Below are 72,089 nucleotides of genomic sequence, written 5' to 3'. Positions count from 1 at the left end.
CTAAATGTACTCTTATCCAGTGGCACCGCCAGGGGGGCTCGGGTAGCTTGAGGCCCCAAAATAAACCAAGCACCCCTCAGCCCCCAGTATTGTTACCTACATATGTTCATAAAATATGGAAAACACAATCGTCGTTGTTGCTTAACAATTAACATCAAAAAGACTTAGATCTGTAGAACTCAACGTCTTCATTAAGACGGAAGTATGTGTCATGTGCACCATAGCAACGTACTGAATGCACTTAAACTCATGCGTTGTATTGCCGCTCCCTGTGTAATGCCATTCTATCTTGAGCTTTGACGAAGATTAGACAACCACGTTTATTTCAAGTTTCAACAGAACAGGCGCATTGTTTTGAAGTAATATTAACTATAAATACAACATGATGAAAGATAGTTAGCCTGATAGTGACCTCAGAGTATATTAACTTCACATGGGATAATTCGCTTCTGCTATGTAAACTATATCTTTATGTTATATTTCTTTTGATTTGTAGCTTTACTCTTAATGGTATATTAAATGTTCAATCTAAGCTACTCTTGATTTTCTTTATTATTATGTATTACCTTGAGTGGAAATTAGGTGAGCTTCCTCTTTTACATATACGCATATTTTCATAAACAGATTGTTTTTAATTTCTAATAATGAATCACAGTATGAGTTTCCAATGAAAACTGCATTGAAAATGCAATTCAAAATAGCACACGTTTCTGAAATATACCTTGGTATTTACATCATTATAATTTACCATCTATACTTTATATTGATGGCATTTTTGGAAGCCCCTCCACAGTTTACCTCATCCCCTCTTAGCACCCCAACGAAAATATCCTGGTGCTACCACTGCTCTTATCAACATTTTATTGTCATTGGTGTTTTGTTTTAGTTTTCATTACGTTTAGAAGAATAATTTCTCGGCTGTAGACTTTTCGTTTCGTCATCTTTAAGTAATGGTGTTTCTTGTGAACGTAACACCTTCTAAAAATATATGGTAATATATAAACATTGGATGCTTTGGTATTTTGTTACCACAGTTTATTTTATAATTAACAAGACCAAGGTTAAAAAATTACAGTGTATATAGATTTTTTCAAATGTATTTTACTTATTTGTGTCATTCAACTTTGAGTAAAAAATTATTTTATTTTCACATATTGATTCACATATCCTGGACTATTATCACTGTCAATACATCTAAATCTAGTAATACTGTCTTTTTACAACTTACCGTTTTACTAAAAGGTGCGTCCTTTGTTAGAGATCTACGAATCATCAAACAATTCTTATTGGTACGTAATATAAATGCATAATCTTATTCTTGAAAAATATAATATTTATATCACTCATTCATCAGACTCGGTGTCAAATTATCATTCCACTATCACCACTCTCCGGTTTCAAACGTGGCTTATGGACTAACTGTACATATAGCTTATTTACTTTTCATTTCCATATATAATTTTTCCTTTGTGGTATACTAGAGAACGTTATAACTGTACAATCTCCTGCTGGTTATTTCGTGGTAAAACTGGTTTTAGAAAAGTACTGGACCAACCAAATAATATTAGTTGGTTAAGAAACCCCTGTCATATCTTCTTCAAAAGGTTGATTCCCAGGTGGTCTGGTATAGAAAGGAGATAGACTGGTCTAGATGTACTGTGTTGGCTAGGATATCACACATTACCATAGTAAGGGTGAACCAACCATCATATCTACAATTAAGGAGGTCATCCTCTTTTAACACCCAGTTTAGTGAAACGTACTGTCAACATGGGCGAAGACTGTATCTGGTTATGAGCGTTCTCCCACGTGTGTATTTCTCTAAGTTGAGATGTTACACTCCATAGAGATGAATTTGGACACTTTCCGAAGGGTGCTCATCACTGTTTCCTCAACCAAGTCAATGTGAGTTTGGGTAAGATATCGTAATAATTTCTTACACTGATACCTCGACTCACACTTCTGGTGCTTCTTTACTTGGAAGCAGCTGCGACAGTAGAAGTAGTCACGTTCCTGTTGAAACCTTGGGTAGGTGGAACTAATGGCGGCAGGAACTGAACAGTAAAGCCATATTATGAGAAGTGGTATCTATCGGAAATATATTTACGGTGTATGAGAAATATTAAGTTTTCATAAATTCACAATCAACGTACAATAACTTTTTCTTTAAGAAATATAGACACTTCAGATGTAAAACAAATCTGAAAATCAACATTACCAAAACTGTATTCAAATTTTAAGTGTGTATTCTAACGTATATATAAATAACTATAAATAAACGTATTTACTGGTCCTTCTGTTTGAAAGATCAAAATTAGAATTATTTGACTTTCTTTATACAAAATATTTACCATCATAACTTATCAGTATGTTTAACCTGTAAAGGCAGATCACAGATATAAATGACACATTTAAATGATATAACAGTAATATCTGATTCCATGTTGTCCAAAACATCAATTATGGTAAGGATATTGAGGGTAAGGATATGGTAAGGATTCAAAGAGACTATATCCACATGTTCAGATTATTTATTGATACAAATAATTGAAATCATGTATATGTTTTTGCAATAAGATTTTATCAAAACTGTAGTTATGCTGTATAAATAAAATTATAAAAAAACAACAACTAAAGTCTGAATTCCTTAGACAGTGAACAGACAGTTTGTCTGATATATTTTTATTACATTGGTTCTTGACCAACATGATGAATGTCTTTACATTTTTTAATTTCAATACAACCATATACTAAAAGTATAAAGTACTAACTAATTTACATTTGATGGTATCTTTGTATAGTTCTACTATTATTAGATAGGCTTGTTTAAAAGATTCTAACAAACACGTTTTTAAATCTTCATAACATGTTCGATCCTACCTGATTCATTCAATACTAAATTACTATTTAACAGAAACTGATCAAGAAAACATTTCTATATTTAATGAAATATTGAAATTGTTCATGTGTGATGATTTAACACGATCACATTTTATATTTTTAGTCGTATGCACAGGGTTCAGAATGTTATATTAATATAATGTTGAATAACCAAATCAACATCTTGAATTAAAGGTTCCAGTGGTACAGTAGCAACATTATTTGGTATTTAGTATGTAGTTAGACGTCACTAAGACTTTGTCACATTTGGGAAAGTATGTGATGATCATAAAAAATAATCAAGTACGTGGATTATGAAGATGTGTTTAGATAAAGGACTTTTCAAGATGGAGATAGTCCTTAAACTTAGTTGAATTGAGAAACAAGGCAACATACGTCAACATTTTCAACAACTTTCACTAACACTATATTATTGGTATACCTTCATTAACACTATATTAGTCCTGTATGGTCAGATGAGTGGTCGCTTGACTCCCTAATTTGAGGGTGACGGGTTCGAATCCTTGTCCCACCAAACATGCTTGCCCTTTCACCCAAGTGACGGTCAATCCCACTCTTCATGACCAAAAGACCAGGTGACGGCCTTTCACTGTCAAATTAGGAACGGCTAGCGAAGATAACTGTCGTGTAACTTTGAGCAAAGTTCAAGCTACACCAAACCAATTAATACAATATCACTGGTATACTTTATTATGTAAGAGATATATTCGACTTTTATTTCGATGTTGTTTCGTTGAAGTGGGTGTTTACTATAAGCTACTTTATTAATACCATTTTCACGATATTCACACCAATAACAGCTTCGCTTTAGTCACAGTGACCCCCATGTTGATGTCTCAGAAGTCACAGTGACACTTGTAGAGGTAACTGAAAGCGGAGCTAGTTTTACTATCTGACATTTTGTGTGTAAATATGACGAGTTTCTGTAACGTTCATTACACACAGGAAAACTTTGTGTTTACAGTTTTGACTGATGATTTACATAAGGTAAAATGTTAGTAATTTGGAATGTATATCACAAACTCCTATTCCAACCTTGAAACAATAACCACAGACTTATGTACCGATTCATTAGTTTTGTTCACTTGTTCAGAGAGACACAGTTATGTACATTCCAGACACAGAATGCCTAGATGTTTTCAGTTACTTAGGGTTCATTGCCTCATATTGAAGGTATACAAAGTTTAGATGTCTTGTAATAGGCTAGATGTACAGTGTCAGACACGTTCGTTTTGGTAATATAGTCGAAAGTAAAGAACTGGTATAAATATTGTTAAACTGGACCTAGATGTGTTCTATATAATCACCTTTACTTACTAAGCAGTATTTCATGTGTGCTGATGGGTGATATCTTTCTTTACCTAAAGGGAGTCAACTTGTTTGTTAAGTTGTTGGATAACGTTTACCACATCTATTAGTGTTAGACCTATATTGTTTGTTTTTGAAATTTCTCGCAAAGCTACACAAAGACTATCTGAACTAGCCGTCCCTAATTGAGTAGTTTAAGAAACGAGGAAGGCAGCTGGTCATCATCACCCACCGCCAACTCTTGGGCTACTATTTCATGAACGAGTACGGGGATTGACTCGTTTTATAACGCCCCAACTGGAAACACGAGCATACCTGTTGTAACAGGGATTCGAACCTGTTGTCTTCAGATTTCAAGTCAAGTACCCTAACCTCCTGACTATGTCGGAACGTTTGACCTGGAATTTAGATCTAACTGCTTATCTACACAACGCTTGTATTTTAACGTTACGCTACATGTACATTTTAATTTACAAACCATATGCTAGTAAAGTTTTCAATGTGTGATTCGATCCAAATATTCACATTTCGCCTGAAAGAAGCACCACCTACAGACTGCTAAATATACTTACAGTTTCTGAGATAATATAATGTGTTGATGATACATGTGTAATTAATTTCTTAAAATGACTCAACACTTACAAGTTATAACAAAAGTTATATCTTCATATTGGGGAACTACATGCTACCCTGTACATGTAATCATAACTGTGAGCTAGGATGGAGTATGTTTTAGTTGGGTCTGTATCAAAAAATGTCTGTTTTTGAAGCTTTTGTGATTCTAATATTAATATTCGTGATGTCCTCCGATGAAACAGTGGTGCATCTTCAGATGTACATCTCTAAAATCAGTGGTTCGATTCCTTTCGGTAGACACAACATAATGTCCAATATTCATGATAATTACATTCTCCGAAAGAAAATACTTTAAATACATTACAATTATGTTTGTAACTACGTCAGTCACAACTACTGTCCTAGAGCATTTTGTATGGGTTATAGTTCAACTAGAGGGCCAGGTCTAGACTGTACGTTTCACGTGTATAACAGGAATATGAATAACAACCAGTTGGTTATGATGCTGTTGGTTTAAAACATACAGGGCTGACCTTTGGTTATCTTTGTTGGTGTCTCCATGTTTTAAACCAACAGCATCACAACCAACTGGTACGATTGTATTTAACTGAAAATAGGGTCATTGTTACTTCATTTACTTATTGTTGGGTCCAATATGGCGGAATAAACAAAGCCGACCAGGTGCATGAAGTCACGTGCATAACCTTTATAACGATCTCGTACACGTTATTCTGACACCTACATGTAGACTCAAATCAGTCACAGTGACATCTATAACAGTTTCAGTAATGTTGACATTTATAACGGTCTCGCACTAGTAATTGTTACCCATAAAAATAGTTAAATCAGTTACACTGACAAATATAACAGTGTCAGTCACACTGACTCCTATAATATTTTATCAACTGTCATTGTGACACTCAAATCGTCTCACACCAGTTATACTGAGATAAATAACATAATCAACCCTAGTTGTACTGACGCTCATCATAGTCTCACAACAGTCACATTGGCTTTAATTTAAACACTTAACGGTAGATGGGGTCACTGTTATAGTTTTATTAATTTCGAAGTGGTTACGTTAAAAATAATATTAATTAAACACATGCTTATTGATTCCGAAATAGTCTTTTACCAATGAATCATTTTTTGAACATTTGTTTTTGTTTTGCTTTAAATCCATTAAACAAAGTAAAGTATAACTAGAAACTTTCAAATTTTCTACCATGAATACATCATGGGTTATTAACAGGTGGTTTGTTTACTGATTTTTACACATTTTTAACGCTTTCAAAGTAGAAATGGTAGAATTTCAATACAAGAAATCCGTTTAGCTGAGCATTTTTTAAAATTTGATTGATAAATAAAGGGAGACAAACAGAGACTTGGATAAATACATTAGATATTACACTTTATTACAATCAAATCATACAATTACACTGATTAGTCAGAGAAATAAGTACAACGTAACGTATTTCGATTAATTTATCAGTGTTCAAATGTTTAGAAACATATTATTTATTATCTAGAACTTCTAAAAAGAAATATGGTAAACAATCACCTCAACTAGTATATAAAACAATCTGGTATATAATACTACCGGTTATATGTTCCTTGTGTACTGTAGTAACGATGTAAAGTTAACAGTGTTGTTACTAATAGTACAGGACGATATTCATTTTATCTACATCATAAGATAAAACAGTTAGATCTGTCGGTTTATAACCAAATAAACATGTTTACAGTTCTTCCTCTTTGTTATAAAATTATCTAATCACTTTATCTTGTTAATAGCGATGACCATCTCAGAGTTAACTGTACGTTTTCGAGTCTCGCGTCTTTTATCAGTCTCTAATGAATCCTATTATGGAAAAAGACTTAATGTTATTTTGTGTTATCTGTCTTTCTTTAACATGTTTAAATCATCTAGAAGGAGGTGTATTCATGTCAGTCTCATGTTGATTGTTTACTAATGTGAATGGTTTCACTCACCATATCAAGCTGTGTTTACAGACAACCTTACTATTTCCAGTAGTAGTGTGTCTCCCAGAAGAGAAAAGACAAATATCAAACGTGTAGAAAATGAAAATTGTGGTCATCGAAGGTTATTCAATGTGATAGGCTAGTCTAATCTTTTATGATCCAATAGGGTCGTATGGTAGACACCTATGATGTAAGTGAAACTGACACTGTTAACAACAGAAGCAGTTGATATACAAAAGACGTCTTAAATTTCTTAGGCTATATTCTTTACATAGAGACAATAGCAGAGTAAATATCTTGTCATGAATTTTGATGAAACTAAAGGTTTAATTGTTCCTACAAAACAGTAAGGTACACATTATTACGAAGTAACCAATCTCAGTGAACTTGAAGAGAACACTACACCAAAAGGACGAAACAACCATTGGATCGCAAGTACTGGTAAAACAAAAGCTATAGACATGTGGTCTTTCCAGCAAACAAGATGGAATTAATCACAGGGTTCTTATAAATGTAGATCAGTTAAATTCAATTAATGAAACAAAACAAAAACTCAACAATCTAGGAAACCAAATAAACACAGTCATAAAACTATGGTCACCAGATAAAATTAACGATGAATTAGACAAAATAAAACAATACTTCATCAACATCAATAAGTTTCCTCCACAAACTGTAGAAAACATTATACGCACACACCTAGACAAAAAGCAAAATCAACCACCAACTAAAGTAAATACAGCTCACGAATCAAAAAACCACGAAACCATATACTGCTGTATACCATACATTCCTGACATCAGCAAACAAATAACCAACATTTGGCAAAAAATTAGTAACAAAATATGACATTCCAATTAATACCAAATTTATTCAAAAACCAGGCACAAAACTAAGGTCTATACTATGTAAAAACTACATTGACAAACACAACATAAACATTATTTGTAAAATACAACGTGATAACTGCCACGACTTCTATATTGGAGAAACAAGTAGAAAAATGGAAACCAGATTAAAAGAACACAAAAATTCACAAATACTAAATAAAGAAACAAACATAAACAAACGCAAAATTAAAGAAGCCTTACTTCTACAACAACTCAAGCCCAAAATAAACCAGTACAAATAACACCTTTATATCTATATTAATAAATATAATCAAACATCAAGCACGTTCTCTACATTCCTATACTCAATTATACAGCCCCCTTTAAACATGTGGTCAGCTATCGGTTAGTTACCTCTTTCTTTGTGAACCTGACGATGAGTGAAGAATGTCGAAAAGTTGTTCGCTCCTATACATAAATATTTTCTCAACACAAACCAGCTGTTTTTACATATATAATTTACTTCATGTATTGTTTGGTTTCCTTTGTGTTGAATGGTAAAGGAATACATATACAATAATATTAGAGGCAGGTAACTATCACAGTGAATCAGCCAATAAAATACATTGTTTGTATAATCTTATTGTTACTGACCAATCATACAAATCACAGGCAGTTGAGAACCGCGATTGATTTAGTAACTAATTTTATGTTACCGCAGAATACTTCAACTTGTACCATCTTTATGGGCACAGATACTCTGTTACCTTAAAGCTGAAAACACGACAAAATAAACGTTTGGTGGATTTAAAATATTTATAAAAATATAAGGTTTTATATAAAACGCTTAGTAATTTATACATTTTATTTTAAAAATGGCAGACATGTATAATAGTTTTGTAAAATGTTAACTTTTGTGAAGCTAAAATAGTGTTTTCTTGGAACTGATATATAATAAACACGTATACACAAACACTTGTTAACATGCTGTTTAACAACCTCTATCTCTAGACATCAATGTTTATATAGTTATGGACACAGTAACAATATAACAAAATTTTACATGAAAAATAAAAATAGCAAGTTAAAATAATAAATTTTAAATTCTGAAAAACTTATTTCATTTTAACAAAACTGGGAAATCTGTTCATAGAATTTCTTATATCCTGAGACTGGTTATTTCCAGTTAGTATATTAACATTTAAATACTTTTCATGTTATGGTAATTATAAAAGGCATAATTGAAAGCAAAGGAGAATGTGTTATATGTTAGTCACATTACATATGTGATCTCAGGCGTTAAAGATGCCTCTCGTCAAACACTAGCAATATAGTTAATACGTCAAAAGGTTTCTGATGTATTAACCAGTCAGTGAGACACCAGCTGTACAGCGGTATGTCTACGGGCTCACACCAGTAAACGCAAACTATATCATCATACTTTAGACGAAACTTTGTATAAACCCAACCAAATATAAAAGAGAAACAAAAATGGCAGAGATAAATAAAAACAAATCACAAACTACAGACGATATCCTGAGGTATTCTGATGTTTGTTTCACCGAGTTCTCTATATGTATTAACAACTTCCTCTGTTAGCTAATAAACAATTAAACTGCTTCGATATATTTCACTGTAATTGTTTGTTTTGAATTTCGCGCAAAGGTACATGAGGGCTATCTGCGCTAGCCGCCCCTAATTTATCTTGTAATTTGAAAATGTAGGTCAGTAAACATTTAGTTAAACCACCGAGGAACAAAGAGCGTAGTGTTCACTTATAGGAATAACATAATCAGCCTTATCTTTATCCACTTATGTGCTATACATTTTGTTAAGACAGTGTAATATTATTTTATATGTGTCTACAAAACAAGTTTAGAATTAACGAACTTTCTTCTACAAGTACAAAATAAACCTTTATTTTACAATTGAAGAAACACCGCTCTTAGGAAAGTGCAAGACCTCTATTAACAGAAAGGTTAGATGGGCCTAAAACAACGAATTAAATTCCTACTCATACATTTTACTTTAAAAAATCCCTTTCGCAAAACCTTAAAAACCATTTGTTTTGATCAATAACATTCAAATTCAATGAATAGAAAAGAAATTATTGTCTATTCTTCATAGTCTTGCTAACGAATTGACAACCAAATCTCTATTCTTGTTCTTCTATATATCTAACACCCAAATCGTTATTCTTCTCCTTCTATATATCTAACACCCAAATCTCTATTCTTGTCCTTCTATATACCTAACACCCAAATCTCTATTCTTGTCCTTCTATATATCTAACACCCAAATTGTTATTCTTGTTCTTCTATATGTCTAACACCCAAATCTCTATTCTTGTCCTTCTATATGTCTAACACCCAAATCGTTATTCTTTCTTGTTTTTCCACAAACTTCCACCAACATCTCGATTCTTCTTTGTCTTGCTATTTGAAATACTTTTAAATATTCTTAATATTTTTGTAGAAATCTGGCATCCAAATCTTTATTTTTCACCTTCATTTTAACTGTTTGACATCCATATCTCTATCTTTCATTGCCTTGCTAATTGTTTCAGGTCAAAATCTTTATTCATACCATTTTCTAAGTATTTATTCCTCAGATCTCCATTTTGCATTATCTTTCCCACCGCTTGACATCCAGGTCTAAGTTATTGAACGTCTTCCTAACTAGTTGACACTCAAATCTCTATTCTTGCCATTCTATATATCTAACACCCAAATATCTATTCTTCAATGTACAATCCACCACTTCCACCCGTACATGTATTGTTCTCGTCTTGCTATTTGAAATTCATATATATATTCTTCATATTATAAAAATATGGCATTCAGATCTTTATTTTCCACCTACCTTTAACTGTATGACATCCATATCTATATTCTTCATAACATTGCGAAGTACTTGACATTAAGTATTTATTCTTGAGATTTTCATTTTGCATTATCTTACCCACCGCTTGACATCTAAGTGTCTATTTATACTGGGAGACTTCTGATCAGTCAGACCTTGACATTCTTCTTGAACATTTGCTGTATCCCCACATTTATTAAATGTATATTTTGGGAGATGTTAAAGGATGCAATCCCCTCTGGTGTGCTGATATTGATAGGAAGGGTCTTTCTGTGGACTATATGCTCTCAGTTCATGAACTGTATCTGATGCTATTCTTGTACATATTTTTAGGCACCTACTCAATATCTTACTTCTAATGATCTGTTTGTTTTCCTTCATTTTTCTTGGAGGGTTATTGTAACTCATGGTGCAGTGATAATTTTCCTATAGTTTTGAGGGAAATTAGCCATGGTTGATGCACTCCGACTCAAATGCTACAGTGGAAGTTGTAACAGACCAACTGATTCATCATTCAAGCAAATATTCATTTTGTACCTAAAACTTTGACATATTTCTCACTATATCCTTGTCCATAGTGGTTTCAAGCCTGCCGGCAGGCATAGGAGGCTCAGAAATGGACTTAAGATACCTATTACAGACATCCCACACTTTCTAACTACATTGCTTTCCAGCAGACCCCTTTTCATATTTGACAGATCAGGTATTGAAGCCGAAAGGAAACTTGGATTAAGTATACCGCTAGCAACTCTTCTACTGGAAATTCAAGTCATATGACCAGGAAGTTGCTGTATAAAATATTTCCAATACTCTCATCAAAAACTTATTTTTACAACACTTCCATCTGTTCCTCTGTTTTCTTGGCCATCATGTCTTGGACAAAGTGATTGCCTCTTTCCTATTGGGCCAATTATGTCAATGACTGTAATTGCCCCTAAACACTGATGGAACTCCAGCTTGCTCTTCATTTGTCTGGCAGTGCATGAGTCAGACCAGATGACGTTCACTATGAGATGATGCACCATCTTTCTTTCTTGCTCTTCTTATGGTTGTTTTTTTACCAGTTTTGGAAGGAAGAACATTTTTCTTGATGCCTGGTGCTAATCTATTGTCCTATCTTTTCCAAAGCCTGGGAAGTATTCCAAAATTCCTTCTAATTATCATCCAGTAGCTTTGATAACCTGTCTCTGTAAGATCTTAGAGAGGATTGTTAATGCTTGTCTTGTTTGGTTCCTTGAATCAAACAGCTTTTTATTGGCCACCAAGTATGGGTTCCATTGATAGCACTCCATCTTGGACCACCTGATTCCACTTGAAACAGTGACGATCACAGAAGACTTCAACAATGAGAGATCACCTTGTTTCTGTCTTCTTCAATCTTGAGCTCTATATCGGTGATATTGTTCTTCCCATGGTCCTTAAGGCAAAATTCTTGATGTTTATTTTTGACCATAACTTTCTTTCATTCATCATATCAAACAGCTATGTTCTTATATTAGTGAGAGATTTAGTTATATTCTTATCTCCATCTAAGCTACACTTCAGTAAATTATTAAAAGGATTAATTCTCAAATGCTGGGCTTGGCCTAGTCATTAGCTTACCATACTATAACTTGAGTCCATAGTTTGCATCAAACTGTGTAAAATCATTCTTTGTGCTTTTGGATTGTGTGTGAATTATAAAAGTAACAACTCTGATCTTATTTTCTGAACAGAATAACTCAAGACATAATGGTGATTTCTGTCAATTAGTTGAATCTCCTTTGGTTTGGACCATATAGTTCTTTGTGTAGCTTTTCACATACCACCTAATCAACTACTTAAAAGCTGACTGTATGAGTTTTGTTCTTAACTGTTTATGTTGCTTATTCCTTATAAAGATGATGTTTATCATATAAGAGATGAATTAGTGTTTCTTGACCCAACCAACAACTGTTCTTAGTGTTGATTCTCCTGACATTGAGAGCTACCACTGTTGTTATACTAGTAGGATGAATTTCACTGAATTGAATCCTTTCATTACATTGGTACGTTTTGTTTTTTAAAGCACTCTATTTTATACTTTTTAAATGAAACAAAGAAACAGTTTTAAAAGCATCAGTTCTCTATACGTTGGTTTCATCTTGCTGTTTACTGTTGATGAAATATAAACCTACTTTTTATACTAATGGTTCTACTACATTAAATAATTTATTTAATTAAATACTGTGCCCAAGAACGCACAATAATAACTTGCAAAAAGCACACAATGCCACATAAATATTGTTATTTGTCTTGCTTTCTAATAGTACAGTAGGAGCCGTTAAAATCATTTAGGTGATTCCCATGAGAGGAAGTTAAAACTGGTTGATGAAATAGACAACTCTCTCTTAAGAAAACAGCATAATATAGTATGTCATTTAATAGATTATAAGTTTCGTTTTTTTAGTGGTAATAGATAATATGCAATGTCAAAGAAAACTTGGCTATTTATGAAAGAGAGGATGTTTATGGTTTTCTAAACAAATAATATTGAAGGTTATAAAAATTGCTTTACTTGAGTAATATTTACAGTATGAATTCCATATTTCTTGGTAAATAAATTAGAAAAGATACTGACAGAACAAATGTCATAATTTTCTTACTTGTGGAGATTGAGGATTGTTTTAAATATTTCCTTTTAAAGTTAAAATTTGTTTTATTAACTACATTTTCATACCAAGGTTATTTGAATCACGGACTATGGTAGTGGTTCATAACAGGAATTGCAAGGAAATGCATACAACTCCAAGAGGTTAACATTTCTTATAAATGTTATCACATTTAACCCTTATGTACTGTACACAACTTTTGGTACAAGCTGAATGTGTTACCAATGACTCTAAATTATGATTTGCTAGTTCTCAAGGCTAACTTGTATTGGACATCCAGTTTACGTGATATCGACATTCCTGTCTATACATTTCATTACAGTCTTTAAACATAACACTTTATACTTCTATAGAAGAATAGTGAACTATTCAAAAGTCTCCAGTTTTGGGTATCATTTAAAAATCATTGTGTTTAGATTGTTTGTGAAGGACTAATATCCCTACATTTACTTGGTTTTTTGTAAAGTTTTCTTTACTTGTTTTAACATGTTAGTTTGACTAGTTATTAGCTTTAGTTGTATGGTTTGTGTTTTTAGTTTGTAAATTCTTTCTTGGACTTGGACAAATCCATTAAAATAGTTTTTTTTTCCTTTTTATTTAAATTGAGAAACAACTGAATAAATATCTATAGATATGCAGTAAGAATGGTTGAGATGCTGATACCGATTTGAAAAACGAAACACCAACTACTGGAACATTTTCGAATCGTTGTCTTTTCTTCATTTTGTTTTATTCTCATAGAAAAGAATAGTCAAGTATCTGAAAGTGCTCCAGCCTTGATTACTATTTTTTTTATAATCTATTGCATCTTTTTTGTGTGATCCTGTGTTGCTAACTCTCTCATTTGTAGGTACTAATATGTATACACAGTGTTATTATTTCCTTTAAAGTATCCTATTCTTGATTATTTATTGAAATATTTTTGTATTCAGTTACGTTTATTTATACATGTTCTACTAAAATTTTCTGTAAAAATAATCACCAAAAGTTTAATCTTTCTATATAATATTGTGCAATTTATTTTGTTCTGAATTTAGTGTGAGTCTTATCTTGCTGTATAATATTGTACAATTTATTTTGTTCTGAATTTAGTGTTAGTCTAATCTTACAGTATAATATTGTACAATTTAGTTTGTTCTGAATTTAGTGCTAGTCTAATCTTACAGTATAATATTGTACAATTTATTTTGTTCTGAATTTAGTGTTAGTCTAATCTTACAGTATAATATGGTACAATTTATTATGTCTGAATTTAGTGTTAGTCTAATCTTACAGTATAATATTGTACAATTTATTTTGTTCTGAATTTAGTGTTAGTCTAATCTTACAGTATAATATTGTACAATTTATTTTGTTCTGAATTTAGTGTTAGTCTAATCTTACAGTATAATATGGTACAATTTATTTTGTTCTGAATGTAGTGTTAGTCTAATCTTACAGTATAATATGGTACAATTTATTATGTTCTGAATTTAGTGTTAGTCTAATCTTACAGTATAATATTGTACAATTTATTATGTTCTGAATTTAGTGTTAGTCTAATCTTACAGTATAATATGGTACAATTTATTATGTTCTGAATTTAGTGTTAGTCTAATCTTACAGTATAATATTGTACAATTTATTATGTTCTGAATTTAGTGTTTCTACTTTTGAAATGAAGCAGATTTTGATATGTAGTGTAACCTTGTTTATTAGGTAAGTACTGACTCCAACTTTGCTTTTTTCTTTATTATAATTTTCTATGAATTTGATTTCTGTTTTCATGTCGTTTACAGAGTTAAATATTTAGCTATAAAATGTTATTGCAAAACCAATTTAAATACTATTTGAGTGACGTTGAATAAATTATTATTGATGTTACTTATTTTGTAACAACAGCAGTGTCTTCATACATGAAATGAAGGTGATTGCTACAAAAGAGAATAGAGAATGCTTTGACATACAGAAAAAGCTATCATGATGCATGCATTTCCTAGTACTGTTTACAATATAATAATTAAGGATTTGAGGCTGATGAAGGCTTATAAGCTACGAGTTAACATGTTTCCAGTTATGCTCTGAAATTGCTACTGTTTCTTGGAGAAAGATGGCCAAAGAAATTGAAATTGCAGTAAAACTGTTCAACACATGCTTATCACATCCTAAGGTGCAACTCCAATAGATTTGTGGGCCTTTGTTCTACTTAAAGATGGTCTTGGTAGCCAAACTTCATATGTGGTATTGGAAAATGCATCAAGATGCTTGGGCTGTGATTGACCCCACCATTTATTACAGAATCTTAACATGTTGTGGAAATAGTGTTGAATAATACAGGGTGTTTGGAAAGTCACTGTGCACATATATATTTATTAACAGACGTGTTTAAATATAGAATACAGGAGGTAAATATGAATGACAATCATAAACAATGTTGAAAGTATCCCTCGTTGGTATCAATACAGGCCTGGATCCTTCTTATTTTGTTTGTAAACACCGCTATCAGTTGCTGGCTTGAAATAGACTGAATAAAATATGGTTACAAAACTGCACGGTGACTTTCCAAACACCCTGTAGAACATAATCACTCGAGTTGCATTTTGAACACTGTTTTTAATATAGTACAGTTAACCTAAACAGTATAAAAACTATTTTTAATTTTTATAAGCTTCAGTTTCTTTCCATATATTCTTTTGCATTCCACGTGCTTATGTAAATGAGCCATAACTTATTTTAAATACATGTAAAAAGAATTTATCCACTTACAAACTTAAGTCACAAAAAAATCTATATATATACTTCAAACACCATCCCAGGAAGACCGTTTTTATCATTCCTTTTCTAACAGTTTTCAATATCCAGTGAGAAAATGCCTTTATTTGAACTAAGTAAAGACAGGCCACTCCACTAGACAACTTGAATCTGAAGAAGCTGCAGGTAAACAAGTTTTGAAATTTATTTTCTAAAGTTTACCAGTTTGTTTTACATTATTTATTGTGCTAAATACTAAATAATTTTGCATGCATAAATGATTTAAGCTTTTCTTAACATTTTCTCTAGCTGTAGCTATATCTGTAAAACAAAAAACACATTCAAATGGTATATTTCTGTGAATTTTTAATAAGTTTCTTTGCAGCAATGAGATGCAAACCATGGATCCTCAGATTCACTGTCTAACCTGTTAACTGTTATTCTTTAGGCTAGACTAGACCTAGTGGTTATTATGCAGGATTGTGAATTTGAGAGTCCGTGGTTTGCATTCCATTGTTGTAAAAAATAATGTTGTGTGTTTTTGTCTGTGAGTGTACAGACATGACAAAGGTAATCCATCAATTTCTTCTTTCAGACCTGTCAGCTCTTGAGATATAGCTCTTCATATTTTTCATTCCATATATCCTTTCCACAGTTGGAACTTTGTCTGTGTGGTTGTCTCATTTGCAAGCTCAATGAGGTGACAGCATATGAGCTCAGAATTAAGAACCTTTTTAAGGAATATAGCATCTGTAACTTTTTTAGGAAGTTTATCAAATTCTCATAATTCTATATGTGCACTTATAAATAATTACCACATATTATATGTCCTCAAATACATATAACAGAACAAGTACTTAAAAGTTTCAGCTTCCTGGCCTTGCCTTCCCAGTAATATAGATTTGTTTCTCATTGTCAGCCAAACATCGTGTTCTGTGTTAGAGTAATAAAAAAATAAGTTTGAGAATTGGATCATGGCTAACTGTGAACAAACAATACAAACAAGTGTGTGTATCTATATATATAAATGTATATATACACTTAAGTAGTATATTTAATGTAAGCAAATTAAAGATCTGAACAGTTGTTTAACAGTATTTTTTATAATTAAATAATACTAACAGAAACATTCTAAAACAGTGATTATAATAATAATGACTTTAGAAAGATATCCATTTAATCACACAAGACTTAAAAACCTAGTAGCTGCATAAAAAATGAAATTCACTATAAATAAGCATAAGAATAATTCTGTATTGTGTTTGTTTGCGACCCAGCTAAGATGGACATAATAGAGTGTAACACACGTGCCACATAATTTTCGAAATAACTTGATGTGACAGGTATAACACATCATATGTGTCACACTGAACTTTGGACATCACTTGTTGTTTGTACATATTTGTTTAAAATTAATTTGTTTTATTAAATAGCATACACAAATTGAAAGGTCGAATGTTAAAACACAGTTTTTCATATACAGATAACCCCTTCACACTTTCACATGCAGTGAATAGTATTGCACTCTTTGTGAAGGAATATATGCTGATTTCAGTTTTCAGATACATTTCTACTTGTAAACAAAGAATCTTTTTTCATTAAATGTACAGATTCTGTAGTGTACCTGTCAAATCATGAGTGAAACTAGTTTAACTGTATTCCTGTACAAATGCGTGGTAACACAGGAGTTCTTTTGGGTGAATGAAAATTTTCCTCACTTATTTAATATCAACTAATTTAAATCATTTTGGTATCTCTTTAATGGTTAATAAATGTATTCTAATATTAAAATAACTTCCTTAAAACTACCAACTCTATTAAAATTCAAACCAACCTTTTACTTGACCAACTACATGTTAGGACAAGTGCTATGATATTAGTTTTAAACAGTTTGAAAATAGTGTAGTTAAAGGGTTCTGCTGTACTACTTTTAGTTGGGTTTAGTTTTGGGTTTTAGGTATTGTACAATCCAAAGAACAGGGAAGTACAAAAAAGTCTTTGTAAAAGCATCATCCTAGTGGTTAATGTACACAGACTGTAACTTTAGGGATTCATAGTTTGTAACTCATTATCACAAAAATACCCCTCACACTTTCAAGTTGTAGATGCATTGTAAGAATGATGGTTAAATTTCTTTACTTGGTCAGATAAAAGAAACCCAAAAGTTGTCACTTCTTGTTTACCAGTTAACAATTAGGGATGGCTATCTGTACATAACCCTTATGTAGCTTTGCACAACAGTTTAGGTTATTTCTAGTTTTATTGAGTTAAAACACAGCCACAAAAAATCAGTATCTGACTCTGAAAAAAGCCTAAAATGAAAATTCAATAAAAATATTGGGAAAGAAGTGAATGCACTTAGAAATTTAACATCTGTAAAGAAGATAAAATATTGTGTAGCAGACTTAGCTACATATATAAATATTGTGTGTCAGGCTTATCTACATATATAAATATAGTGTGGAAGGCTTAGCTACATATATAAATTTTTTGTGGAGGCTTAGCTACATATATAAATTTTGTGTGAGAGGCTTAGCTACATATATAAATCTTGTGTGGAAGGCTTAGCTACATATATAAATCTTGTGTGGAAGGCTTAGCTACATATATAAATCTTGTGTGGCAGGCTTAGCTACATTATAAATATTGTGTGGCAGGCTTAGCTACATATATATGTATAGTGATTTTATTAATGGTTTCCATTAAAAATTTCTTTTCTTACTTAATCCCAAATATGGAAATATTTATTAAGTACCAAAAGCATTTGCCAAACATGCTCGCCCTTTCAGCCGTGGGGTCATTATGTGATGGTCAATCCCACTGTCCACTGGTAAAAGAGTAGCCAAAGAGTTGGTGATGACTAGCTGCCTTTCCTCTAGTCTTACACTTTTAAATTGGGGACGGCTAGCACAGATAGCCCTCGAGTAGCTTTGCGTGAAAAACAAAAAACAAAAACAATTACCTGTATTATAGTTCGTCCTGCCTGGTCCTAAATCTCTAGTTCTACCACAAAACAAACCCATGTCCTTAAATAAACATTTCAAGTTAACAACAAAGGAGTATTGTCCATATAAGAAATGGAAGCCATGTTTCTACAATATATGTTGAAAGAACATTTAGTATTTTTCTATCAGCTAAGTATGACGTCAATTTGTTTCTTTTTTGAATTGCGCGCAAAGCTGCACGAGGGCTATCTGCGCTAGCCGTTCCTAATTAGAGAGTAGAGGGAAGGCAGCTAGTCGTCACCACCCACCGCCAATTTGTGGGCTACTCTTTTACCAACGAACAGTGGAATTGACCGCCATATTATTATGCCCCCACGGCTGAAAGGGCGAGCATATTTGGTGCAATGGGAATTTGAAACCGCGACATTCAAATTACGAATCGAGCGCCTTAACCACCTGGCCAAGCTGGGCCTATGATATCATGAGCTTGCAATTAATTCATACGGAAGCAGTCTAATATATCGTACATAATCAAAGTGTTTCCTTTCTAAGAGTTGATTTTCGCTTTTTCCCTACTAAAAAAAGCTTTATTACTAACTAAAAACATTTTGTTACATAATATAGCCTTTAAACCATAAGTATTTCTTACATGAGAAATTTTCTGAATAATAAATGTTATATGTATAATAGTATTAAAAAAAAAATCTTGAATGTTACGTTGACCTCTTTCATGGCATAAAGCAGTGGTTCCCAACCTTTTTTATGCCTCGCATCCCTAAAAAATTTAATATGTTCTCGCACCCCTCACAATAATTATTTATTTAACAATAAAGGTGAAGGTGGACAAAACAAATATTATTTCACTACCTCTGGAACGCTATCTCTCACCCTCAAGGGGTGCGAGCATCCCTGATGGGAATCACTGGTATAAAGGAAGAAGTCTCAATTCATCTCATTTTAAAATACACGCAAAATTGGAACTTTAATATAATTTAATATATAGACAATAAATTATTTAAATCACTAAAAATTTAAGCGAAATAAATAATTTATAAGTAAATTAGCGTTTCGTAATTACTATTTTCATATTAAAATGTAAAAAAACTAATAAAATGTAATAAGAAAAATAATAATTTATAATGAATTTGAAAACTTGATTTTTCATAACTTGCAACTCGTGCTCGTAACTGTGTATTACCTCTTTGATGTCACGTGATGTGCAGATACTTCGGACATTCTGTTAAATGATGTTGTTTTTTGCATACTTAGCTTTTTTGTACGTGACACAGAAGATTCGATCATGACAATAAGTCACGAAGCATCACACACCAACTTTACTGAATGAAGAAGTTTTATAAAAGTAAAGAAATCAGACAAAAATTGATAAACATAACAAATAATCTTCAAGAAAACATTGCTGTTTAAGAGGCAGTCGCTTCTCTACCACGTTAGACTTTCATATCCTGTTTGTAAAGACATTTTATTCGCTATCTGTAGGTCGTTTATTTCCAATTCAAATAAACGAAAATATAAGCCTTCTCAGACGTGGGGAGAGTTATGATGTGATTGGCCATTCCACCGTTAGGTAAAAATAAAGAAGATCAAATAGTTAGTGGTGAATGATGTTGAATAGTTGCCTTTGCTCATATCCATCACTTGTAAGTTGGAGATGATAACGCATATTGCAAACTAGTAGATCTGAAAGTGATTTCAAAGAAACACGTATGGGTGAAAGAACGATACATCCTATATTTATCTCATGTGATTAGTTGATACAGCATGACTGGTAATTCTCAATAAACACTGAAGAGGTCGTGATCTCTATATATTTCCTAAACAACCAGGTGAGGACATTATCATAACCTCAAACAAGGTTCTTGTAACAACGATTCAACTTATTCACGCGTTTAAAAAAAAAAATAGCTCAGAAACACTATCGAAACACGATTAAAAATTACATATCAGGTAGTTCGTCAAACGTACCATGATTACTCGAATACCTTTAGAGCACAACCCATATCGAGGCAGTGTATGCATTGTATTAAATGCTAATCCTTTTTTGGTTTATTAAACTACAGTCACACGAATTTCTGAAGGTGGTTACAAGTATAGGAGAAACTCGGTGATGACAAGAAACCCACTTGTTGAGAAATTTATATGCAAAACGGCTCGTTTGGGCTGAGAAAACACTTTACATAGAAGAGCGAACAACGTTTCGACCTTCTTCGGTCATCGTCAGGTTCACAAAGAAAGAGGTAACTGACCGGAAGCTGACCACATGTTTGAAAGGGGTTGTGTAATTGTGTGTCGAAATGTAGAGGGCGGTATTAGATGTTTGAATATATAATTTTATTTATTTTATTAATATAGGTATAAAGGCGTTCCTTTATATTGGTTTATTTTGGGTTTAAGTTGTTGTATAAGTAAGGCTTCTTTAATTTTGCGTTTGTTTATGTTTGTTTCTTTATTTAGTATTTGAGTGTTTTCTATGGTTATGTTGTGTTTATTTGACTTGCAGTTTTTGAAAACGTGTGAAGGTGACTTTTTATGTTCTTTGAATCTGGTTTCCATTTTTCTACTTGTTTCTCCAATATAGAAGTCGTGGCAGTTATCACATTGTATTTTATAAATAATGTTGGTGTGGTGTTTGTCAGTGTAGTTTTTACATAGTATAGACCTCAGTTTTGTGCCGGGTTTTGAATAAATTTGGTATTAATTGGAATGTCATATTTTGTTACTAATTTTTGCCAAATGTTGGTTATTTGTTTGCTGATGTCAGGAATGTATGGTATACAGGAGTATATGGTTTCGTGGTTTTTTGATTCGTGAGCTATATTTACTTTAGTTGGTTGATTTTGCTTTCTGTCTGGGTGTGTGCGTATAATGTTTTCTACGGTTTGTGGAGGAAACTTATTGATGTTGATGAAGTATTGTTTTATTTTGTCTAATTCATCGTTAATTTTATCTGGTGAGCATAGTTTTATGGCTGTGTTTATTTGGTTTCTTAGTATGTTGAGTTTTGTTTTGTTTCATGTGCTGAGTCCCAAGGAATGTATAGTCCAGTATGGGTGATTTTTCGGTGGATTTCTGTTTGAAATTGTGTATCAGTTCTTGTAATTTTGAGGTTAAGAAATGATATTTGTTTGTTTTCTTCCTGTTTACATGTGAAGTTGATGTTGGGATGTATAGAGTTAATGTGATTGAAAAAATTAAGTATGTGTTCTGTAGATTTGAATCCCGCAACCGTGTCATCTACATATCTGTACCAGTATAGTGGTGGATGTAATGCTGTGTTAATTGTTTGTGTTTCAACTTGTGTCATAAAAATATTGGCTAGAACTGGTGATACTGGGTTGCCCATGCTTAGGCCATTTGTTTGTATATAGTTTTGGTTGTTGAACATGAAGTTTGTCTTTATCGTGGTGAATTCTATGAGGGTTGCTAACTGGTTACTGGGAATTTCTATAGTTGGGTTAGGGTCTCGGATATAGAGTTCTAAGGCTATCTTGCAGGCTTCAGTGGTTGGAACTTCTGTAAAGAGGGATATAACATCGAAACTGGCCATTAAGGCTTTATGATTAAGTTGATTTAGATTAGACTTGAAATTAAAAGAGTCTTTGATAAATGAGCTGGCTGATGTTAATTATTTGGAGAATGCCCATGCTATGTATTTACCAAGGTTGTAATTAAACGATTCATATGTGGACATTATTAGTCGTAATGGGCAATCTGGTTTATGAGGTTTGGGGATGCCGTATATTTGCGGTGTGCGTGAGTCGGTTTTACGCAGGTAGGAATAAAGTGTTTGTGAAATTGTGTTGGCTTTTTTTCATTTGTAGTAGTAATTTGTTCAGTTGCGTCTCGTGTGTCTTTGTTGGATTTGTGTGTATAGGTTTAAATTTGTTCGTGTCTGATAGGATGTTATTCATTTTTGGATGTATTCATTCGTGTTCATTATGACTATAGCGTTACCTTTATCTGCTTTTAGAATTGTTATGTTTTTGTCTTGTTTTAGGTTTTTAATGCAATTAATGTCTCTTTTTGTAAGGTTGTTTTTCAGTTTTCTGTTTTGTGAAATTATGTTGATGGTTTTGTGAGAAAATTCTTTGAAAAAATCGTTTAAGATGTTGTTTTTAGGTGTTTCTGGAAAATATAAATTTGTAATTTTACCTGGGAAGGTTGGCTGTTGGATGTCAATAAAATTATCTAAGTTGTCTTCTTTCTGTTGGTTGTTTTTGGTTGTTTCATTGTTTTTGTTCTCTGTAGAAAGTATCACAAGTCTCCTGGCTAGGTCTTCTAAACATGTTTTGATTTCTATGGTTGGAATGTACCTAGGTGCTATAGCGAAGTTGAGTCCTTTGTTAAGTAGTTGTTTCTCGTCTGTGTTTTATTGACGGTCGGATCTGTTAATTATGAGGTTAGTCAACGGTTTGTCGTTTTGGTGTCTTTTCTGTTGTTTGCATCTTAGTTTTTCTAGTTTTTTGTTGTGGCAGATCTTTTTGTCTCTGTCGTTTTAAGTATTGATTTGGTTTATGTTTTGTTGTATAAGTCCGTAAATCTCTGGTTTAATGCAGCATGCCAGTTGATGGTCTAGATTCATTTTTTGTTTTTATAAGTCATGTAGTTCTTTGTATTTTGTGTTCAACATGGCTTTCAGTAGTTTTTTCTGTAAAAACTTTTCTGTAAACGTTTTCTGTAAAAAAAAATTATTTTATTTAACAATGTAGAAAAGAACAACTAACCCCTAATTTTGTAAAGGTAAAACTTTCAAAAAAATTTAATACATACACAAACATTATCCAAAATTTACAGAATATACTAAGAAACCAACTCAACATACTAAGAAACCAAATAAACACAGCCATAAAACTATGCTCACCAGATAAAATTAACGATGAATTAGACAAAATAAAACAATACTTCATCAACATCAATAAGTTTCCTCCACAAACCGTAGAAAACATTATACGCACACACCTAGACAGAAAGCAAAATCAACCAACTAAAGTAAATACAGCTCACGAATCAAAAAACCACGAAACCATATACTCCTGTATACCATACATTCCTGACATCAGCAAACAAATAAACAACATTTGGCAAAAACTAGTAACAAAATATGACATTCCAATTAATACCAAATTTATTCAAAAACCCGGCACAAAACTGAGGTCTATACTATGTAAAACTACACTGACAAACACCACACCAACATTATTTATAAAATACAATGTGATAACTGCCACGACTTCTATATTGAGAAACAAGTAGAAAATGGAAACCAGATTCAAAGAACATAAAAAGTCACCTTCACACGTTTTCGAACACTGCAAGTCAAATAAACACAACATAACCATAGAAAACACTCAAATACTAAATAAAGGAACAAACATAAACAAACGCAAAATTAAAGAATCCTTACTTATACAACAACTTATACCCAAAATAAACCAATATAAAGGAACGCCTTTATACCTATATTAATAAAATAAATAAAATTATATATTCAAACATCTAATACCGCCCTCTACATTTCGACACACAGTTACACAACCCCTTTCAAACATGTGGTCAGCTTCCGGTCAGTTACCTCTTTCTTTGTGAACCTGACGATGACCGAAGAAGGTCGAAACGTTGTTCGCTCTTCTATGTAAAAGTGTTTTCTCAGCCAAAACGAGCTGTTTTTGCATATAAATAGGAGAAACTCGGTAAATCGTGTGATAACTCACAGTCGTCTCACGCTGTGTCACTGATATTACGAACAAAACCTCGTTCCACGCTCTTACCAACTGATTTAAAAGAAAACAAATAATTTAAGAAATACGAATGTGCCTGCCAGGGATCGAACTTGGGACTTTCCACGTGTTAGTTGGATATTTTTTTTCTCTTTATTCAGCGCACCTGAAAGAAGGGGGTTAAAACAAAAGTACATCAAATGAAACACCAGTTAAATAATTAGCATATGGAAAGAAAACATTGCAGGATACCAACTTGCTAAAAATTACAACAAAAGGTATAAAATGTGTTAGAAAATATAAAAGAAGTAATAGTTAGCGGTAAGTATTTAAATCAAATTACACGAAAAACATTAATAAAACAAAGAAAAGAATGGAACCCTGTGATAAAAAATAAAACTCAATTGTAAAAAAGAACGCATCTTATCTTAACAAAGCACATGACAGGTATCCGTGTACCCTCTGTGTAACCAACCGACCGTTATAGTGATACAAAGAATAAAAGACACTTAACGAGTCATGTAACACACATCTATGATAATGTAAATGAATATGTTTGCGTAAACGCACTTTATAGAACGAAATTAAATGAAGTTTGCGATTGCGTGCTAACTGAACAGACCTCGTAAATTGGATAACAAGCCGCGCAAAACTAGTTAATAAGTGAAAAATATTCAAACATCGGCCAGGTAAGAGAGGATGAGATCCCACTAACTGGCATCTCCTCCCAACCCAGTTGGAGATAGGACATCCAAACTAAAATTCCAGTAAAGCATATCACATAGGACCACATGGGCTGGACAGAAGCACACATGAAAAACAGATGGTCAATGGTTTTCCGCGTTAGTGAACAAAACGTGCACAACCCCGTGGGATGCCTATCCATGTGTACCAACTTAACACTAGTAGTCACCGCTCGCAACCATAACAAATAATCCACGGTACGGACATCAAAACCCACAAACGATGAAAAGGTAGATTTGTGAATAAGTGTCCAATCGTCTGGAGGAACAATATTCCCCCAAAAAGATGGAGCAGAGACATGATGAGCAAGTGAACAATTCAAATAACAGGTTAATCCCCTAAAATGGACCCGTTGATCAGAAGAGTCCACAAAGTACAAGTCTATTTCACACTGTATCGAAGACAGTGGAGCTGGCTGAGTAGACGTGAGTGCCAGCCAATCTTCAGGCAATGCAACCGTCAAGGAAGTGAGATGTGAAAAAATGATATTGACATTCTACGACATATCGACATCAATAAACATTTCAACAACTGTCTCCACAGGGAGAAATCCTGAGAGCACTTCATACAATAAGTGTCGCACAAGGACCAATCCTGCTTTAATAAATTCAGGAAAATAAAACGTGTGTGACCGAGCATCAACAAGAACAAGATTTAGAAACAATGGTTCGTCGAAAACATCTGATGAAAGAGAAACAGGGTCAAGCCCTTTATCCCTAAGTAGTACCTTCCATGCATGAAACATATTCTGAATAAACATTGGTAAGACCTTCACATAACTCGGCAAAATCCGGCATTGAAGAGCTCGAAATCCCAATGCGAGTTCACCACAACAAGAGAGAAAACCTAAAAGAAGTTGCCACAAAGGCGACGGACAAGAACCATCCAAACATCTCTGCAGCAATTTCAAGCGAAAAGCAAGTTTACGAACGTGAATATCTACAAATTGATACCCCTACCATAAAAATTCTTGGTCAAGATCCAATAACCAACCTTGTGAATATCACCCCGTTACACGAAATCTAATACACATTGACGAAACCGAGCTTCAAACTGCTGTGGCAATGGGAGGATGTGCAATGAATACCACAAAACTAACGCCAACAAAGCATTCACCACGATAGATTTACCCTTAAGAGACAGGGAACGATATCGCCAAGAGACCAGAATACTAGAGACTTTGCACAAAACTCGCTGCCACTTATCCTGCAGCATAACATCGTATTAAAAATGAAAAACAATACCCAAAATCCGAATAGGAACCTGGGCAATTTTCAACTCTCCTAGGACATACTCATCAGAAGAGACCAAGCTCCCAACTCAGAGAACTTGACTCTTTGTCCAATTAATCCTACCACCCGAAGCCCGACCAAAAATACTACAAACATGCAAAACGTGTGGCAAAGAATCGGAACCTGTGTAGTGTCGCCAGCATGTTGAGTAAACATACCGATAATCTGATTATTAAGAACCAACATATTTCTCAACATGTTCACACTGAGAACAAAATGCAAAGTAGACATTTTGCAGCCTTGACGAATACCCTGACATAAGGAGAACCATCAGTGAGAGAACCATTAAACTTAATACAGCTAGAAATATCAGTATAACATAGTTTTGCCCACATAATAAAAGAGTACTTAAAATCCACTTGCACCAGAAGTTGAAAAGTCATGGTTCACTCACTCAAAAGCTTTCACTTGATCGAGTTTCAAAAAGATCCCCCCCCCGTCCTATACGTTCTGTAGATTGGAGAAGCAAAACTAAAGTTACACATTGTTATTCTCGTTTCAAAATATATATTTCGCACTCTAAACAAACAAAAAAATACAATGACAGCTTAACGTCTAACAGTAAGAAAAAATAACACTCTCCTTGTCTACCAAAGCCAAAAGTATTTTTCCAATGTGCTAACGTGTCTTTCAACGACTTTATCGAGCCCACAGTATCAAACGTTTTCACACCTCGTTTAATTGCTTTTAAACGTGCAAAACGCAAAGTTTTCTTTCCTCAGTCTTTTCTCTCTCTGTCAAAAACTGAACAGAACATTTTCATAGCATTAATTTTTTTATCAGAATTATTAAACGATAACGTAATAAGCGATTTTATACGTCTAATAAATCCATTAACAAAATTAGGGGTCGTCTTAAATAATATTTAATATTCGTTATTTTGTGACCAATTCTGGGATTCCACTATAGCCGATGTTTTCTTGTCACACACAACTTGTTTAAGGTGTTCAATACGACAAAGTTGCATGGTGACTCTCAAACTCCTAAAATGATAACCTTGTCCAAACACGCTTTAGTTGTAATAGTACGTTGACAGTTGTGGTTTGAGGAGATCACAGCGGTGGAATAAAGCCCAATGTACAGAAGATGTCTTATCTATTATGCCACATCTCTTTTCGAAAACCATCTACTCTTCGAGACTATCGTCCTCTCTCTATGTAACAAATCGTTCTTCACGTTCAAAATGCCATTACGAAAACAAAGAATTCTTGTTTAAGAAAAACGTTTACATGAACCAGCTGCACCTAGAAACACTTCAGAATAACAAATATTCTCCGGTCTTGGCATCGTAATTTCTTTTTACCTGTCTAGTCTGTACTATATTCAAGTGAACTAAATACAATTTTTTAATAAGTACGTAAAACAGGAGAATCGATCATGACAAGAAGACATTAAGCATCGTAAAACATCTTTACTAAGTGAAGAAATGTTATAAAAATAAAGAAATCAGACAAAAAGGGATAAGCAGAACAAGGAGTCTTGAAGAAAACAATGCTGTCTATAGGAGGACGCTACTTCTCTTCTTCAGATTGGCTAGACATGGTGGTAAGGACATTTGAGTCGCTCTCTGAGGGGCGTGTATTCCCAATTCAAATGAAGTAACATGTAATCATTTTCAGACGTAGAAGGAGTTAGGATATGATCGAAAATTTCATTGTTCGGTAAAAATTAAGTACATCAAATAGTTGGTGGTGAATGATGTTGTAGAATTGCCTTTCCTCTTTTCCGTCACTGGTAAGTTGGAGATGATAACGCACATAACCATCCAATAGTTCTGACCGGAATTTAAAAGAATAGGTTAAAGAATGAAACATGTAGTGTGATTAGTTGTCACAGCATGAAGAGTTGTTCTCAACACAAACTGACGGAATCGTGATCTCTAGATATTACCTGTACAACCTGGCAAGTACGTTAACTTATCTTCAAATAAGGTCGCGTGCATCGACGTTTCAAACTATTCACGCGTTTAAGAAAAATAAAACTCATAAACCCATTCTATCCAAGAGTTGTAACCTGCTGGTCAGATACTTCGTCGAACGTGACATGATTACGCGAAGGTCGTTTCAGCACATCAAATGTCGCAGCAGTGCACGCATTATATTCAAAAGTAATAACGTTCCTGTTTTGATTTATCACACAACAGTCACACGAATTTCTGAAAGTGGTTACAAGTGTAGGGGAAACTCGGTAACTTCTGTGATATCTCTCATCCGTCTCACGCTCTGACCCAGATATTATGAAGAAAATATCGATCCACTTTCTCACCATCCGATTTGAAAGAAAACGAATGGTTTAAAATAATAAAATGTTCCTGCCAGGGATCGAACCTGGGACATTCCGCGTGTTAGCGGATGTTTTTTGTTTTTTTTCTCTTTATTTATCCCACCTCAACGAGGGGGTATACACAGAAATACAACAAATAAAACACAAGTTAATGAATTAGCATGTAACAATAACTCTAAAGATTACCATGCTGAAAATTACCACAAAGTTAATAAAATTAAGGAAAAATAAATAAAAGAGGAAATTGGAACAGCAGGCAATCCAACAAACATTATAGTGAACATTAACAAAACAAGAAACCAATGGACCTTTCATTGGTAACAAAAATATAACGAAATAACAACTTATCTTAGCAACGTACACAAGAAATAACCTTGGGCACCTTGGGTTACCAAGCTACCAACATAAGAATACACAGAATAAAACACATTTAATAAGTCATGTAACAATGATCGCTGATAATGGAGATGAATATGTCTACGTACACGCACTTTAAACATGGAAATTAAATGAATGACGCGATTTCGTGCCAAAGAAACTGAACGAGTAGAACATATAACCTGACGTGACAAACTAGTAATTAAACGGAATATGTTCCAGCATCTCCTGGGTAACGAAGGATGAGATCCCACTAAGAGGCATCTCCTCCATACCCAGTTTGATATGGGACATCCAAAATAAAACGCCAATAATTTATATACATATGACCACAAGGGCTGTACAAAAGGACATTGGAAAAACAGATGGTCTATGGTTTCCGGCGCCTGGGAACAGAAAATGCACAACCCTGTGGGATGTCTGTCCATGTGTATCAGCTTGACATTAGTGGTAAACGCCCGCAACCAGAGTAAATAATCCACATCGCAAACAAAAAAACCCACAAAAGAAGAATAAGCGTTTTTACGAATGGGTTTCCAGTCTCCAGGAGGAACAATATCCATCCAGTAGAATGGAGCAGGGAAATTAGTAGCGAGTGAAAACTGTAAATGTCCCACCAGTTGCCTCACAGATAAACCTTGAAAATGAACTCGATTATCAGACTGGTCCAGAAAATATAAATCCACAACACATGTGGACGACGGAAGAGGAGCCGGCTGGGTAGACAAAATCGGCAACCACTCCACAGGCAACGCCTCCTTGAGCATATGAAAATGTGAAAAAATTGTGCGGGCATTGGCCAACGGGTCAGCGTCCGTACACATTTCAATCACTGCCCCCACCGGAAGAAAAGCAGGGAGCACTTCGTACATTAAATGGCGGACCTGAACCAAACCTGCGTTAATAAATTCGGGAAAATGAAATGTTCGGTGGCGAACATCAACAATAGCCGGATTGAAAAACAAAGGTTCATCAAAAATTTGTGGGGAAAGAGGAGCTGGGACAATCCCTTTATCCCCAAGAAGAACCTTCCAGGCATGAAACATTTCCTGAATATAGAAAGGTAACGATTTCACAAAACGTGGCAAAATACGGCATTGAAGAATCCGAAAGCCCAAAGAGAGATTACCATAACAAGAAAAACATCCAAAAAGAAGTTGTCGCAAGGTGGAAGGACAAGAAGCATCCAAACAACGCTGCAACAACTTCAAACGGAATGCGAGTTTACGAGTATTAACATCAACCAAGTTGATACCTCCACAATCATAACTCCGAATCAGAATACCGTATGCCACTTTATGTATACCTCCCCGCCAAATAAAATCCAGTATACATTTGCGAAATCGAGCCTCAAACTGTCTTGCCAACGGGAGTGTATTCAACGGGTACCATAACACCGATGCCACCAAGGAGTTCACCACAAGAGATTTACCCTTTAGCGACAAAGAACGAAATCGCCACGACACCAAGACACGAGATACCCTGCGCAATACACCCTGCCACGTATCTTGCAGCATGACATCGAAATTAGAGTGGAAAACTATTCCCAAAATCCGAATAGGATCCTGGGAAATTCTCAACTCACCAAGGACGAAGTCTGCAGAAGAGGCCAAACACCCAACCCACAAACCCTGACTCTTGGTCCAGTTGATCTTCCCACCAGTAGCTTTGCCAAAAGTTTGGCAGACATCCAACACATGCGGCAAAGATTCGGCGTCTCGTAAGGTTAAGGTGGTATCATCAGCATGCTGATAAGTAAGTGAAGGCTTGGTGAGTAGCACATCACCACCAATACCAGTAATATGTACATTATGGACTAACATATTTCGTAACGGTTCGACACTGAGAACGTAAAGTAGAGCAGACATTGGGCATCCTTGACGAATACCCCGAGTAATAGCAAAATCATTAGTGAGAAATCCATTAAACTTTACACAACTAGAAATAGAAGTATAGCAAAGACGAACCCAATGAACAAAAGTAGAACCAAAACCCATACGCAGAAGAAGTTGAAATAGATAGTCATAGGCCACCCGATCAAAGGCTTGCATCTGATCGAGCTTCAAAAAGATTCCACCCTGGCCGGTACGTGCTAAAGACTGCAATAGCAAAACGAGTGTTAACGGAGTATCAGCAACGTCCCGTCCAGGTATACACCCGGATTGGTCATCTGAAACTAAACTGGAGATCACAGACGAAAGGCGACGAGCCAGCACTTTGGCCAAAAGCTTATAGTCAGTACAAAGCAATGTCAAAGGCCGGCTGTTAGCCGCCAACCGTCGATCCCCGCCTTTCGGGATAGGAACAATACCCCAGAACACATTGTACGGAGCAACTGTGGAGAGTGGAACAGTTGAGACAAGACAGATAAAAGTCGTCAACAAAAAGAGGGAGAAAATATTTGTAAAATTCGGAGGTTAAACCATCCATACCAGGAGATTTGCCCAGCGGTAAACTGTCTAAAGCAGCGAGAACTTCCGGAACCGTGAATGGAGCATCACAAATATTAGCTTGTTCACTGGAAAGAGTTCGATCAACAAATGAGAGAACTAAATCTATGTCTGCCTGCAGAACGATATCCTTAGAGTACAGTGCGGAATAATACTGATGTAAAACAGCAGCTATATCTTCCACACCGGACACCTCCACACCCCTATCAGTGAGCATGGATCGAAACTCAATTCTGCTTTGACGGACCTTTTCCATACGAAGAAAGTAAGACGTAGATCTCTCACCCTCCTCAAACCAACGAATATGAGATCGAATCCTCGCCCCTCTATGGTATCGTGATCCAAAGTCTCCAATGCATCTTCAAGTTCATACAATTTGACCTTAGACCTACCAGGAAACGGGACAGTTTTCGAAGCTCACGATTGATGGACGACTCAAGCTGACATTTGCGAGAACGGGATGCCCGCGCACGAAGAATCGAATAACGCTCGGTAAGTAAACGGAACGCGCATTTCAATTGTTCATACCACTTAATTTTATCAGTCCCATAGACTGACCAACTACGACTTCTGGCGATCAACAGCTTAATGGCTTTCACATATTCGGCATCCCTCAATAACTGGTTATTGAAGTGCCAGAAATTAGGAGCTCTGACAATTGGTCGCAGAGTAAGGTCGAAGCCCAATAAAGCGTGATCTGTAGCAGGAAACCACAACGTACGTAAACGTTGGACAGTCCCCTGCAAGGTAGAAGAAAGCAAAACCCTATCAATACGAGACGACATCATCTCACCATTAACAAAACGCTTCCATGTGAAACCAGGTGTAGTCGGCGATATGAGTGAATGCGCATCAAGTAAATCAAACGTATTAAGAAACTGTACAAAAGCCGAACGGCTGGCGTCACGGTAGAAACGGACCGGAAATCGATCGCGTGCCACATCCACCACACAATTAAAATCTCCCACAACAAGCAATCCCGTGCAACCATCCAAACAATACTCCAAGTTTTGGAAAAATTCCCCGTCGCTCGGAGATATCGCGAGGAGCGTACACAGATGATAACAGATAAGACAAAGACTCGAAACTGAATTTGACTGTCAGAACCCTACCCACCCCATCAGAAGAAACGAATGTAACATTATCACACAAAAACTGCTGTACCAATATGGCAACCCCTTGTCGGCCAGAAGTAGAATTATTAAAAAAACTACACCTGGCCAAAATTTCAGAACGACATCATAAAAAATTATCAGTGAAAAACGTTTCCTGTAAACAAACAACATCAAAATTAGTAACAAAGTAATCCAGGTAATAAGCCAGCTTACTAACATTACGCAACCCATTACAATTCAAAACTCCCACCCCTAGTAAATATACCATGCTAAAGAGAAAGTAAAGGTACAAGAATTGAAAGGAAACTGTCACAAACACAAAAATAACAAGAATAAATGTAAAGATCTAAGCAAATATGCACAAAGTTAAAATAACAATAAATGACAGTCTTACACGAACTGAAACAAACAAACTGTCACAAAAAACACATTTAAGGCTGCGACACCGCCTTCGCATTCGCCCAAGATATCCGTAGTATTGGCACGTCCGACACCCGTTTTCGTCCACTGCCCTTCTCAGAAGTGTCACCAGGAGACATTGCCACCACACTAGCATACCTCCAACGACGAGGAAGAGGCACCTCCACATCGCCGGCGGAACTCTCACCACTAACCGGAAGTGGCGGGAAGTGACGATCAAAAATGCGTCCTCCAGCAGGGGGGTGACTACTTGCCCGTTCCTGGCCCCACCAGAAACCGTCGATCGTCGGGCAGAAACATCGTCCACCACCCGATGGGTAGCTGCAGCCTTCTTTGAAAGGGGAACCTCCGAATCAACGCGTGGACAAACAGAAATGGTGTCAACATCATGAGGCACTGCACGAGAGGGAGCAGCCGTGACTACTTCAGCAGCGTCACGAGAAGTAGTAGGCGTGGCCACTTCAGCGTCGTCACTAGAGGAAGTTCGAGGAACAACAAGCTTGGGACAACGTTGACGGACGTGTCCCTGCATATGACAATGTCGGCATATAAACTGGGTGCAATCGCGATATAGATGATCCGCCCCCAAACATAAATTACACACTTTTGACTGGCGATCATGCTTCACTTTTAACATTATTGCCTTGCCCAAAGGATAAAAAACTTTCACTACGTACGGCAAAGAGATACACTTCTCACTAAAACACACACGAACATGGCGTATACCTAAGTATATGCCCTGGTCCCTCTTCCACACAATAGGGCTTTTCACTTCACAATCATAATCTTTAAGTTTATTTAGTATAATATCATCGTCGATATATTCTGGGACGTCCATAAATGACACAGTAATAGTGCGTTTAGTGACGCCATTAGTCGAACAAAGTACACCATTGACAACTAGACCAACATCTATAGCCAGGTCCACATCTGCGGGAAGAACAAAAGTTACCTCATAACCACCCGGGCGAGGAACAACAGCAGTGACCGAAGCAGCACCAAACGTAGAAATAACAGAATGGATAACGTCCCCATGGCTTGAAGTTGTCGTTTCCACGAAAACAGTACGACGCATAACTTCCATGACCTTCTTGGTTGATGAAGACATCGTCAAACAACTTGAAAAATGCAAAATCTAGCAAAAAAAAAGAAGTACACGCTCACTAGGCTTAGCTGTTAAATTTACACTAAGGCAATCAGGAGCTCGAAAAACACGTCTGCACTCGATGACGAAAACCGGCGCTTTCCAAATGTGCCTGCCAGGGATCGAACCTGGGACCATCCGCGTGTTAGGCGGATGTTTTTTTGTTTTTTTTTCTCTTTATTTATCCCACCTCAACGAGGGGGTATACACAGAAATACAACAAATAAAACACAAGTTAATGAATTAGCATATAACAATAACTCTATAGATTACCATGCTGAAAATTACCACAAAGTTAATAAAATTAAGGAAAAAGAAATAAAAGAGGTAATTGGAACAGCAGGTAATCCAACAAATATTATAGTGAACATTAACAAACAAGAAATCAATGGATCTTTCATTGTAACAAAAATGTAATGAAATAACAACTTATCTTAACAACGTACACAAGAAATAACCTTGGGCACCTTGGGTTACCAAGCAACCAACATAAGAATACACAGAATAAAAAACCTTTAATGAGTTATGTAACAAAGATCTATGATAATGAAGATATATATGTCTACGTACACGCACTTTAAACATGGAAATTAAATAAATTACGCGATTTCGTGCCAAAGAAACTGAACGAGCAGAACATATAACCTGACGTGCCAAACTAGTAAACAAACGGAATATGTTCCAGCATCTCCTGGGTAACGAAGGATGAGATCCCACTAAGAGGCATCTCCTCCATACCCAGTTTGATATGGGACATCCAAAATAAAATGCCAATAATTTATATACATATGACCGCAAGGGCTGTACAAAAGGACATTGGAAAAACAGATGGTCTATGGTTTCCGGCGCCTGGGAACAGAAAGTACACAACCCTGTGGGATGTCTGTCCATATGTATCAGCTTGACATTAGTGGTAATCGCCCGCAACCACAGTAAATAATCCACATCACAAACAAAAAAACCCACAAAAGAAGAATAAGCGTATTTACGAATGCGTTTCCAGTCTCCAGGAGGAACAATATCTCCCCAGTAGAATGGAGCAGGGAAAATAGTAGCGAGTGAAAACTGTAAATGTTCCACCAGTTGCTTCACAGATAAACCCTGAAAATGAACTCGATTATCAGAGTGGTCCAGAAAATATAAATCCACAACACGTGTGGACGATGGGAGAGGAGCCGGCTGGTTGGACAAAACCGGCAACCAGTCCACAGGCAACGCCTCTTTGAGCATATGAAAATGTGAAAAATTGTGCGGACATTGGCCAACGGGTCAGCGTCCGTACACATTTCAATCACTGCCCCCACCGGAAGAAAAGCAGGGAGCACCTCGTACAATAAATGGCGGACCTGAACCAAACCTGCGTTAATAAATTCAGGAAAATGAAATGTTCGGTGGCGAAAATCAACAATAGCCGGATTGAAAAACAAAGGTTCATCAAAAATTTGTGGAGAAACAGTAGCTGGGACAATCCCTTTATCCCCAAGAAGAACCTTCCAGGCATGAAACATTTCCTGAATATAGAAAGGTAACGATTTCACAAAACGTGGCAAAATACGGCATTGAAGAATCCGAAAGCCCAAAGAGAGATTGCCATAACAAGAAAAAAATCCAGAAAGAAGTTGTCGCAAGGTGGAAGGACAAGAAGCATCCAAACAACGCTGCAACAACTTCAAACGGAATGCGAGTTTACGAGTGTTAACATCAACCAAGTTGATACCTCCACAATCATAACTCCGGATCAGAATACCGTATGCCACTTTATGTATACCTCCCCGCCAAATAAAATCCAGTATACATTTGCGAAATCGAGCCTCAAACTGTCTTGGCTACGGGAGTATATTCAACGGGTACCATAACACCGATGCCACCAAGGAGTTCACCACAAGAGATTTACCCTGTAGCGACAAAGAACGAAATCGCCACGACACCAAGACACGAGATACCCTGCGCAATACACCCTGCCACGTATCTTGTAGCAGATACGTATTCTTTTACCAGAATTATTAAACGATAACGTAATAAGCGATTTTATACGTCTATTAAATTCCCTTAACAAAATTAGGGATCGTCTTAAATAATATTTAATATTCGTTATTTTGTGACCAATTCTGGGATTTCACTCTAGCCGATGTTTTCTTGTCACACAAAACTTGTTTAAGGTGTTCAATACGACAAAGTTGCATGGTGACTCTCAAACTCCTAAAATTATACCCTTGTCCAAACACGCTTAAGTTGTAATAGTACGTTGACAGTTGTGGGTTGTTGGAGATCACAGCGGTGGAATAAAGCCCAATGTACAGAAGATGTCTTATCTGTTATGCAACATCTATTTTCGAAAACCATCTACTCTTCGAGACTATCGTCCTCTCTCTACGTTACACATCGTTTATCACGACAAAATTCCATAACCAAAACAAAGAATTCTTGTTTAAGAAAAACGTTTACATGAACCAGCTGCACCAAGAAGGAGGAAACACTTCAGAATAACAAATATTCTCCGGTCTTGGCATCGTAATTTCGTTTTACCTGTCTAGTCTGTACTATATTCAAGTGAACTAATTACAATTTTTAATAAGTAATTAAAAAGGAGATTCGATCATGACGAGAAGACATTAAGCATCGTAAAATATCTTTACTAAGTGAAGAAATGTTATAAAAATAAAGAAATCAGACAAAAAGGGATAAACAGAACAAGGAGTCTTTAAGAAAACAATGCTGTCTATAAGAGGACGATACTTCTTTTCTTCAGACTGGCTAGACATGGTGGTAAGGACATTTGAGTCGCTCTCTGAGGGGCGTGTATTCGCAATTCAAATGAAATAACATGTAAGCATTTTCAGACGTAGGAGGAGCTAGGATATGATCGACAATTTCACTGTTCGGTAAAAATTAAGTACATCAAATAGTTGGTGGTGAATGATGTTGTAGAATTGCCTTTCCTCTTTTCCGTCACTGGTAAGTTGGAGATGATAACGCACATAACCATCCAATAGTTCTGACCGGAATTTAAAAGAATAGGTTAAAGAATGAAACATGTAGTGTGATTAGTTGTCACAGCATGAAGAGTTGTTCTCAACACACACTGACGGAGTCGTCATCTCTAGATATTACCTGTACAACCTGGCAAGTACGTTAACTTATCTTCAACTAAGGTCGCGTGCATCGACGTTTCAAACTGTTCACGCATTTAAGAAAAATAAAACTCATAAACCCATTCTATCCAAAAGTTGTAACTTGCTGGTCAGATACTTCGTCGAACGTCACATGATTACGCGAAGGTCGTTTCATCACTTCAAATGTCGCAGCAGTGCACGCATTATATTCAAAAGTAATAACGTTCCTGTTTTGATTTATCACACAACAGTCACACGAATTTCTGAAAGTGGTTACAAGTGTAGGGGGAAACTCGGTAACTTCTGTGATATCTCTCAGCCGTCTCACCCTCTGAAACAGATATTATGAAGAAAATATCGTTCCACGTTCTCACCATCCGATTTGAAAGAAAAGAATGGTTCAAAATATTAAAATGTGCCTGCCAGGGATCGAACCTGGGACCTTCCGCGTGTTAGGCAGATTTTTTATAACCACTACACCACAAGCACCTCCGTTTCGCGATTTTTCTTGTTAGAGATTTAAATTAAACGATAACGTTCCAAAATTTTTATTTCGCAGTGTAAACAAACACAAGTATAATGACAGTTTAACCTTTAACTTTAAATAATATAACACTCTCCTTTGTCTACCAATGCCAAAAGAATTTTTCCAATGTGCTAACGTGTCTTTCAACGACTTTATCGAGCCCACAGTATCAAACGTTTTCACACCTCGTTTAATTGCTTTCAAACGTGCAAAACGCAAAGTTTTCTTTCCTCAGTCTTTTCTCTTTCTATCAAAAACTGAACAGAACATTTTCATGGCTTTAATTCTTTTATCAGAATTATTAAACGATAACGTAATAAGCGATTTTATACGTCTATTAAATTCCATTAACAAAATTAGGGTTCGTCTTAAATAATATTTAATATTCGTTATTTTGTGACCAATTCTGGGATTTCACTCTAGCCGATGTTTTCTTGTCACACAAAACTTGTTTAAGGTGTTCAATACGACAAAGTTGCATGGTGACTCTCAAACTCCTAAAATGATAACCTTGTCCAAACACGCTTTAGTTGTAATAGTACGTTGACAGTTGTGGGTTGTAGGAGATCACAGCGGTGGAATAAAGCCCAATGTACAGAAGATGTCTTATCTGTTATGCAACATCTCTTTTCGGAAACCATCTAATTTTCGAGACTATCGTCCTCTCTCTAGGTTACACATCGTTCTTCACGACAAAATTCCATAACCAAAACAAAGAATTCTTGTTTAAGAAAAACGTTTACATGAACCAGCTGCACCAAGAAGGAGGAAACACTTCAGAATAACAAATATTCTCCGGTCTTGGCATCGTAATTTCATTTTACCTGTCTAGTCTGTACTATATTCAAGTGAACTAATTACAATTTTTTAATAAGTACTTAAAACAGGAGATTCGATCATGACGAGAAGACATTAAGCATCGTAAAATACCTTTACTAAGTGAAGAAATGTTATAAAAATAAAGAAATCAGACAAAAAGGGATAAACAGAACAAGGAGTCTTTAAGAAAACAATGCTGTCTATAGGAGGACGATACTTCTTTTCTTCAGACTGGCTAGACATGGTGGTAAGGACATTTGAGTCGCTCTCTGAGGGGCGTGTATTCCCAATTCAAATGAAATAACATGTAAGCATTTTCAGACGTAGGAGGAGCTAGGATATGATCGACAATTTCACTGTTTGGTAAAAATTAAGTACATCAAATAGTTGGTGGTGAATGATGTTGTAGAATTGCCTTTCCTCTTTTCCGTCACTGGTAAGTTGGAGATGATAACGCACATAACCATCCAATAGTTCTGACCGGAATTTGAAAGAATAGGTTAAAGAATGAAACATGTAGTGTGATTAGTTGTCACAGCATGAAGAGTTGTTCTCAACACACACAGACGGAGTCGTGATCTCTAGATATTACCTGTACAACCTGGCAAGTACGTTAACTTATCTTCAACTAAGGTCGCGTGCATCGACGTTTCAAACTGTTCACGCATTTAAGAAAAATAAAACTCATAAACCCATTCTATCCAAAAGTTGTAACTTGCTGGTCAGATACTTCGTCGAACGTCACATGATTACGCGAAGGTCGTTTCATCACTTCAAATGTCGCAGCAGTGCACGCATTATATTCAAAAGTAATAACGTTCCTGTTTTGATTTATCACACAACAGTCACACGAATTTCTGAAAGTGGTTACAAGTGTAGGGTGAAACTCGGTAACTTCTGTGATATCTCTCAGCCGTCTCACCCTCTGAAACAGATATTATGAAGAAAATATCGTTCCACGTTCTCACCATCCGATTTGAAAGAAAAGAATGGTTCAAAATATTAAAATGTGCCTGCCAGGGATCGAACCTGGGACCTTCCGCGTGTTAGGCGGATGTTGATAACCACTACACCACAAGCACCTCCGTTTCGCGATTTTTCTTGTTAGAGATTTAAATTAAACAATAACGTTCCAAAATTTTTATTTCGCAGTGTAAACAAACACAAGTATAATGACAGTTTAACCTTTAACTTTAAATAATATAACACTCTCCTTTGTCTACCAATGCCAAAAGAATTTTTCCAATGTGCTAACGTGTCTTTCAACGACTTTATCGAACCCACAGTATCAAACGTCTTCACACCTCGTTTAATTGCTTTCAAACGTGCAAAACGCAAAGTTTTCTTTCCTCAGTCTTTTCTCTTTCTATCAAAAACTGAACAGAACATTTTCATGGCTTTAATTCTTTTATCAGAATTATTAAACGATAACGTAATAAGCGATTTTATACGTCTATTAAATCCATTAACAAAATTAGGGTTCGTCTTAAATAATATTTAATATTCGTTATTTTGTGACCAATTCTGGGATTTCACTCTAGCCGATGTTTTCTTGTCACACAAAACTTGTTTAAGGTGTTCAATACGACAAAGTTGCATGGTGACTCTCAAACTCCTAAAATGATAACCTTGTCCAAACACGCTTTAGTTGTAATAGTACGTTGACAGTTGTGGGTTGTAGGAGATCACAGCGGTGGAATAAAGCCCAATGTACAGAAGATGTCTTATCTGTTATGCAACATCTATTTTCGAAAACCATCTACTCTTCGAGACTATCGTCCTCTCTCTAGGTTACACATCGTTCTTCACGACAAAATTCCATAACCAAAACAAAGAATTCTTGTTTAAGAAAAACGTTTACATGAACCAGCTGCACCAAGAAGGAGGAAACACTTCAGAATAACAAATATTCTCCGGTCTTGGCATCGTAATTTCATTTTACCTGTCTAGTCTGTACTATATTGAAGTGAACTAATTACAATTTTTTAATAAGTACTTAAAACAGGAGATTCGATCATGACGAGAAGACATTAAGCATCGTAAAATATCTTTACTAAGTGAAGAAATGTTATAAAAATAAAGAAATCAGACAAAAAGGGATAAACAGAACAAGGAGTCTTTAAGAAAACAATGCTGTCTATAAGAGGACGATACTTCTTTTCTTCAGACTGGCTAGACATGGTGGTAAGGACATTTGAGTCGCTCTCTGAGGGGCGTGTATTCCCAATTCAAATGAAATAACATGTAAGCATTTTCAGACGTAGGAGGAGCTAGGATATGATCGACAATTTCACTGTTTGGTAAAAATTAAGTACATCAAATAGTTGGTGGTGAATGATGTTGTAGAATTGCCTTTCCTCTTTTCCGTCACTGGTAAGTTGGAGATGATAACGCACATAACCATCCAATAGTTCTGACCGGAATTTGAAAGAATAGGTTAAAGAATGAAACATGTAGTGTGATTAGTTGTCACAGCATGAAGAGTTGTTCTCAACACACACTGACGGAGTCGTGATCTCTAGATATTACCTGTACAACCTGGCAAGTACGTTAACTTATCTTCAACTAAGGTCGCGTGCATCGACGTTTCAAACTGTTCACGCATTTAAGAAAAATAAAACTCATAAACCCATTCTATCCAAAAGTTGTAACTTGCTGGTCAGATACTTCGTCGAACGTCACATGATTACGCGAAGGTCGTTTCATCACTTCAAATGTCGCAGCAGTGCACGCATTATATTCAAAAGTAATAACGTTCCTGTTTTGATTTATCACACAACAGTCACACGAATTTCTGAAAGTGGTTACAAGTGTAGGGTGAAACTCGGTAACTTCTGTGATATCTCTCAGCCGTCTCACCCTCTGAAACAGATATTATGAAGAAAATATCGTTCCACGTTCTCACCATCCGATTTGAAAGAAAAGAATGGTTCAAAATATTAAAATGTGCCTGCCAGGGATCGAACCTGGGACCTTCCGCGTGTTAGGCGGATTTTATAACCACTACACCACAAGCACCTCCGTTTCGCGATTTTTCTTGTTAGAGATTTAAATTAAACGATAACGTTCCAAAATTTTATTTCGCAGTGTAAACAAACACAAGTATAATGACAGTTTAACCTTTAACATTAAATAATATAACACTCTCCTTTGTCTACCAATGCCAAAAGAATTTTTCCAATGTGCTAACGTGTCTTTCAACGACTTTATCGAGCCCACAGTATCAAACGTTTTCACACCTCGTTTAATTGCTTTCAAACGTGCAAAACGCAAAGTTTTCTTTCCTCAGTCTTTTCTCTTTCTATCAAAAACTGAACAGAACATTTTCATGGCTTTAATTCTTTTATCAGAATTATTAAACGATAACGTAATAAGCGATTTTATACGTCTATTAAATTCCCTTAACAAAATTAGGGTTCGTCTTAAATAATATTTAACATTTGTTATTTTGTGACCAATTCTGGGATTTCACTCTAGCCGATGTTTTCTTGTCACACAAAACTTGTTTAAGGTGTTCAATACGACAAAGTTGCATGGTGACTCTCAAACTCCTAAAATGATAACCTTGTCCAAACACGCTTTAGTTGTAATAGTACGTTGACAGTTGTGGGTTGTAGGAGATCACAGCGGTGGAATAAAGCCCAATGTACAGAAGATGTCTTATCTGTTATGCAACATCTATTTTCGAAAACCATCTACTTTTCGAGAATATCGTCCTCTCTCTAGGTTACACATCGTTCTTCACGACAAAATTCCATAACCAAAACAAAGAATTCTTGTTTAAGAAAAACGTTTACATGAACCAGCTGCACCAAGAAGGAGGAAACACTTCAGAATAACAAATATTCTCCGGTCTTGGCATCGTAATTTCATTTTACCTGTCTAGTCTGTACTATATTCAAGTGAACTAAATACAATTTTTTAATAAGTACTTAAAACAGGAGATTCGATCATGACGAGAAGACATTAAGCATCGTAAAATATCTTTACTAAGTGAAGAAATGTTATAAAAATAAAGAAATCAGACAAAAAGGGATAAACAGAACAAGGAGTCTTTAAGAAAACAATGCTGTCTATAGGAGGACGATACTTCTTTTCTTCAGACTGGCTAGACATGGTGGTAAGGACATTTGAGTCGCTCTCTGAGGGGCGTGTATTCCCAATTCAAATGAAATAACATGTAAGCATTTTCAGACGTAGGAGGAGTTAGGATATGATCGACAATTTCACTGTTCGGTAAAAATTAAGTACATCAAATAGTTGGTGGTGAATGATGTTGTAGAATTGCCTTTCCTCTTTTCCGTCACTGGTAAGTTGGAGATGATAACGCACATAACCATCCAATAGTTCTGACCGGAATTTAAAAGAATAGGTTAAAGAATGAAACATGTAGTGTGATTAGTTGTCACAGCATGAAGAGTTGTTCTCAACACAACTGACGGAGTCGTGATCTCTAGATATTACCTGTACAACCTGGCAAGTACGTTACCTTATTTTCAAATAAGGTCGCGTGCATCGACGTTTCAAACTTTTCACGCATTTAAGAAAAATAAAACTCATAAACCCATTTTATCCAAAAGTTGTAACTTGCTGGTCAGATACTTCGTCGAACGTCACATGATTACGCGAAGGTCGTTTCATCACTTCAAATGTCGCAGCAGTGCACGCATTATATTCAAAAGTAATAACGTTCCTGTTTTGATTTATCACACAACAGTCACACGAATTTCTGAAAGTGGTTACAAGTGTAGGGGGAAACTCGGTAACTTCTGTGATATCTCTCAGCCGTCTCACCCTCTGAAACAGATATTATGAAGAAAATATCGTTCCACGTTCTCACCATCCGATTTGAAAGAAAAGAATGGTTCAAAATATTAAAATGTGCCTGCCAGGGATCGAACCTGGGACCTTCCGCGTGTTAGGCGGATGTGATAACCACTACACCACAAGCACCTGCGTTTCGCGATTTTTCTTCTTAGAGATTTAAATGAAACAATAACGTTCCAAAATTTTTATTTCGCAGTGTAAACAAACACAAGTATAATGACAGTTTAACCTTTAATTTTAAATAATATAACACTCTCCTTTTTCTACCAATGCCAAAAGAATTTTTCCAATGTGCTACGGTGTCTTTCAACGAATTTATCGAGCCCACAGTATCAAACGTTTTCACACCTCCTTTAATTGCTTTTAAACGTGCAAAACGCAAAGTTTTCTTTCCTCAGTCTTTTCTCTTTCTATCAAAAACTGAACAGAACATTTTCATGGCTTTAATTCTTTTATCAGAATTATTAAACGATAACGTAATAAGCGATTTTATACGTCTATTAAATCCATTAACAAAATTAGGGATCGTCTTAAATAATATTTAATATTCGTTATTTTGTGACCAATTTTGCGATTTCACTCTAGCCGATGTTTTCTTGTCACACAAAACTTGTGTAAGGTGTTCAATACGACAAAGTTGCATGGTGACTCTCAAACTCCTAAAATGATAACCTTGTCCAAACACGCTTTAGTTGTAATAGTACGTTGACAGTTGTGGGTTGTAGGAGATCACAGCGGTGGAATAAAGCCCAATGTACAGAAGATGTCTTATCTGTTATGCAACATCTATTTTCGAAAACCATCTACTCTTCGAGACTATCGTCCTCTCTCTAGGTTACACATCGTTCTTCACGACAAAATTCCATAACCAAAACAAAGAATTCTTGTTTAAGAAAAACGTTTACATGAACCAGCTGCACCAAGAAGGAGGAAACACTTCAGAATAACAAATATTCTCCGGTCTTGGCATCGTAATTTCATTTTACCTGTCTAGTCTGTACTATATTCAAGTGAACTAAATACAATTTTTTAATAAGTACGTAAAACAGGAGATTCGATCATGACGAGAAGACATTAAGCATCGTAAAATATCTTTACTAAGTGAAGAAATGTTATAAAAATAAAGAAATCAGACAAAAGGGATAAACAGAACAAGAAGTCTTTAAGAAAACAATGCTGTCTATAGGAGGACGATACTTCTTTTCTTCAGATTGGCTAGACATGGTGGTAAGGACATTTGAGTCGCTCTCTGAGGGGCGTGTATTCCCAATTCAAATGAAATAACATGTAAGCATTTTCAGACGTAGGAGGAGCTAGGATATGATCGACAATTTCACTGTTCGGTAAAAATTAAGTACATCAAATAGTTGGTGGTGAATGATGTTGTAGAATTGCCTTTCCTCTTTTCCGTCACTGGTAAGTTGGAGATGATAACGCACATAACCATCCAATAGTTCTGACCGGAATTTAAAAGAATAGGTTAAAGAATGAAACATGTAGTGTGATTAGTTGTCACAGCATGAAGAGTTGTTCTCAACACACACTGACGGAGTCGTGATCTCTAGATATTACCTGTACAACCTGGCAAGTACGTTAACTTATCTTCAAATAAGGTCGCGTGCATCGACGTTTCAAACTGTTCACGCATTTAAGAAAAACAAAACTCATAAACCCATTCTATCCAAAAGTTGTAACTTGCTGGTCAGATACTTCGTCGAACGTCACATGATTACGCGAAGGTCGTTTCATCACTTCAAATGTCGCAGCAGTGCACGCATTATATTCAAAAGTAATAACGTTCCTGTTTTGATTTATCACACAACAGTCACACGAATTTCTGAAAGTGGTTACAAGTGTAGGGGAAACTCGGTAACTTCTGTGATATCTCTCAGCCGTCTCACCCTCTGAAACAGATATTATGAAGAAAATATCGTTCCACGTTCTCACCATCCGATTTGAAAGAAAAAGAATGGTTCAAAATATTAAAATGTGCCTGCCAGGGATCGAACCTGGGACCTTCCGCGTGTTAGGCGGATGTGATAACCACTACACCACAAGCACCTGCGTTTCGCGATTTTTCTTGTTAGAGATTTAAATGAAACAATAACGTTCCAAAATTTTTATTTCGCAGTGTAAACAAACACAAGTATAATGACAGTTTAACCTTTAATTTTAAATAATATAACACTCTCCTTTTTCTACCAATGCCAAAAGAATTTTTCCAATGTGCTACGGTGTCTTTCAACGAATTTATCGAGCCCACAGTATCAAACGTTTTCACACCTCCTTTAATTGCTTTTAAACGTGCAAAACGCAAAGTTTTCTTTCCTCAGTCTTTTCTCTTTCTATCAAAACTGAACAGAACATTTTCATGGCTTTAATTTTTTTATCAGAATTATTAAACGATAACGTAATAAGCGATTTTATACGTCTATTAAATCCATTAACAAAATTAGGGATCGTCTTAAATAATATTTAATATTCGTTATTTTGTGACCAATTTTGCGATTTCACTCTAGCCGATGTTTTCTTGTCACACAAAACTTGTTTAAGGTGTTCAATACGACAAAGTTGCATGGTGACTCTCAAACTCCTAAAATGATAACCTTGTCCAAACACGCTTAAGTTGTAATAGTACGTTGACAGTTGTGGGTTGTAGGAGATCACAGCGGTGGAATAAAGCCCAATGTACAGAAGATGTCTTATCTGTTATGCAACATCTATTTTCGAAAACCATCTACTCTTCGAGACTATCGTCCTCTCTCTAGGTTACACATCGTTCTTCACGACAAAATTCCATAACCAAAACAAAGAATTCTTGTTTAAGAAAAACGTTTACATGAACCAGCTGCACCAAGAAGGAGGAAACACTTCAGAATAACAAATATTCTCCGGTCTTGGCATCGTAATTTCATTTTACCTGTCTAGTCTGTACTATATTCAAGTGAACTAAATACAATTTTTTAATAAGTACGTAAAACAGGAGATTCGATCATGACGAGAAGACATTAAGCATCGTAAAATATCTTTACTAAGTGAAGAAATGTTATAAAAATAAAGAAATCAGACAAAAAGGGATAAACAGAACAAGAAGTCTATAAGAAAACAATGCTGTCTATAGGAGGACGATACTTCTCTTCTTCAGATTGGCTAGACATGGTGGTAAGGACATTTGAGTCTCTCTCCGAGGGGCGTGTATTCCCAATTCAAATGAAATAACATGTAAGCATTTTCAGACGTAGGAGGAGTTAGGATATGATCGAAAATTTCACTGTTCGGTAAAAATTAAGTACATCAAATAGTTGGTGGTGAATGATGTTGTAGAATTGCCTTTCCTCTTTTCCGTCACTGGTAAGTTGGAGATGATAACGCACATAACCATCCAATAGTTCTGACCGGAATTTAAAAGAATAGGTTAAAGAATGAAACATGTAGTGTGATTAGTTGTCACAGCATGAAGAGTTGTTCTCAACACACACTGACGGAGTCGTGATCTCTAGATATTACCTGTACAACCTGGCAAGTACGTTAACTTATCTTCAAATAAGGTCGCGTGCATCGACGTTTCAAACTGTTCACGCATTTAAGAAAAACAAAACTCATAAACCCATTCTATCCAAAAGTTGTAACTTGCTGGTCAGATACTTCGTCGAACGTCACATGATTACGCGAAGGTCGTTTCATCACTTCAAATGTCGCAGCAGTGCACGCATTATATTCAAAAGTAATAACGTTCCTGTTTTGATTTATCACACAACAGTCACACGAATTTCTGAAAGTGGTTACAAGTGTAGGGGGAAACTCGGTAACTTCTGTGATATCTCTCAGCCGTCTCACCCTCTGAAACAGATATTATGAAGAAAATATCGTTCCACGTTCTCACCATCCGATTTAAAAGAAAAGAATGGTTCAAAATATTAAAATGTGCCTGCCAGGGATCGAACCTGGGACCTTCCGCGTGTTAGGCGGATGTGATAACCACTACACCACAAGCACCTGCGTTTCGCGATTTTTCTTGTTAGAGATTTAAATGAAACAATAACGTTCCAAAATTTTATTTCGCAGTGTAAACAAACACAAGTATAATGACAGTTTAACCTTTAATTTTAAATAATATAACACTCTCCTTTTTCTACCAATGCCAAAAGAATTTTTCCAATGTGCTACGGTGTCTTTCAACGAATTTATCGAGCCCACAGTATCAAACGTTTTCACACCTCGTTTAATTGCTTTTAAACGTGCAAAACGCAAAGTTTTCTTTCCTCAGTCTTTTCTCTTTCTATCAAAACTGAACAGAACATTTTCATGGCTTTAATTTTTTTATCAGAATTATTAAACGATAACGTAATAAGCGATTTTATACGTCTATTAAATCCATTAACAAAATTAGGGATCGTCTTAAATAATATTTAATATTCGTTATTTTGTGACCAATTTTGCGATTTCACTCTAGCCGATGTTTTCTTGTCACACAAAACTTGTTTAAGGTGTTCAATACCACAAAGTTGCATGGTGACTCTCAAACTCCTAAAATGATAACCTTGTCCAAACACGCTTAAGTTGTAATAGTACATTGACAGTTGTGGGTTGTAGGAGATCACAGCGGTGGAATAAAGCCCAATGTACAGAAGATGTCTTATCTGTTATGCAACATCTATTTTCGAAAACCATCTACTCTTCGAGACTATCGTCCTCTCTCTAGGTTACACATCGTTCTTCACGACAAAATTCCATAACCAAAACAAAGAATTCTTGTTTAAGAAAAACGTTTACATGAACCAGCTGCACCAAGAAGGAGGAAACACTTCAGAATAACAAATATTCTCCGGTCTTGGCATCGTAATTTCATTTTACCTGTCTAGTCTGTACTATATTCAAGTGAACTAAATACAATTTTTTAATAAGTACGTAAAACAGGAGATTCGATCATGACGAGAAGACATTAAGCATCGTAAAATATCTTTACTAAGTGAAGAAATGTTATAAAAATAAAGAAATCAGACAAAAAGGGATAAACAGAACAAGAAGTCTATAAGAAAACAATGCTGTCTATAGGAGGACGATACTTCTCTTCTTCAGATTGGCTAGACATGGTGGTAAGGACATTTGAGTCTCTCTCCGAGGGGCGTGTATTCCCAATTCAAATGAAATAACATGTCAGCATTTTCAGACGTAGGAGGAGTTAGGATATGATCGAAAATTTCACTGTTCGGTAAAAATTAAGTACATCAAATAGTTGGTGGTGAATGATGTTGTAGAATTGCCTTTCCTCTTTTCCGTCACTGGTAAGTTGGAGATGATAACGCACATAACCATCCAATAGTTCTGACCGGAATTTAAAAGAATAGGTTAAAGAATGAAACATGTAGTGTGATTAGTTGTCACAGCATGAAGAGTTGTTCTCAACACACACTGACGGAGTCGTGATCTCTAGATATTACCTGTACAACCTGGCAAGTACGTTAACTTATCTTCAAATAAGGTCGCGTGCATCGACGTTTCAAACTGTTCACGCATTTAAGAAAAACAAAACTCATAAACCCATTCTATCCAAAAGTTGTAACTTGCTGGTCAGATACTTCGTCGAACGTCACATGATTACGCGAAGGTCGTTTCATCACTTCAAATGTCGCAGCAGTGCACGCATTATATTCAAAAGTAATAACGTTCCTGTTTTGATTTATCACACAACAGTCACACGAATTTCTGAAAGTGGTTACAAGTGTAGGGGGAAACTCGGTAACTTCTGTGATATCTCTCAGCCGTCTCACCCTCTGAAACAGATATTATGAAGAAAATATCGTTCCACGTTCTCACCATCCGATTTGAAAGAAAAGAATGGTTCAAAATATTAAAATGTGCCTGCCAGGGATCGAACCTGGGACCTTCCGCGTGTTAGGCGGATGTGATAACCACTACACCACAAGCACCTGCGTTTCGCGATTTTTCTTGTTAGAGATTTAAATGAAACGATAACGTTCCAAAATTTTTATTTCGCAGTGTAAACAAACACAAGTATAATGACAGTTTAACCTTTAATTTTAAATAATATAACACTCTCCTTTTTCTACCAATGCCAAAAGAATTTTTCCAATGTGCTACGGTGTCTTTCAACGAATTTATCGAGCCCACAGTATCAAACGTTTTCACACCTCCTTTAATTGCTTTTAAACGTGCAAAACGCAAAGTTTTCTTTCCTCAGTCTTTTCTCTTTCTATCAAAAACTGAACAGAACATTTTCATGGCTTTAATTTTTTTTATCAGAATTATTAAACGATAACGTAATAAGCGATTTTATACGTCTATTAAATCCATTAACAAAATTAGGGATCGTCTTAAATAATATTTAATATTCGTTATTTTGTGACCAATTTTGCGATTTCACTCTAGCCGATGTTTTCTTGTCACACAAAACTTGTTTAAGGTGTTCAATACCACAAAGTTGCATGGTGACTCTCAAACTCCTAAAATGATAACCTTGTCCAAACACGCTTAAGTTGTAATAGTACATTGACAGTTGTGGGTTGTAGGAGATCACAGCGGTGGAATAAAGCCCAATGTACAGAAGATGTCTTATCTGTTATGCAACATCTATTTTCGAAAACCATCTACTCTTCGAGACTATCGTCCTCTCTCTAGGTTACACATCGTTCTTCACGACAAAATTCCATAACCAAAACAAAGAATTCTTGTTTAAGAAAAACGTTTACATGAACCAGCTGCACCAAGAAGGAGGAAACACTTCAGAATAACAAATATTCTCCGGTCTTGGCATCGTAATTTCATTTTACCTGTCTAGTCTGTACTATATTCAAGTGAACTAAATACAATTTTTTAATAAGTACGTAAAACAGGAGATTCGATCATGACGAGAAGACATTAAGCATCGTAAAATATCTTTACTAAGTGAAGAAATGTTATAAAAATAAAGAAATCAGACAAAAGGGATAAACAGAACAAGAAGTCTATAAGAAAACAATGCTGTCTATAGGAGGACGATACTTCTCTTCTTCAGATTGGCTAGACATGGTGGTAAGGACATTTGAGTCTCTCTCCGAGGGGCGTGTATTCCCAATTCAAATGAAATAACATGTAAGCATTTTCAGACGTAGGAGGAGTTAGGATATGATCGAAAATTTCACTGTTCGGTAAAATTAAGTACATCAAATAGTTGGTGGTGAATGATGTTGTAGAATTGCCTTTCCTCTTTTCCGTCACTGGTAAGTTGGAGATGATAACGCACATAACCATCCAATAGTTCTGACCGGAATTTAAAAGAATAGGTTAAAGAATGAAACATGTAGTGTGATTAGTTGTCACAGCATGAAGAGTTGTTCTCAACACAAACTGACGGAGTCGTGATCTCTAGATATTACCTGTACAACCTGGCAAGTACGTTAACTTATCTTCAAATAAGGTCGCGTGCATCGACGTTTCAAACTGTTCACGCATTTAAGAAAAACAAAACTCATAAACCCATTCTATCCAAAAGTTGTAACTTGCTGGTCAGATACTTCGTCGAACGTCACATGATTACGCGAAGGTCGTTTCATCACTTCAAATGTCGCAGCAGTGCACGCATTATATTCAAAAGTAATAACGTTCCTGTTTTGATTTATCACACAACAGTCACACGAATTTCTGAAAGTGGTTACAAGTGTAGGGGGAAACTCGGTAACTTCTGTGATATCTCTCAGCCGTCTCACCCTCTGAAACAGATATTATGAAGAAAATATCGTTCCACGTTCTCACCATCCGATTTAAAAGAAAAAGAATGGTTCAAAATATTAAAATGTGCCTGCCAGGGATCGAACCTGGGACCTTCCGCGTGTTAGGCGGATGTGATAACCACTACACCACAAGCACCTGCGTTTCGCGATTTTTCTTGTTAGAGATTTAAATGAAACGATAACGTTCCAAAATTTTTATTTCGCAGTGTAAACAAACACAAGTATAATGACAGTTTAACCTTTAATTTTAAATAATATAACACTCTCCTTTTTCTACCAATGCCAAAAGAATTTTTCCAATGTGCTACGGTGTCTTTCAACGAATTTATCGAGCCCACAGTATCAAACGTTTTCACACCTCGTTTAATTGCTTTTAAACGTGCAAAACGAAAAGTTTTCTTTCCTCAGTCTTTTCTCTTTCTATCAAAAACTGAACAGAACATTTTCATGGCTTTAATTTTTTTATCAGAATTATTAAACGATAACGTAATAAGCGATTTTATACGTCTATTAAATCCATTAACAAAATTAGGGATCGTCTTAAATAATATTTAATATTCGTTATTTTGTGACCAATTTTGCGATTTCACTCTAGCCGATGTTTTCTTGTCACACAAAACTTGTTTAAGGTGTTCAATACCACAAAGTTGCATGGTGACTCTCAAACTCTAAAATGATAACCTTGTCCAAACACGCTTAAGTTGTAATAGTACATTGACAGTTGTGGGTTGTAGGAGATCACAGCGGTGGAATAAAGCCCAATGTACAGAAGATGTCTTATCTGTTATGCAACATCTATTTTCGAAAACCATCTACTCTTCGAGACTATCGTCCTCTCTCTAGGTTACACATCGTTCTTCACGACAAAATTCCATAACCAAAACAAAGAATTCTTGTTTAAGAAAAACGTTTACATGAACCAGCTGCACCAAGAAGGAGGAAACACTTCAGAATAACAAATATTCTCCGGTCTTGGCATCGTAATTTCATTTTACCTGTCTAGTCTGTACTATATTCAAGTGAACTAAATACAATTTTTTAATAAGTACGTAAAACAGGAGATTCGATCATGACGAGAAGACATTAAGCATCGTAAAATATCTTTACTAAGTGAAGAAATGTTATAAAAATAAAGAAATCAGACAAAAGGGATAAACAGAACAAGAAGTCTATAAGAAAACAATGCTGTCTATAGGAGGACGATACTTCTCTTCTTCAGATTGGCTAGACATGGTGGTAAGGACATTTGAGTCTCTCTCCGAGGGGCGTGTATTCCCAATTCAAATGAAATAACATGTAAGCATTTTCAGACGTAGGAGGAGTTAGGATATGATCGAAAATTTCACTGTTCGGTAAAATTAAGTACATCAAATAGTTGGTGGTGAATGATGTTGTAGAATTGCCTTTCCTCTTTTCCGTCACTGGTAAGTTGGAGATGATAACGCACATAACCATCCAATAGTTCTGACCGGAATTTAAAAGAATAGGTTAAAGAATGAAACATGTAGTGTGATTAGTTGTCACAGCATGAAGAGTTGTTCTCAACACAAACTGACGGAGTCGTGATCTCTAGATATTACCTGTACAACCTGGCAAGTACGTTAACTTATCTTCAAATAAGGTCGCGTGCATCGACGTTTCAAACTGTTCACGCATTTAAGAAAAACAAAACTCATAAACCCATTCTATCCAAAAGTTGTAACTTGCTGGTCAGATACTTCGTCGAACGTCACATGATTACGCGAAGGTCGTTTCATCACTTCAAATGTCGCAGCAGTGCACGCATTATATTCAAAAGTAATAACGTTCCTGTTTTGATTTATCACACAACAGTCACACGAATTTCTGAAAGTGGTTACAAGTGTAGGGGGAAACTCGGTAACTTCTGTGATATCTCTCAGCCGTCTCACCCTCTGAAACAGATATTATGAAGAAAATATCGTTCCACGTTCTCACCATCCGATTTAAAAGAAAGAGAATGGTTCAAAATATTAAAATGTGCCTGCCAGGGATCGAACCTGGGATCTTCCGCGTGTTAGGCGGATGTGATAACCACTACACCACAAGCACCTGCGTTTCGCGATTTTTCTTGTTAGAGATTTAAATGAAACGATAACGTTCCAAAATTTTTATTTCGCAGTGTAAACAAACACAAGTATAATGACAGTTTAACCTTTAATTTTAAATAATATAACACTCTCCTTTTTCTACCAATGCCAAAAGAATTTTTCCAATGTGCTACGGTGTCTTTCAACGAATTTATCGAGCCCACAGTATCAAACGTTTTCACACCTCGTTTAATTGCTTTTAAACGTGCAAAACGAAAAGTTTTCTTTCCTCAGTCTTTTCTCTTTCTATCAAAAACTGAACAGAACATTTTCATGGCTTTAATTTTTTTATCAGAATTATTAAACGATAACGTAATAAGCGATTTTATACGTCTATTAAATCCATTAACAAAATTAGGGATCGTCTTAAATAATATTTAATATTCGTTATTTTGTGACCAATTTTGCGATTTCACTCTAGCCGATGTTTTCTTGTCACACAAAACTTGTTTAAGGTGTTCAATACCACAAAGTTGCATGGTGACTCTCAAACTTCTAAAATTATAACCTTGTCCAAACACGCTTAAGTTGTAATAGTACATTGACAGTTGTGGGTTGTAGGAGATCACAGCGGTGGAATAAAGCCCAATGTACAGAAGATGTCTTATCTGTTATGCAACATCTATTTTCGAAAACCATCTACTCTTCGAGACTATTGTCCTCTCTCTAGGTTACACATCGTTCTTCACGACAAAATTCCATAACCAAAACAAAGAATTCTTGTTTAAGAAAAACGTTTACATGAACCAGCTGCACCAAGAAGGAGGAAACACTTCAGAATAACAAATATTCTCCGGTCTTGGCATCGTAATTTCATTTTACCTGTCTAGTCTGTACTATATTCAAGTGAACTAAATACAATTTTTTAATAAGTACGTAAAACAGGAGATTCGATCATGACGAGAAGACATTAAGCATCGTAAAATATCTTTACAAAGTGAAGAAATGTTATAAAAATAAAGAAATCAGACAAAAGGGATAAACAGAACAAGAAGTCTATAAGAAAACAATGCTGTCTATAGGAGGACGATACTTCTCTTCTTCAGATTGGCTAGACATGGTGGTAAGGACATTTGAGTCTCTCTCCGAGGGGCGTGTATTCCCAATTCAAATGAAATAACATGTCAGCATTTTCAGACGTAGGAGGAGTTAGGATATGATCGAAAATTTCACTGTTCGGTAAAATTAAGTACATCAAATAGTTGGTGGTGAATGATGTTGTAGAATTGCCTTTCCTCTTTTCCGTCACTGGTAAGTTGGAGATGATAACGCACATAACCATCCAATAGTTCTGACCGGAATTTAAAAGAATAGGTTAAAGAATGAAACATGTAGTGTGATTAGTTGTCACAGCATGAAGAGTTGTTCTCAACACACACTGACGGAGTCGTGATCTCTAGATATTACCTGTACAACCTGGCAAGTACGTTAACTTATCTTCAAATAAGGTCGCGTGCATCGACGTTTCAAACTGTTCACGCATTTAAGAAAAACAAAACTCATAAACCCATTCTATCCAAAAGTTGTAACTTGCTGGTCAGATACTTCGTCGAACGTCACATGATTACGCGAAGGTCGTTTCATCACTTCAAATGTCGCAGCAGTGCACGCATTATATTCAAAAGTAATAACGTTCCTGTTTTGATTTATCACACAACAGTCACACGAATTTCTGAAAGTGGTTACAAGTGTAGGGGGAAACTCGGTAACTTCTGTGATATCTCTCAGCCGTCTCACCCTCTGAAACAGATATTATGAAGAAAATATCGTTCCACGTTCTCACCATCCGATTTAAAAGAAAAAGAATGGTTCAAAATATTAAAATGTGCCTGCCAGGGATCGAACCTGGGACCTTCCGCGTGTTAGGCGGATGTGATAACCACTACACCACAAGCACCTGCGTTTCGCGATTTTTCTTGTTAGAGATTTAAATGAAACGATAACGTTCCAAAATTTTTATTTCGCAGTGTAAACAAACACAAGTATAATGACAGTTTAACCTTTAATTTTAAATAATATAACACTCTCCTTTTTCTACCAATGCCAAAAGAATTTTTCCAATGTGCTACGGTGTCTTTCAACGAATTTATCGAGCCCACAGTATCAAACGTTTTCACACCTCGTTTAATTGCTTTTAAACGTGCAAAACGAAAAGTTTTCTTTCCTCAGTCTTTTCTCTTTCTATCAAAAACTGAACAGAACATTTTCATGGCTTTAATTTTTTTATCAGAATTATTAAACGATAACGTAATAAGCGATTTTATACGTCTATTAAATCCATTAACAAAATTAGGGATCGTCTTAAATAATATTTAATATTCGTTATTTTGTGACCAATTTTGCGATTTCACTCTAGCCGATGTTTTCTTGTCACACAAAACTTGTTTAAGGTGTTCAATACCACAAAGTTGCATGGTGACTCTCAAACTTCTAAAATTATAACCTTGTCCAAACACGCTTAAGTTGTAATAGTACATTGACAGTTGTGGGTTGTAGGAGATCACAGCGGTGGAATAAAGCCCAATGTACAGAAGATGTCTTATCTGTTATGCAACATCTATTTTCGAAAACCATCTACTCTTCGAGACTATTGTCCTCTCTCTAGGTTACACATCGTTCTTCACGACAAAATTCCATAACCAAAACAAAGAATTCTTGTTTAAGAAAAACGTTTACATGAACCAGCTGCACCAAGAAGGAGGAAACACTTCAGAATAACAAATATTCTCCGGTCTTGGCATCGTAATTTCATTTTACCTGTCTAGTCTGTACTATATTCAAGTGAACTAAATACAATTTTTTAATAAGTACGTAAAACAGGAGATTCGATCATGACGAGAAGACATTAAGCATCGTAAAATATCTTTACAAAGTGAAGAAATGTTATAAAAATAAAGAAATCAGACAAAAAGGGATAAACAGAACAAGAAGTCTATAAGAAAACAATGCTGTCTATAGGAGGACGATACTTCTCTTCTTCAGATTGGCTAGACATGGTGGTAAGGACATTTGAGTCTCTCTCCGAGGGGCGTGTATTCCCAATTCAAATGAAATTACATGTAAGCATTTTCAGACGTAGGAGGAGTTAGGATATGATCGAAAATTTCACTGTTCGGTAAAATTAAGTACATCAAATAGTTGGTGGTGAATGATGTTGTAGAATTGCCTTTCCTCTTTTCCGTCACTGGTAAGTTGGAGATGATAACGCACATAACCATCCAATAGTTCTGACCGGAATTTAAAAGAATAGGTTAAAGAATGAAACATGTAGTGTGATTAGTTGTCACAGCATGAAGAGTTGTTCTCAACACACACTGACGGAGTCGTGATCTCTAGATATTACCTGTACAACCTGGCAAGTACGTTAACTTATCTTCAAATAAGGTCGCGTGCATCGACGTTTCAAACTGTTCACGCATTTAAGAAAAACAAAACTCATAAACCCATTCTATCCAAAAGTTGTAACTTGCTGGTCAGATACTTCGTCGAACGTCACATGATTACGCGTGGGTCGTTTCATCACTTCAAATGTCGCAGCAGTGCACGCATTATATTCAAAAGTAATAACGTTCCTGTTTTGATTTATCACACAACAGTCACACGAATTTCTGAAAGTGGTTACAAGTGTAGGGTGAAACTCGGTAACTTCTGTGATATCTCTCAGCCGTCTCACCCTCTGAAACAGATATTATGAAGAAAATATCGTTCCACGTTCTCACCATCCGATTTCAAAGAAAAAGAATGGTTCAAAATATTTAAATGTGCCTGCCAGGGATCGAACCTGGGACCTTCCGCGTGTTAGGCGGATGTGATAACTACTACACCACAAGCACCTGCGTTTCGCGAATTTTCTTGTTAGAGATTTAAATGAAACAATAACGTTCCAAAATTTTTATTTCGCAGTGTAAACAAACACAAGTATAATGACAGTTTAACCTTTAATTTTAAATAATATAACACTCTCCTTTTTCTACCAATGCCAAAAGAATTTTTCCAATGTGCTACGGTGTCTTTCAACGAATTTATCGAGCCCACAGTATCAAACGTTTTCACACCTCCTTTAATTGCTTTTAAACGTGCAAAACGAAAAGTTTTCTTTCCTCAGTCTTTTCTCTTTCTATCAAAAACTGAACAGAACATTTTCATGGCTTTAATTTTTTTATCAGAATTATTAAACGATAACGTAATAAGCGATTTTATACGTCTATTAAATCCATTAACAAAATTAGGGATCGTCTTAAATAATATTTAATATTCGTTATTTTGTGACCAATTTTGCGATTTCACTCTAGCCGATGTTTTCTTGTCACACAAAACTTGTTTAAGGTGTTCAATACCACAAAGTTGCATGGTGACTCTCAAACTCCTAAAATGATAACCTTGTCCAAACACGCTTAAGTTGTAATAGTACATTGACAGTTGTGGGTTGTAGGAGATCACAGCGGTGGAATAAAGCCCAATGTACAGAAGATGTCTTATCTGTTATGCAACATCTATTTTCGAAAACCATCTACTCTTCGAGACTATTGTCCTCTCTCTAGGTTACACATCGTTCTTCACGACAAAATTCCATAACCAAAACAAAGAATTCTTGTTTAAGAAAAACGTTTACATGAACCAGCTGCACCAAGAAGGAGGAAACACTTCAGAATAACAAATATTCTCCGGTCTTGGCATCGTAATTTCATTTTACCTGTCTAGTCTGTACTATATTCAAGTGAACTAAATACAATTTTTTAATAAGTACGTAAAACAGGAGATTCGATCATGACGAGAAGACATTAAGCATCGTAAAATATCTTTACAAAGTGAAGAAATGTTATAAAAATAAAGAAATCAGACAAAAAAGGGATAAACAGAACAAGAAGTCTATAAGAAAACAATGCTGTCTATAGGAGGACGATACTTCTCTTCTTCAGATTGGCTAGACATGGTGGTAAGGACATTTGAGTCTCTCTCCGAGGGGCGTGTATTCCCAATTCAAATGAAATAACATGTCAGCATTTTCAGACGTAGGAGGAGTTAGGATATGATCGAAAATTTCACTGTTCGGTAAAAATTAAGTACATCAAATAGTTGGTGGTGAATGATGTTGTAGAATTGCCTTTCCTCTTTTCCGTCACTGGTAAGTTGGAGATGATAACGCACATAACCATCCAATAGTTCTGACCGGAATTTAAAAGAATAGGTTAAAGAATGAAACATGTAGTGTGATTAGTTGTCACAGCATGAAGAGTTGTTCTCAACACACACTGACGGAGTCGTGATCTCTAGATATTACCTGTACAACCTGGCAAGTACGTTAACTTATCTTCAAATAAGGTCGCGTGCATCGACGTTTCAAACTGTTCACGCATTTAAGAAAAACAAAACTCATAAACCCATTCTATCCAAAAGTTGTAACTTGCTGGTCAGATACTTCGTCGAACGTCACATGATTACGCGAAGGTCGTTTCATCACTTCAAATGTCGCAGCAGTGCACGCATTATATTCAAAAGTAATAACGTTCCTGTTTTGATTTATCACACAACAGTCACACGAATTTCTGAAAGTGGTTACAAGTGTAGGGGGAAACTCGGTAACTTCTGTGATATCTCTCAGCCGTCTCACCCTCTGAAACAGATATTATGAAGAAAATATCGGTCCACGTTCTCACCATCCGATTTGAAAGAAAAAGAATGGTTCAAAATTTTAAAATGTGCCTGCCAGGGATCGAACCTGGGACCTTCCGCGTGTAGGCGGATGTGATAACCACTACACCACAAGCACCTGCGTTTCGCGAATTTTCTTGTTAAAGATTTAAATGAAACGATAACGTTCCAAAATTTTTATTTCGCAGTGGAAACAAACACAAGTATAATGCTAGTTTAACCTTTAACTTTAAATAATATAACACTCTCCTTTGTCTACCAATGCCAAAAGAATTTTTCCAATGTGCTACGGTGTCTTTCAACGAATTTATCGAGCCCACAGTATCAAACGTTTTCACACCTCGTTTAATTGCTTTTAAACGTGCAAAACGCAAAGTTTTCTTTCCTCAGTCTTTTCTCTTTCTATCGAAAACTGAACAGAACATTTTCACTACTTTAATTTTTTATCAGAATTATTAAACAATATCGTAATAAGCGATTTAATATCTCTATTAAATCCATTATTAAACTTAGGGATCGTCTACTTCCGGTGTTTTGTCCTGAAAGCATATTAATAAAAATATATGTAAATAAAGAAATTTTTGTAGTATCCGTAATAGTTAAAATATATTTTTATTTAACTGACTAATAATGAACATGCAGAATTATATACAAAGTAAATTAATAAATTAAGTTGATATATGAAACATATAATCTATTTTTACACAAATACCAAAACACGTGTTGTAGGTCCTATCTGTCAATGTAAGTATTTGAACAGTCACTCAAGAAATATCTTTTAAACTTTCAAATAAAATGTATACCCACTATTTAAGTTATCCAACTTCTGTACATCTATTATAAAAGTGTTATTTCTATTTCATATGCTATTATATGATACCTAATTAGCTCACAAACCCTTATCATCAAATTGCAGTTAAGTTTCAGACACTGAAAATGTCGTGATTACCTGAATTCTGATTGATCATCTCATATCTACTGTCGTATGAAATATTGAAAAAGCTGCTTTACTAGTATATTGTGCTACAGTCATAGAAGTATTTGAAACGTGCTTAGATTATTTTTGGGAAACTATTCAGAACATGCCAAATCTCACAGCAATATCACGCTGTAACATTGACAATGTGAGTAAAATTTCATTACTCAATCTTGTAAACTATTGTAAAGCTGATTCACCCTAAGAGATTCACATTACCTGCCAGGTATCGAACCTGGAACCTTCTGCGTATGATATAGCCAGTACAATAGAAGCAGTATGACAAATGTATATAAATATTAGTTTTCTAACTTAAGGAAAACTATATCATACTATCTATATTAAAGTGCAAATGAAAAGATAGATATTCGCAGCGTGAGATCTCAGTGTAAGTGAAATAACACCTCAAATTAACTTTTCATGCTTCAAGTAATTTTCCAGTATTGTAACATCTCTGCAAAAGGCCTCATTTTGCCTACGGTACCTCTAGTTCTTACACCTCGTCCATTTCGTGTAAATGTGTGAAAGGCGGACTTCAATTTAAACAGTGTTTCATTCTTCTAACAACAACTGAATAACGAATTTTCAAAACTTTAAATTTTGCAAATGTACTGACCTCCTTGCCTTCCTTGTTAACATGGAAAAGATACAGATATCTTTAGATATCTATAGATATGATTGTCTTGTGTGTTTTATTGTAGATTGTTTGTTCTGTTTATCGCTTTTAGTCTAGCTTTTATTTTTAAAGCATTATTTCAGTTAACAAAGGTTTTTAATGATACTTCAGGACTCGTTGTCACGATCGAATCTTCTGTACTGCTTTTCTATATACATAATGAAGCTCAAAATTACATTCATTTTAGAGAAATACACAATTATCTTAGAAAATTTAATACATGTAGAAACACTGGGTATAACTTGTTATTATAATTTGTGTTGTAGGGAAACACACAATTATCTTAGAAAATTTAATACTTGTAGAAACACTGGGTATTACTTGTTATTATACTTTGTGTTGTAGGGAAACACACAATTATCTTAGAAAATTTAATACTTGTAGAAACACTGGTTATTACTTGTTATTATACTTTGTGTTGTAAAGAAACACACAATTATCTTAGAAAATTTAATACATGTAGAAACACTGGGTATTACTTGTTATTATACTTTGTGTTGTAGAGAAACACACAATTATCTTAGAAAATTTAATACTTGTAGAAACACTGGGTATTACTTGTTATTATACATTGTGTTTTAGGGAAACACACAATTATCTTAGAAAATTTAATACTTGTAGAAACACTGGGTATTACTTTTATATGCAAAAACGGCTCGTTTGGGCTGAGAAAACACTTTACATAGAAGAGCGAACAACGTTTCGACCTTCTTCGGTGAACCTGACGATGACCGAAGAAGGTCGAAACGTTGTTCACTCTTCTATGTAAAGTCTTTTCTCAGCCCAAACGAGCCGTTTTTGCATATAAATTTCTCAACAAGTGGGTTTCTCGTCATCACTGATTACTGGGTATTACTTGTTATTATACTTTATGTTGTAGGGAAACACACAATTATCTTAGAAAATTTAATACATGTAGAAACACTGGGTATTACTTGTTATTATACTTTGTGTTGTAGGGAAACACACAATTATCTTAGAAAATTTAATACATGTAGAAACACTGGGTATTACTTGTTATTATACTTTGTGTTGTAGAGAAACACACAATTATCTTAGAAAATTTAATACTTGTAGAAACATTGGGTATTACTTGTTATTATAATTTGTGTTATAGAGAAATACACAATTATCTTAGAAAATTTAATACATGTAAAAACACTGGTTGTTACTTGTTATTATACTTTATGTTGTAGGGAAACACACAATTATCTTAGAAAATTTAATACTTGTAGAAACACTGGTTACTACTTGTTATTATACTTTGTGTCGTAGAGAAATACACAATTATCTTAGAAAATTTAATACTTGTAGAAACACTGGTTATTACTTGTTATTATACTTTGTGTTGTAGAGAAATACACAATTATCTTAGAAAATTTAATACATGTAGAAACACTGGGTATTACTTGTTATTATAATTTGTGTTGTAGATAAATACACAATTATCTTAGAAAATTTAATACTTGTTGAAACACTGGGTATTACTTGTTATTATACTTTGTGTTGTAGAGAAACACACAATTATCTTGGAAAATTTAATACTTGTAGAAATACTGGGTATTACTTGTTATTATACTTTGTGTTGTAGGGAAACACACAATTATCTTAGAAAATTTAATACTTGTAGAAACACTGGGTATTACTTGTTATTATACTTTGTGTTGTAGAGAAATACACAATTATCTTAGAAAATTTAATACTTGTAGAAACACTGAGTATTACTTGTTATTATACTTTGTGTTGTAGAGAAACACACAATTATCTTAGAAAATTTAATACATGTAGAAACACTGGGTATTACTTGTTATTATACTTTGTGTTGTAGAGAAATACACAATTATCTTTGAAAATTTAATACATGTAGAAACAATGGGTATTACTTGTTATTATAATTTGTGTTTAGAGAAATACACAATTATCTTAGAAAATTTAATACTTGTAGAAACACTGGGTATTACTTGTTATTATACTTTGTGTCGTAGAGAAATACACAATTATCTTAGAAAATTTAATACTTGTAGAAACACTGGTTATTACTTGTTATTATACTTTGTGTTGTAGAGAAATACACAATTATCTTAGAAAATTTAATACATGTAGAAACACTGGGTATAACTTGTTATTATAATTTGTGTTGTAGGGAAACACACAATTATCTTAGAAAATTTAATACTTGTAGAAACACTGGGTATTACTTGTTATTATAATTTGTGTTGTAGATAAATACACAATTATCTTAGAAAATTTAATACTTGTAGAAACACTGGGTATTACTTGTTATTATACTTTGTGTTGTAGAGAAACACACAATTATCTTAGAAAATTTAATACTTGTAGAAATACTGGGTATTACTTGTTATTATACTTTGTGTTGTAGGGAAACACACAATTATCTTAGAAAATTTAATACTTGTAGAAACACTGGGTATTACTTGTTATTATACTTTGTGTTGTAGAGAAATACACAATTATCTTAGAAAATTTAATACTTGTAGAAACACTGAGTATTACTTGTTATTATACTTTGTGTTGTAGAGAAACACACAATTATCTTAGAAAATTTAATACATGTAGAAACACTGGGTATTACTTGTTATTATACTTTGTGTTGTAGAGAAATACACAATTATCTTTGAAAATTTAATACATGTAGAAACAATGGGTATTACTTGTTATTATAATTTGTGTTTAGAGAAATACACAATTATCTTAGAAAATTTAATACTTGTAGAAACACTGGGTATTACTTGTTATTATACTTTGTGTCGTAGAGAAATACACAATTATCTTAGAAAATTTAATACTTGTAGAAACACTGGTTATTACTTGTTATTATACTTTGTGTTGTAGAGAAATACACAATTATCTTAGAAAATTTAATACATGTAGAAACACTGGGTATAACTTGTTATTATAATTTGTGTTGTAGGGAAACACACAATTATCTTAGAAAATTTAATACTTGTAGAAACACTGGGTATTACTTGTTATTATACTTTGTGTTGTAGAGAAACACACAATTATCTTAGAAAATTTAATACTTGTAGAAACACTGGGTATTACTTGTTATTATACTTTGTGTTGTAGGGAAACACATAATTATCTTAGAAAATTTAATACTTGTAGAAACACTGGGTATTACTTGTTATTATACTTTGTGTTGTAGAGAAACACACAATTATCTTAGAAAATTTAATACTTGTAGAAACACTGGTTATTACTTGTTATTATACTTTGTGTCGTAGAGAAATACACAATTATCTTAGAAAATTTAATACTTGTAGAAACACTGGGTATTACTTGTTATTATACTTTGTGTTGTAGAGAAATCCACAATTATCTTAGAAACTTTAATACTTGTAGAAACACTGGGTATTACTTGTTATTATAATTTGTGTTGTAGATAAATACACAATTATCTTAGAAAATTTAATACTTGTAGAAACACTGGGTATTACTTGTTATTATACTTTGTGTTGTAGGGAAACACACAATTATCTTAGAAAATTTAATACTTGTAGAAACACTGGGTATTATTTGTTATTATACTTTGTGTTGTAGGGAAACACTCAATTATCTTAGAAAATTTAATACTTGTAGAAACACTGGGTATTACTTGTTATTATACTTTGTGTTGTAGAGAAATACACAATTATATTAGAAAATTTAATACATGTAGAAACACTGGGTATTACTTGTTATTATACTTTGTGTTTTAGAGAAATACACAATTATCTTAGAAAATTTAATACTTGTAGAAACACTGGGTATTACTTGTTATTATAATTTGTGTTGTAGAGAAATACACAATTATCTTAGAAAATTTAATACTTGTAGAAACACTGGGTATTACTTGTTATTATACTTTGTGTTGTAGGGAAACACACAATTATCTTAGAAAATTTAATACTTGTAGAAACACTGGTATTACTTGTTATTATGCTTTGTGTTGTAGAGAAATACACAATTATGTTAGAAAATTTAATACATGTAGAAACACTGGGTATTACTTGTTATTATACTTTTTTTTTGACAGAGAAATTTTAGAACACACGGTCATTAAAATCAAATTTATTTCCATCGATTTGGTGAATGTTTTTGTCTGTTCTGTAACCAACAGATGGCAGCATTCATAATGACGAGAATCCAACGTGGTTTCTTTTGAATTTCGAGCAACGTTACACGAGGTCTATCAGCGCTAGCCGTCCCTAATATAGCAGCGTAAGACTAAAGGGAAGACGGCTAGTCATCACCACACACCGTCAACTAACGGGTTACTCTTTTACCAACGAATAGCGGGATTGACCGTCACATTATAACTCACTCATGGCTGAAAGGGCGAGCATATTTGGTGCGATAGCCGTGCCGTGCTGATCTAGATGACATAAAAACCTATTCTTTAGACAGCTGAATATTAAGGTATTGGATTCTAACCTTGTTTCAACTTTCACATTTTTATGGTTATCTACATGAATTCGTTACAAACACTATCGCAAAATTGTCGGTAGATATATAAAATCTTTATAATTATAACTACTTGAGTAATTTATACGCTTAACGACGTATTTCATTTGTAACTTTATTTGATCGAAACTCTATTTCTTATTTACAAGTAAAAGTTTCAAGTAGAAATATGAATATAGTATAAAAAAGGAAGACGTCATTTTCTTATAAAATTAAATGCCCGTAAATACACATGTTGGTTATTATTTGTTAAAACATTATTTTCCTTTTTTCTGTGAAGTGACGAATTTTACAGCCTACAGTCATCAAAAATAGTTAAAATGTAATTTATATCCAATCAAGAAAGTCCATTTCACACTCCAGATTTGGTAAATATTTTTGTTTTGTTTTAAAACAACAGGTGGCAGCTTTGCAGATAGTGTGTGAAGATTTGGGTCATTCTGTAGACAAGATATCTGTACTTTTTGGAATGGTATAAAGTTTTGATGTGAACATCGAAAGTTTAAAGATAGCTGTTTCTAAAGTTGTGTGTGTGGGATCCTGTTCCTGTTTCTTCTATGAAAGCTGTTTGCTGGTTTTACTTTTACCCGGTTATACTTGTATAATTATACAATATAAAACAATCTTCGTTATTAATTCCGCAAATAATTCTTACCTTATTTCATATTTTAATATATATATATAACCATCTTAGCAGGAAAGATAATGTCTTATACATGGAGTATTTCAAAGAGATTCTTTTACACCAGTCACGGTGTATTTAATTGTAACAGCAGATAGCCCGATATGGATCTGCTAAAAGAAAACACAACACTTAATTGTACACATTGTATTGAAAACAACCAAGTCTCTATTTCATTAGAACTTCAACAGGCCTAACTTTGATTGTTTTATTTTGTACCAGGATTTATTTATTTAAATATCAGTTCTCTGTGAGGAAACATAGATAAAAAAGAACCGAAGAAAGATGAAGGTCAGTGTTCTACTGTACTCTTAATAGAAGATTTATATTTACTTTTTGTCGTGTGACGGCCGTAGTTTAGTGATTATCTTGCTGGGACTAAAAATCATAGGGTGTATGGTTCGCGTTCCGTCACATTAAAACGAGTCTGGTACATTGGTTTGTAGGTACTATACAAGAGTGTTTGGTTTCTGTTGATTTATACACAAAGCTGTGTCATCTAGCTGAGTTTGAAATGATAAAGTAGAAGGAAGGCAACTAATCAATACTATTACCGTTCATTTGTGGGATACTCTAATCGAATTGTACATTACACTGTCACTTTTATAAAACATTCAAGTACTGAAGAATTTCGGATCCCAGTCGTTTATAAGAGTGACATTCAAGTGTCATTGTTCGATCAGATGAAAGAAACTGGCTAGCTATCTAACTGCTAATATTATAGAAGTTCAAAATTAGGAACCACTGTGCAGAGACAGTTTTTGTATAGTTATTAGATAATATTTTCGAATCAAACGGTCAGTATGTTACAAATCACTTCAAGGTTCATTACCCTAAATATGCTCTCAGAAAGTTTTAAAATTCATGATTAACATATTCCACTTCTGAGTAACTGCATGTACAGTATCATGTGTGGAATTCCTAAGTGTATAAAATGTATCTCAGATCGGCTAGTATGGGTATTAACACTTTTATTGATAACCAAACAACAACGTTTTGACCTTCCTAGGTCATATTCAGGCTAACAAAGAGAGAGTTTGCAACTCACCCTTGCTGGGCACATGTCTTTGGGACGAGAGTATAAACGGGTACAGGATTGTAGGGGGCGTTGCAATTTTATGTTAGATTATTAATTACTATAGGTATAAAGGTTTTCTTTTATATTGATTTAATTTTGGTTTAAGTTGTTGCATACGTAGGGCTTCTTTGATTTTGCGTTTGTTTACATTTGTTTCCCTACTTAGGATCTGGATGTTATCTATGGTTATGTTGTGTTTGTTTGATTTGAAGTGTTCAATAAGGTGTGAAGGTGTTGTTTTGTGTTATTTGATTCTAGTTTACATTTTTCTCTTTGTGTTTCTCCAATATAGAAGTTATAGCAGTTGTAACATTGTATTTTGTAAATTATGTTGGTGTTGTGTTTGTCAGTGTTGTTTTCACATTGTATGGACTTTAGTTTTGTACCTGGTTTTTTGAATAAATTTCGTGTTTAGTGAAATTTCTTTTATCTTAGTTTTTCTCCAAATATTGGTTATTTTTTCACCGATGTCAGGAACATATAGTATGCAGCAGTATAAGGTTTGTAGTTTGTTGTATATTGAGATTTACTGTTGTTTGCTTATTGTTTGTCTTAGTGTGTACGTACAATTTTTTCCACGGTTTTTTGAGGAAATTTGTTGATGTTCATGAAGTGTTGTTTTATTTTGTTGATTTCATCGTTAATTTTATCAGGTGAACATTGTGTTGTGGCTGTGTTTATTTGATATGTTGAGTTTTTGTTTTGTTTCATGTGCTAAGTTCCAGTGAATGTATAATCCAGTGTGGGTGATTTTATGTGAATTTATGTTTTTAATTGTGTATTGGTTCTTGTGATCATAGTGTTCAACTTAATACTGGGGTGTGTGAGTTAACGTGTATTCCATATTTTCCCGATATCAGATAAAAAATAACCAACATTTCGAAAAAAAATTATAACAAAACACAACATTCCAGTAAACACCAAATTTATTCAAAAACCAGGTACAAAACTATGGTCTATACTACGTAAAAAACTACATTGACAAACACAACACCAACATAATTTATAAAATACAATGCAACAACTGTTATGACTTCTGTATTGGAGAAACAAGTAGAAAAAGGAAACTAGATTCAAATAACACAAAATAAAACCTTCACATGTTTTTTGAACACTGCAAATCAAATAAATACAACATAAACATAGAAAACACTCAGATACTAAATAGGGAAACAATTATAAACAAGCACAAAATCAAAGAAACCCTACCTCTACAACAACTAAACCCAAAATTAAACCAACACAAAGAACACCATTATGACTTAACATCCAACAATACCGTACCCGTTTATACTGTTGTTTCTAAGTGTTGAACTTAATAGAATATATCGTAAAGTTGTTTACCATCGATTATTTTACTCACTAATAATGTCCGATTGTGTGAAATACGTTGTTAAAAACATGAAATCATGCAATTATCATAAACATATATTTGTTTCTTGTGCAAAAATCTTGAGTCACTCTAGTAAAGTTCCATTACAACTTTAATAACTCATTTTACTTAAATGATATTGTATAATTATTATAAGTTTGTACTAATTTATGAAGATATAGAGGGAATATACATATATATATAACACAATATGTTATAAGTTGTAAAATTATGTTCATCGTTGAAGATAAGTTAACTTACTAGTGTATTGAGTAGTTATTGGTGAAGATGACATTAAACCTTCTGAAAGTCAGGAGTTCCAAGCTGAAGCCACAGGATATAATGGAGTATATAGCGGAGGTTCAGAGGGACCTGGAGGTGTTATATAAGGACTTGAATATGGTATCGCAGGGCTTGAAGGTGCGATAGGAAGACTTTGTGGTATGGAAAAGCTTATAGATGTTATTCGAGGATTGGAGGTGGTGTAATAGGACTTGATGGTGGTATAATAGAATTTGAAGATGGTACAGTTGGACATGGAGGTGCTGAAGGAAGGATTAGAGGTGGTAATATAGGTTTTGTAGGCTTGATTATCTTTTATATTTCTACCTCTGTTGTGCCAGTAAGAATAGGAAGTGGTGAAGTACTTGGTGGTGGAACAGGATCTGGTGTATATGATATTGAAGGACTGGGGAGAGGAGTTGCAGGTGGAACTGGAAGAAGATATGTAACGGTAATTTACAGAGAAAGACGAATTTGATGGACTAAAGGTTTGTTTTAACATTTAACCTGGTTAAAGATATTCCACTGTAATTTTTACTTAATTTTTCAATATTTATTTACATTTCATATGTATATTTGTCTCTTCCTGCTCTGTTTACTAATGTTAAATAGTTCCATACTGTTAAAATGTTTCATTATATAAAACTAATCATTTTGTTTTAGTGCTATGACAAGTTATGACGTTTACTGGAATCTTTTAGTTTATTGAGGTAACTGTAGTGTTCACTGCTATTTCTCATTTGATTAACGATATGTTTATTGTTAAATTTTGTTGAATTATGCAAGAAAATATTTTCATTTTCACTTTTCAGCTACAGTATCAATGATTATAAAAATAAAAATTCTCATTAAAAATAATATTATTTTGTCGTTGGATATTTTCCATCATCTGTTCTTGCTTTCTATATGTGTTTAGAAACAATATTTTGAATTATTTTGTTAAGTTCTGTCTAACAGAAAGAAGGAGAAAACATTTTAACATGCAATTTTTATTTTCCAGATTTTTTTTTATAAACGACCCGAACCACCAAGGAACGTGAACTACCTTCCCTGATTTTGAAAACAACGATGTTGATAAATTGTTGTTGTTTTCTCTTGTTTAAAAAAGTTCCCTTAGATGTATTTCAGTAAACCATTAATAAATACCTATCTTGTCTCAATTTATTCAAGAACCTTATTAGGACTTATATAATATACTCTGAATAGCAGTCGTCAAACTAAATCCAACTGTTTGTTATTTTCGAGCTGGTAAACACGCTCACACTTTCAAGTGTTATTAAAGTAACAGTCAACCACACTTTTTGGTATTGAAAAACCCGGCATAGATTTTTTTGGGGGAATGAGTAGTGTTATTATCTATCATGTCTCTGGTCATTTGCTCATGTCCGTATAGAATGTGTCATACCAGGTGTTAGATTAGTTCAAGTAATAGCATACTTTATTATATTCATATCAGGAGTCAGATTAGTTCAAGTAATATAATTATATTCTATTATATTCATATAAGTTTTTCCAGCTTGAAAATGTGAGGCACCATATTACTAGTAATAAAATGATTGAATTATATTGCAGTATGAACGGTTTAGGTCAAACTGAATTATACTGTTTAACAAAAAAAAAATTAAATATTCTAAACCTGCTTTTACTACATTGTTATTTACAGGACAATACGACATTAACTGCAATAGAACTTGTGAGATACGAAACCGTGAAATAATGATTGGTTTACAAAGATTGAAGAGAATAAACTAACGGAAAAAGATAAGATGTTACTCCATTTAGTTAAAAAGTTATTCTTGTTATTACAATGTTGTAAAAACTACTTGTTATACAAACGAGTTTTGGTAAGTTGTTTATTGTTATTCAGAACAAGGCTTCACGAAGCCCTATCTGTGGTCTGCCCACATGGGTATTGAAACGAAGTCTCCAGCACTATAAGTCTGCAGACATTCCGCCAGACCACTGGACGGATATTTGAGGTTAAGTTGGATTCATGTTTTACATGATGTTCCATTTTGACTGCAACTTGAAGAAGAATTTCTTTGTCGAGATGATTTAACAAGAAAACGTAGCGAACTGTTAAGTAACTGTAGTCTCCAGAATTTTATTTATAACAAGAGAATCTGGACATAAATCTTATGTTGTTTGTTTATTTTAATCAATATTGAAGGCTTAAAAAGGTACTGAACCCTAAAATTTAGAACCACTCAATCCATCTTGAATTGTACAAAACTAATGCATAATTACATGCAGTATAACAAACACATAAATACAACATAATTAACAGATTATTTTTCAAGGTTAGCTTGTTTTATATAATGAGTTACAATATTTAAGAAGACTTATACATGAAAAAACTATAAGCCTTACTAGATAAAATATATAGACTGATAAAGTGTTGTAAGTTGAAACGGTTTGATTTAAAATCAACACTTCTCTAGAATACAGCTCTTACTATCTTCGCCATTTTTATATAAGGTGTTTAAGGCTTCTTAAATAAAATTAATAGCATAATTCACCATCGTTATTACAGACCTTACCTTTCTTAAAAATAATGATACATATTATTGATATATTGATATAATATGCTAGAAATATACAAGTAAATAATGATATATAAACTGAGCACCCTATATAATGATATGAGTTAAACGATAACATAAAATAAACAATCTATTGTAAGTAGTTAAGTATATACACCTTAAATAATGTGAGGCAAGTAGTTAAGTGTATTAAAGCGAAATACGTAATAAACAATGTATGTAAATAGTTAAGCATATGAAGTACGTTATGGAATCTATGCGTTTAATATATCAACTAAAAATCTGTATGTCTGTCGGTTTGTCCATTATCTAACTAATCCTAGGTCGCTGGGCCAATCTCAACCAAACTTTGCAGGATGATAGTGTGGAAGAAAGCGCAAGTTACTGATAAGCTTAATTATTGCTCTTATTTTGAACTTTGGTTAGCTTTGACGTAAGCGCTAATTATATTTTAAATAACGCTGCGATCTTGCACTAAACAACAACAAACACTTATTAAATTTTCTCTCTCCAGAGAGGACAACAGTAAATATTCGGATTTGCAACGTTTGAAACAGTGGTTCCATTTCCCTCAGCGAACATAACAGATATTCCGACCTGGCTTATCTATTAAAAAAATGCACCATTTAAATTTTCTATAACACAATATACACACAGTGTGGGGAGAGGGCATATAAACGTATTATATGTATCTCAGAGAGTGCGTTACCATTCTATGTGGAAGAATAAAAGGAAACCGAGTTGGCAACCCTCTTGCAATATTACATAAACTCAGAAGACGTTTCTATTACAACTGCTACCATAATGGTGATATGAAGAGCCGTTTCTTGAGTAATACCAACTTTCCACTTTGACCCATTACCTTACAACTTCATCACGTATCACACTTTTGTGGTCAATGAACGTGATAGC

At 34.6% G+C, this 72,089-nt stretch overlaps 1 long non-coding RNA gene and 7 other non-coding genes across 8 annotated transcripts; 1 reads left to right on the top strand and 7 right to left on the bottom strand.

The window, feature by feature from the left end:
- The first annotated feature begins 13,357 nt into the window (after window positions 1-13,357).
- Window positions 13,358-17,502, top strand: LOC143250304 (uncharacterized). The gene is made up of 4 exons (XR_013028135.1): window positions 13,358-13,479; window positions 14,732-14,788; window positions 15,918-16,006; window positions 16,416-17,502. It is a non-coding gene; the product is annotated as an uncharacterized LOC143250304 (long non-coding RNA).
- Window positions 17,503-43,664: 26,162 nt separating this feature from the next.
- On the bottom strand, window positions 43,665-43,737 carry TRNAV-AAC (transfer RNA valine (anticodon AAC)). The gene has a single exon. It is a non-coding gene; the product is annotated as a tRNA-Val (tRNA).
- A 1,862-nt stretch (window positions 43,738-45,599) lies between these two features.
- Window positions 45,600-45,672, bottom strand: TRNAV-AAC (transfer RNA valine (anticodon AAC)). Its single transcript has one exon. It is a non-coding gene; the product is annotated as a tRNA-Val (tRNA).
- A 1,862-nt stretch (window positions 45,673-47,534) lies between these two features.
- Window positions 47,535-47,607, bottom strand: TRNAV-AAC (transfer RNA valine (anticodon AAC)). Its single transcript has one exon. It is a non-coding gene; the product is annotated as a tRNA-Val (tRNA).
- Window positions 47,608-49,468: 1,861 nt separating this feature from the next.
- TRNAV-AAC (transfer RNA valine (anticodon AAC)) lies at window positions 49,469-49,541 on the bottom strand. Its single transcript has one exon. It is a non-coding gene; the product is annotated as a tRNA-Val (tRNA).
- Window positions 49,542-51,404: 1,863 nt separating this feature from the next.
- Window positions 51,405-51,477, bottom strand: TRNAV-AAC (transfer RNA valine (anticodon AAC)). Its single transcript has one exon. It is a non-coding gene; the product is annotated as a tRNA-Val (tRNA).
- Window positions 51,478-53,338: 1,861 nt separating this feature from the next.
- On the bottom strand, window positions 53,339-53,411 carry TRNAV-AAC (transfer RNA valine (anticodon AAC)). Its single transcript has one exon. It is a non-coding gene; the product is annotated as a tRNA-Val (tRNA).
- A 1,862-nt stretch (window positions 53,412-55,273) lies between these two features.
- Window positions 55,274-55,346, bottom strand: TRNAV-AAC (transfer RNA valine (anticodon AAC)). Its single transcript has one exon. It is a non-coding gene; the product is annotated as a tRNA-Val (tRNA).
- Window positions 55,347-72,089: the final 16,743 nt, after the last annotated feature.

Source organism: Tachypleus tridentatus, chromosome 5 (genome assembly GCF_004210375.1).
Source record: "Tachypleus tridentatus isolate NWPU-2018 chromosome 5, ASM421037v1, whole genome shotgun sequence".
In the NCBI taxonomy this organism is placed as follows: Eukaryota; Metazoa; Arthropoda; class Merostomata; order Xiphosura; family Limulidae; genus Tachypleus; species Tachypleus tridentatus.
The sequence above is the reverse complement of the archived record's forward strand: the minus strand, read 5'-3'. Positions and strand labels throughout refer to the sequence as shown.